Source organism: Mustelus asterias, chromosome 27, assembly GCF_964213995.1.
Source record: "Mustelus asterias chromosome 27, sMusAst1.hap1.1, whole genome shotgun sequence".
NCBI lineage: Eukaryota > Metazoa > Chordata > Chondrichthyes > Carcharhiniformes > Triakidae > Mustelus > Mustelus asterias.
Window position 1 is genome coordinate 28898366 of NC_135827.1, and position 72089 is coordinate 28970454.

Here is a 72089-nt window from a genome sequence, read left to right on the forward strand (position 1 = left end):
TGTGGTAAAGATACTATTCTGAGTCAGGAAAGTGAACATTCACCTTTTTAAAGATATTGCGTGATTTTAGTTTTAATTTTGAAAACATTCAGGGACATTCTGATATTCTGCCTGTCCTGGGTGGCGTGGTGGCACAGTGGTTAGCACTGCTGCCTCACAGCACCAGGGACCCAGGTTGAATTCCGGCCTTGGGTGCCTGTCTGTGTGGAGTTTGCACGTTCTCCCCGTGCCTGCGTGGTTTTCCTCTGGGTGCTCCGGTTTCCTCCGACATGCCAAAGATGCGCAGGATAGATTGATCGGACATGCTAAATTGCCACTTAATGTCACAGGACGTGTAGGTTAGGGGGAATTAATGGGGTAAATGTGGGGATAGGGCTTGGGTAAGATGCTGAGTCAGTGCAGACTCAATGGGCCGAATGGCCTGCTTCTGCACTGTAGGGATTCTATGAACAATCCTTTCTATGAAAAGAGGGTGCAAAGTGAGACACACATGGATATAACAGCCAGTGAGAAATTCATTGCTGACTGTGTCTGGGTGAGAACATTGGTGATGCTGCAGGTTTTGGACACGGCCAACAAATGTGATTCACAAACACAACAGTACGTGGCGCATAGGGTGACTAAAAGACAGGATTAAACATTCAAGTTGTGACACAAGGAGTACAATGAAAACAAGGGTCGGACTCCACTTAAGTATTAAAAAAATGCCACAGTGGATTCCTCCCGTTTGCATCTGGAAAACAAAGAATTGTCAAGATTAAGCAAAGTCAGCAGCCCAACTGTGCAACTGTGACCTTGGCTATGGGCTGCCTGTCATCGCAATTACTGCTGTTGAAAATCACAAGAAAGGACAACGCTCTTTCCTGTCTCTAACTGCACAGCTGCCTGAACCACTGTACTCATCATAGTTGATGATAAGTTCCAATTAAGATGATCCAAATTATGGAAACACGGGCTGACAACTCTCCTTCCTTGCCTCACCACACAGGTACGCTGTTTACTTTGGCATCACTTTTTAAAATTAAGTTGTCCCCTTCTTTCGGAGGATTCAGGGTAGACCATTTAGGATGGGCCTGAGGAGACATTTCTCCACTCAAAGAGTGATGAGCCTGTGGAATTCATTACCACAGGATGCCAAAACATTGAATGCATTCAAGAAGTGGCTGGATATTGCACTTGGGGCAAAAGGGTTGAAGGTTATGGGGAGAAAGCAGGATTAGGCTATTGAGTTGGACGAGCAGCCATGATTGTGATGAATGGCGGAGCAGGCTCGAAGGGCCAAATGGCCTCCTCCTGCTCCTATCTTCTACGTTTTTATGTTTATTCCTCAATTTTTTCCTTGCTATACCTTTTATGATTCCTCCTCAACTAGGAGATGTGAACACAATTCATGGGCTTTTCCACGCAATCCACCACGTGTATGGTGGTGGCAGAAGCAGCCCGCCATCGGCCACCGGTGGGATCTTCTGGTTTTGTCGTCATCAGTGGGGTTTACTGTCGTAAACCCGCAGTGGGGGTGCACTGTTGGCGGGACTGGAAAATTTGGCTAGTGTGAACGGCTGGAAAACTCCGGAGCGTGTTTTTATCTTGTATAAATGCATGTGTACCCTGAAGACAGCCAGCAGTACCCCACTAACACCCCTCTCACCCTCTCCATTATCTCTGGGTTGATGTGAAGATGCTGGCATTGGACTGGGGTGGGCACAGTAAGAAGTCTCACAACACCCAGTTAAAGTCCAACAGGTTTAATTGAAATCACGAGCTTTCAGAGTGCTGCTCCTTCATCAGGTGAGTGGAGAGGTAGGTTTCATTCAACATTTACATGTCACATGTTTGTGAAGCCTACCTCTCCACTCGCCTGATGAAGGAGCAGTGCTCCGAAAGCTTGTGATTCCAAATAAACTTGTTGGACTTTAACCTGGTGTTGTGAGACTTCTTATCTGTGGATCGTCAGAGTGTTCAATTGATGTTTAGAATTGGGTGAACAGATTAAATGTTGGGAAAACTGAAGCCATTGGGTGGAATTCACCTCACGATGGGTTTGTTGGTGGGTGGGGGTGGTGAATCCAGTGGGAGCCAAAAAATCAGAAACACGCCGGTGTAAGAACAGTTTGAAATTCTCTTAATGGCGGGTTAATGGTGGGTCGCTTCTCCTGCTATCTGGTGGCATGAATGCCATTTGCATTAATATGCATATCATAAATGCTCATTAAAAAAATCTACTCGCCAAAATCTCATCAGGCCATCCAATCCCGCATCACGCCAGTGGAAATCACATCAGCATCAAGCCCATTTTTAAAAGTGACATGGAGCTCATTGTGCACGAGACTGCAAGGTGAGTACAACATAAATAGCCTATCTCTATAGCTCTGCACCGCTCCCTCACTACTGATTCAATCTGTCTCACTGGCAACTGTCTGAGGTGAATCAGAGCGTTCACACTCACAACGTCCCATCTGACATCAAGATCATCTTCACGCCACATATCTATCACCAAGACTGACTATTTCCATCTCCAACACATTGTCAGCCTGTGCCCCTGCCTCAACTCTGCTGCTGCTGAAACCTTTGACCATACCTTTGTTAGCTACAGACATGACTATTCTCGAACATAGAACCATAGAAACCATGGAAACCCTACAGTGCAGAAGGAGGCCATTCGGCCCATCGAGTCTGCACCGACCACAATCCCACCCAGGCCCTACCCCCACATATTTACCCACTGATCCCTCTAACCTACGCATCTCAGGACTCTAAGGGGCAATTTTTAACCTGGCCAATCAACCTAACCCGCACATCTTTGGACTGTGGGAGGAAACCGGAGCACCCGGAGGAAACCCACGCAGACACGAGGAGAATGTGCAAACTCCACACAGACAGTGACCCAAGCCGGGAATCGAACCCGGGACCCTGGAGCTGTGAAGCAGCAGTGCTAACCACTGTGCTACCGTGCCGCCCCAACCTTGGACAACCTCCAATATTCTACCCTTTGCAAACTTGAGCACAGCCAGACATTTTCTGCCCATGTCATAGCTTGTATCAAATGCCGTTCACACCCTTGCACTCAATGATGTACACTGTCTCCCGATTAAACAGCATCTTGATCCTAATTCTCTCCATGGCTTCACTCCTCCCTAGCTCTGTAATCTCCTCGAGCCCCATAACCCTTCAATCTATTTGCACTCCTCTAATTCTGGCCTTTTGCACATCCCCAATTATAATTACTTCACCATTGGGAACAATGTCTCCAGCTCTGGAATATCTTCCTTCTTCCCTTTGACCCCCTACCTCTCTTTCCTTCTTTACGACACTCCTTACAACATACCTCTTTGATCAAGCTTTTAGTCATCTCACCTAATATATCTCCTTATGTGTCTGCTGTCATACTTTGTTTTATAATGACCCTGTGAAGTGCCTTGTGTCGTTTTATGAAGGAGAACGATGTAAATAGAAATTGTGATTGAGATCCTATCCAAGGGGTTCCTGTCCCCTTGGGGAGGTGAGGGGGGCAGGGTGGGGGGTGAGAGAGAGAGGGGGGAGTAGCTGGGGGAGTAGGTGGGGGAGGGGATGCCATAAAATATGCAATGGGGATCTTGTCCAAAGAATCAGGCCAAAGTAGATCTGGCAACATCTGTGGTGAGAGAAACAGAGTTAACGTTATGGGTCCTATTACACGTTTTTATTTGTTCACGCGATGAGGGCATCGCTGGCTGGGCCAGCATTTATTGCCCATTCCTAACTGCCCTCCATTTCAGAGAGCATTTAAGAATCAACCACGTTGCTGTGGGTCTGGAGTCACATGTGGGCCAGACAGGGTAAGGAGGGCAGATTTCCTTCCCTAAAGGATATTAGTGAACCAGATGAGTTTTTACAATAATCGAAATGGTTTCATGGTCATCATTAGACTCTTAATTCCAGATTTTTATTGAATTCAAATTTCACCATCTGCCCTGGGTCTCTGGATTACTAGTCCAGTGATAATACCAATAGGCCATTGCCTCCCTTGAAACATGGGAGAAAATCATAGAATCCCTACAGTACAGAAGGAGGCCATTCAGCCCATCGAGTCTGTACCAACCACAATCCCACCCAGGTCCTATTCCCATAACCCCACATATTTACCCCCTGACACTATCGTCAATTTAGCATGGCCAATCAACCTAACCCACACGTCTTTGGAGTGTGGGAGGAAACCGGAGCACCCGGAGGAAACCCACGCAGACACAGGGAGAAGCTACAAACTCCACACAGGCAGTGACCTGAGGCCGGAATTGAACCTGAGTCCCTGGCGCTGCGAGGCAGCAGTGCTAACCATTGTGTCACCGTGCCACCCGCCATTCACGCTGGTGGGATTCTCTGGTCCCACTGCAGTGAATGGCTGAGCGCCAAATTCTCCGTCCTTGCTTGAAGCGGCAGTGGGGCGTGAATGGCCAGAAAGTTTCAGCCATTAACTCTGTTTCTTTCTCCACAGATGCTGCCAGATCTGCTGAGTTTTTCCAGCATTTTCTGTTTTTATTCAGATTTCCACTATCTGCAGTGTTTTGCTTTCATTTAAGTGAGCCAATTGCTTGGAATGCTTTCCAGCTTCACATAGCTCCCATTAGTTTGCTTGTAATTAAAATCATGAGGAATTTTCCTTTTCTTTTGATATTTTAATTATTTTCATGACTCAAGAATGAAAAAAGAGGTTGAATGTTCCTCATGCATTCCTGGAGAAAAACACCTGGAAAACTGCCCTGGGTAATGAAAATATGCTGTTTACATCTTAATCAAGGAATTATTTTTAATAAAGTTCCTCACAATACCAAAAGCTGCCAGAATCTTTGATTTGGGTTCTAATTTTCTGAGATTTTGAAAAATAGCAACAGACATCAAAGATGTATTATGCACAAGAAAAGCTGTAATTATAATGTCAAAATGCTGCTCTCTATCCAATGAAAGTATGGAACACGATTGAACAAGAACACAGCCAATTTTGAAAATCCTCTGAAAAAACTGAAAATATCAGCATACGCAACACATTGTCAGCATCTCAAACACAAAACAACAGATCAATGTTTCAGCTTGGTATGGCTCCTGCTCTGATCAAGACCGCAAGAACTACAAAGGGTTGTGAACGTAGCAATGGATGGCAGGCAAACCAGCCTCCCATCCATTGACTCCATCTACACTTTCCACTGCCTCGGAAAAGCAGCCAGCATAATCAAGGACCCCACACATCCCGGACATTCACTCTTCCACCTTCTTCCATTGGGGAAAAGATACAAAAGTCTAAGGTCACACACCAACCAACTCAAGAACAACTTCTTCCATGCTGCCATCTGACTTTTGAATGGACTTACCATATATTAAGTTGATCTTTCTCTACATCCTAGCTATGACTGTAACACTACATTCTGCACCCTCTCCTTTTCTTCGCCCCTATGTATCCTATGAACGGTTTGTTTTGACTGTATAGTGCGCAAGAAACAATACTTTTCACTGTATCCCAATACGTGTGACAATAATAAATCAAGTCAAATCAGAAAAATTGAGGGTTCTTGAGACTTTAGCCCATTGGAAGAGGGGCAAAAGCAATTCTTGAATGTTGGAGGACGGCTTACGCTCTTTTTCCCCATCGCTATGGTTGCTGGAGCTGCAGATCAGTGTCCTACAGCAGACATGATGCCCTGTTAGCCTAGTTCACACAGCACTGGAGAGTGTGAGCATCCTCTGTACACTGCCCAATATCAACTGGTGGGTGGCACAGTGGTTAGCACTGCTGCTTCACAGTGCCAGGGACACAGGTTCGATTCCCGGCTTGCGTCACTGTCTGTCGGATTCTCCACGTTCTCCCCGTGCTTTGGTTTCCTCCAAGTGCTTTGGTTTCCTCCCACAGTCCGAAAGACCTGCTGGTTAGATGCATTGGCCATGCTAAATTCTCCTGCAGTGTAGCCGAACAGGCACCGGAGTGTAACAACTAGGGGATTTTCATAGTAACTTCATTGCAGTGTTAATGTAAGCCTACTTGTGACACTAACAAATAAAAGTAAAAAAGCAAATCTGAAAAGGAACCCAGTTGGTTGGTTTTACTGTAGTGTGGGTACGGGTGAAGTGTTTCTGTGGGAGCCATGAGACCAGCCCGGGCTGCTTCTCCCATCCCAGCAGTCCCAATCCCTTCCCCACCTAAGCATAACTCTGACCACTTGGTTTCCAACCAAAATCCAACGACCCTGACAATTAATCTTCCATTCAAAGCCAAGACTTCTCTCTTTTTAGATAGTGATCGGTGACCTCTGTGGTTCCTGTATTTTCTGTTCAAAATAAGAAACTGGCTCTTTCAACAATCAAACTCTTCAAACTTTCTGGTAATCTCAATCAATCTTTTTATTCAAAACAATTCATCCAATACAAATCAAATTGCATCATAATTCCACAATAAAGAATTGCAATTTCATAATACATTATAAACCGACAAACCAATATAACTCAATGGAGATTATCTGCAACCATCCGTAGCTCACCCCTGGAGGTCGAGACTTATCGGGTCAATTCCCTTGGGGCTATGCCTGCTGGGGCCAAGCCCTCGGGGTCACAAACAATCCATCAAAACATCACAGTCAAAACACATTGTAGATTATCTGCTACTATTATTATCTCTACTACTCTCAGCCTGTGCCTAGCTGAGGAGGCAAGCATAGAGGTACTCCCATTGGCCCTTAGTATTTCCAGCCAAGAAAAGAAAAGATTTCTGAGCTTTATAAGTAAGTAAAGAAGCAAGACCATTCTGGGGAACCTTTATCAGACCATAAGACCATAAGATATAGGAGCAGAATTAGGCCACTCGGCCCATTGAGTGCTCTGCCATTCAATCATGGCTGATATTTGTCTCATCCCCATTCTCCCGCCTTTTTTCCACAACTCCTGATCCCCTTATTAATCAGGAACCTACCTATCTCTGTCTTAAAGACATTCAATGACCCGGCCTCCACAACCTTCTGCGGCAAAGAGTTCCACAGATTCACCACTCTCTGGCTGAAGAACTTCCTCCTCATCTCTGTTTTAAAGGATCGTCCCTTTAGCCTGAGGTTGTGTCCTCTGGTTCTAGTTTTTCCTACTAGTGGAAGCATCCTCTCCATGTCCAATCGATCTAGGCCTCGCAGTATCTTGTAAGTTTTAATAAGGTCTCCCCTCATCCTTCTAAACGCCAACAAGTACAGACTCAGAGTCTTCAACCATTCCTCATACGACAAGCTCTTCATTCCAGGAATCATTTTTGTGAACCTCCTCTGGACCCTTTCCAAAGCCAGCGCATCTTTCCTTAAATATGGGGTCCAAAACTGCTCACAATACTCCAAATGGGGTCATACTCCAAATGGTACTTCTGAGGCCTTATACAGCCTCAGAAGTACATCCCTGCTCTTGTATTCTAGTCCAGGAGAGATGGTGGCATATTGGCATTATCATAGAATCCATAAGGTGCAGAAGGAGACCATACGGCCCATTGAGTGTGCACTGACCACAATCCCACCCAGGCCCTATTCCCATAACCCTGCATATTTACCCTTCTAAACCCCTGATAGTAGGGTACATTTAGCATGGCCAATCAACCTAACCCGCACATCTTTGGAGCCTGGGAGGAAACCAGAGCACCTGGCGGAAACCCACGCAATCACGGGGAGAATGTGCAAACTCCACACAGACAGTGACCCGACATGAGTGCTAACATTGCATTTGCCTTCCTCACTGCCGACTGAACCTTAAGAGAACCTTGAACAATGACTCCCAAGTCCCTTAAAACACTGGCTTGGCCTCAATTGTAGCCTAATGTGCACTCCTGCGTCCCACTCATTAGGGATGCTGTTAAGGTTTTGGAAAGGGTGCAGAGAACATTTACTATGCTTTTTCCAGGAATGAGACACTTCAGTTATGGGGATGGTTTGGAGAAGTAGCCATTTCTGCTGAGGGAAGAGGGTACTGATCAAAATCATGAGGGGTCTGGACAAGCGATTGGCAGAAGAACTGGGGCAACATGAGGAAAAAGCCTTCTATGCAGCAAGTAGTGAGGATCTGGAATGCTGTGCATGAGAATGTGGCTGAGGCGGATTCAACTGAGAGAATTGAATAATCTGAACACAAAGATTGCAGGGATATGAGGGCAAGGCAGGGGAGTGGGACTAGTGGACAGGCTCTTAAAGAGAGAAAAAAAAACATTCATGGGATATGGGTGTTGCCGGCTGAGCCAGCATTTAATGCCCATTCTGAGGGCAGTTAAGGGTCAACCACATTGTTGTGTGGATCTGGAGTCACATGGAGACCAGACCAGGTAAGGACAACAGATTCCCTTCCCTAAAGGATATTAGTAAACCGGATTAGACTTTTAATTCCAGATTTCTTTTTATTGAATTCAATTTCACCATCTGCCATGGTTGAATTCGAATCCAGGTCGCCAAAGCAGTACTCTGGGTCTACTGGATTAGTTGTCCAATAATGGAATGGCACGGTGACACAGTGGTTAGCACTGCTGCCTCACAGCGCCAGGGACCCGGGTTCAATTCCGGCTTCGGGTCACTGTCTGTGTGGAGTTTGCACATTCTCCCCGTGATTGCGTGGGTTTCCACCAGGTGCTCCGGTTTCCTCCCAGGCTCCAAAGATGTGCGGGTTAGGTTGATTGGCCATGCTAAATTTACCCTACTATCAGGGGTTTAGAAGGGTAAATATGTAGGGTTATGGGAATAGGGCCTGGGTAGGATTGTGGTCAGTGCATACTCAATGGGCCATATGGTCTCCTTCTGCACCTTATGGATTCTATGATAATGCCACTATGCCACCATCTCTCCTGTGACTGAAAACTGGCACAGGTTCAATGGACCAAAAGGCCTTCTTGTGTGCTGGCACCATTCCATGAATCTATCATTAGCCAGAGGCTGATAACCATTTTAGAAATATAGAAAATAGAAGCAGGAGTAGGTCAGTCAGCCTTCAGGCCTTCTCCGCCATTCATTTTGATCATTGCTGATCATATTCAATATCCTGATACCCCCTTCCTCCCATATCTCTTGATCCCTTTAGCCCCAAGAGCTATATCTAATTTCTTCTTGAAACCACTCAATGTTTTGGCCTCAATTACTTTCTGCGGTAGTGAATTCCACACATTCATCACTCTCTGAGTGAAGAAATTTCTCCTCACCTCAGTCCTAAAAGACTCAAACTAAGACCTTATCCTCAAACTATGACCCCTGGTTCTGGATTCCCCCACGTCGGGAACATTCTTTCTGAATCTACCCTGTCTAATCCTGTGAGAATTGTAATAGAATCAGACTGCAGTGTGCACATCATGACCAGTAGGGGATGACAGGAGAGTGTTGCACTACAGTTGAATAGCCTTCTGAGGCCCACAGGCTGGCACAAGAAGAATGGATACCATGGAGAAGGTCGCCCCAACTGACTCTTCCACCCAATCCCGTTTGATGTCAATCTCTTGCCCCTCCCTGCTGTGTGAAGTGTCTGGCAACATATTTTGTTACATTTAATGTGCTATTTCAGTTTTTGTTTCCTCCAATAATACTGTTAAAACCAGCTAAGAATATTACAAAAAAATTAAACAGTGAGACTGTATATAAACTTATTCATACACAGTTGCTTACTTGAATTAGTGTTCACTTGGAAAGTTAATGCTGACATTCAACATTCAAAGAACAAAGAAAATTACAGCACAGGAACAGACCCTTCGGCCCTCCAAGCCTGCACTGACCATGCTGCCCGACTGAACTACAACCCTTCCGGGGACCATATCCCTCTATCTCCATCCTATTCATGTATTTGTCCGGACGCCCCTTAAAAGTCACTATCGTATCTGCTTCCACTACCTCCCCTGGCAGCGAGTTCCAGGCACCCACCACCCTCTGTGTAAAAAAAAAACTTTCCCCGTACATTTGAACCTTGCCCCTCGCAACTTAAACCTATGCCCCCTGGTAATTGACTCTTCCACCCTCGAAAAAAGCTTCTGTCTATCCACTCTGTCCATGCCCCTCGTAACCTTGTAGACTTCTATCAAGTCTCCCCTCAACCTCCGTCGTTCAGAGAGCTATTGGAAAAAGATAAAGAATATGTAATATCTCTTCTGAAAAGGCACTGTTAAGATGCAACATCTCACTCCTCAAATTGTAAACCGACACTCTTCTTGTAGGTAATCCCACCACTTAAACATATTCCTTGTTATCTTAGCCACATGGGGATTGAAAGGAATCTTACAACTCATCCACTAAGACCCTCACCTAATGGAGGATGCAAACTTGTAAGAAGGGTGGACTTAAATCAAGGGTAAAATGCAGTAGACTTGAACACTGAAGTGAATTGTTGATCCTAAAGCTGGAGTGATCCGAATTAGACCTGTTGAAGTAGATTGCATCTGATCCAAGGTTCCTGCTTAGCTTATCCCTTAAGAAGCAAACAGGCCCTCATGCACAGAAAAACAAATGGTGAAAACTTTGATTGCCGGCCTGCTTGACATACACTGAATTCCACTTACGTGCCAATATTAACTTTAGCCCTGGTTTAGTTGAGTCACAAGGTTCATGTCCCACTTCAGGACATGAACACAAAGTGTCAAGGCTGACACTTCAGTGCTGTACCGATGGAGTGATGCTCTGTCAGAGCTCTGAGATGAGATGTGAAACCAAGGCCCATCCACCTGTTTGATTTGATTTGATTTAAGATTGTCACATGTATTCGTATACAGTGAAAAGTATTTTTTTCTTGCGCGCTACACAGGCAGAGCATACCGTTCATAGAGAGGGAAGGGAGAGAGTGCAGAATGTAGTGTTACAGTTGTAGAGAAAGATCAACTTAGTGCGAGGTAGGTCCATTCAAAAGTCTGATGGCAGCACGGAAGAAGCTGTTCTTGAGTGGGTTGGTACGTGACCTCAGACGTTTGTATCTTTTTCCCGACAGAAGAAGGTGGAAGAGGGAATATCGGGTGTGCGTGGGGTCCTTAATTATGCTGGCTGCTTTGCCGAGGCAGCGGGATGTGTAGACAGAGTCAATGGATGGGAGGCTGGTTTGCGTGATGGATTGGGCTACATTCACAACCTTTTGTAGTTTCTTGTGGTCTTGGGCAGAGCAGGAGCCATACCAAGCTGTGATGCAAGCAGAAAGAATGCTTTCTGTGTTTGAGCAGATGTAAAAGATCCTGTGGCACCATTTTGATGAAGAGCAGGGGTGTCCCGAGCCAATATTTACCCCTCGATCAACATCACAAACAACAACAGATAGAATCATCGAATCCCGACAGTGCAAAAGGAGGCCATTCAGCCCATCGAGTCTGCACCGACAACAATCCCCCCAGGCCCTATCCCTGTAACCCCATGCATTTACCCTGTTAATTCCCCAGGCAATAAGGGTCAACTTAGCATGGCCAATCAACCTAACCCACACAGCTTTGACTTAAATTTAAATTTATTTATTATTGTCACAAGGAGGCTTACATTAACACTGCAATGAAGTTACTGTGAAAATCCCCTCATCGCCAAACTCCGGCGCCTGTTTGGGTACACTGAGGGAGAATTTAGCATGACCAATGCACCTAACCAGCACGTCTTTTGGACTGTGGGAGGAAACCAGAGCACCCGGAGGAAACCCACGCAGACATGGGGAGAACATGAAGACTCCACACACACAGTGACCCAAGCCAGGAATCGAACACAGGTCCCTGGCACTGTGAGGCAGCAGAGATAACCACTGTGCCACCGTGTTGCCCCAATTTGGTCATTATCACATTCCTGATTGTGGGAGCTTGGTATGCACAAATTGATTGCTGCCTTTTCTGTTACAGCGGTGGCTACACTTCAAATGTGCTTCAGTTTGAGATGTCCAACGATCATTAAAAGGTGCTGTACAAATGCAAGTCTATCCTTCCTTTAGAGTCTTGTCAAAGTTTTATCCTGTGTTAGTTTAGTGGGAAGACCAGATGTGATGTGTTCGCATCTATGTGTAATCTTTAACAGCCCAGTGAGGAACAAGAGGTGATTGTGATGGTGGTATGGTGATGTTTTACTCAAACCAAAGTGGCAATGACTCTTACACTATATCGTCACCTGTGTCATATGAGTCATTTTAAATTGAGCATCGACCACAACCTCAAAAGTTTGGAACAGATTTTTTTTTTACTTCCTTTCATTTCAAAGAAGAATCAAGAATCAAAGAATCCCTACAGTGCAGAATGAGGCCATTCAGCCCATCGAGCCTGCACCGACAACAATCCCACCTGGGCGCTGCCCCCTTAACCCGACTTATTTACCCTGGTTAACACCCCTGACACTAAGGGGCAATTGAGCATGGCCAATCCTGCACATCTTTGGAGTGTGGGAGGAAACCGGAGTACCCACCAAAGTAGTTTGGAAATGAATGCCAAGTGTATGATGCACAGTTCAACATAATGAAATAATGAATCATTTTATTTTACAAGGCTATTCATGACTTAAGGGTTAACTCCCTCCGTTCTACTTTGCTTAAGGGTTAACTCCCTCCGTTCTACTTTGCTTAAGGGTTAACTCCCTCCGTTTTACTTTGCTTCCACCTCGATGATGTGGTGCAAGACCGAGAAACGTTTTTTTGAAGTTTCATTTCAAATATTCCCAAAAACAAATGACCTCAAAAGCAAGCTGGAATTCTTTTGTTTATGAGATAAAACCCGATGGTGTCCGCACTGTGATGCATGCAGATGTCAGATTACAGCAGTTATCAGTCACAATTACAGGGACAATAATTCACTGACGCGTGGGCTGAGACAGGCAGTGTCAAATCCTTTTAGGCCTCAGTAAAAAAACGGGGGAATGATAAATTAAAAATCAGATGGGCCTCAAATGAGAATTGCCAGATAGAAATCCCACCTGGGATCTCCAGGCACCAAGTAATCTCTTACTTGCTGCAGTAACCAAAGTCTTCATCGTGGCTTTCATTATTCCAAGGAATCTAAGCAATATACTACACTCCAGCAGTACAATTGATCCCAGAGGTATTAACATGTTTCTCTTAAATAACAGAGGTCGCAAACCTCCTGCCTATATTTCCTGCCTATAATTAAATATTGCATTTTGATCTGATGCTATAATATCCTGTGCACTCTCCTCTCTGAAATACGTTCTCTCACTCTTGCCAAAGTCAACACACTTTAATGTTAAAATAGCACTAAATGGTATTTTCAGGAGGTCCAAATATGCAGCTAAAGAGAATAGTGAGGGCTGTTCCAGCTAGCTGCGGAATATGAATTTTAAAATAAATGTCTATTTGTCAGAAACATTCGGATCAGTCAATTTCTTACCAGGAATGATCACCTGGATTGCGTACCTGTATGCTACCATCAGTGGTTAGCACTGCTGCCTCACAGTGACAGGGACCCGGGTTCAATTCCCAGCTTGGGTCACTGTTGATACGGAGTCTGCACGTTCTCCACATGTCTGCATGGGTTTCCCCCAGGTGCTCCGGTTTCGTCCCACAGTCTGAACGACGTGCTGGTTAGGTGCATTGACCCGAAGAAGCGCCAGAGTGTGGCGACTAGGGGGATTTCACAGTAACTGCGTTGCAGTGTTAATGTCAACCTAACTAATGTGACTAATAATAAATAAACTTTAAACTTGATCAGCCCGTATTTCAAAGGAATGGAAAGGACTTGCATTTATTTAGCAGCTGTGTGTCTCAGTTCCTCTCACCTCCAAGTCATAAGGTTCTGGGTTCAAGGCCCACTCTGACAAGAATCAAGGGGCACACCAGTGCAGTACTGAGGGAGTGCTGCACTGTCGGAGGTAGTGGGCAGATATTACGGCCTCACTCCGGCGAGACCGGAAATTCCCACCCAGGTCAACAGAGATTTCCGTTGTCAGACCCTCATCTGCTCCAATTCTGTGGTGGGCAAGGTGGTAGAGTTCCAGCCACTGTCTTTTAGTTGAGACATTACACCAGGTCCTGTCTACTGACTTGAGTGGATGTAAAAAAACCACATGCAATGATTTCGGAAAAGAACGAGGGAATTAGCCCTGGTGTCCAGGCCAATATTCATCACTCAAACCACAACAACAAACAAAACAGCTTAACTGGTCATTACCACATTGATGTTTGTGGGAGCTTGCTATGTACAAATTGGCTGATAGGTTTGGTACTTTACAATGATGGCTACACTTCAAAAGTACTTTGGGGGTGGCACGGTGACACAGTGGTTAGCATTGCTGCCTCACAGTGCCAGGAACCCGGGTTCGATTCCCGACTTGGGTCACTGTCTGTGCGAAGTTTGCACATTCTCATTGTGTCTGCATGAGTTTCCTCCAGATGCTCTGGTTTCCTCCCACAGTCCAAAAAACGTGTTGGTTAGGTGCGTTGGCCATGCTAAATTCTCTCTCCATGTACCCAAACAGGCGCCGGAGTGTGGCGACTAGGAGATTTTCACAGTAACTTCATTGCAGTGTTAATGTAAGCCTACTTGTGACACTAATAAATAAACTTCAAAAAAAATGTAAGCTACTTCATTGGCTGTAAAGCACTTTGAGTCACCCAGTGATCAAGAAAAGTGCTCAATAAATGCAAATTTTGTTTCTTACTTTTCATGACCTTAAGATATTCCAATTTCAAGTCAATTAAGTACTTTTTGAAATTGGACAGCCAATTTACACACAGCAAGCTCCCATAACCAGCACTGTGATCATTACCAGATTATTTGAAGTGTAGTCACTGTTGCAATTTAGGAAATGCACTACAATCAATTTGCAAAATAGGATCCCACAAGCATCCACCTGAGAAGGTAGATAGGACCATGGTTTAACTTTGCATCCTAAAGGCAGCACTTCCAACAGTGTAGCACTCCTTCAGCACTGCATTGTGATGTCAGCATACATGTTCTGCTTGACACACGGGGTGGCACGATGGCATAGGGGCGGCATGATGGCCCAGTGGTTAACACTGTTGCCGCACAGCACCAGTGACCTGGGTTCATTTCCGACCTTGGGTAACTGACTATATGGAGTTTGCACATTCTCCGCCTGTCTGCGTGGGTTTCCTCTGGGTCATCCAGTTTTCTCCCACAGTCCAAAGATGTGTGGGTTAGCTAAATTGGCCATGCGAAATTGCTCCTTAGTGCCCAAAGATGTGCAGGTTAGGGGTATTAGTGGGTGATGCGCGATAAATCACACGGGAGACAGGATGTACCCGGGAAATAAAGGCTTTTATTGCCAACAATAACAGAGCTACTATATACAATATACAATCCCAGACTAAAGGGTCACCAGGCAGAGCAGTGACCTTTATACCTCTCCCAGGAGGCAGAGCCAACTGGGGTGTACCATAAGGACTATATTAACAGGTAGAACAGCCCAACCCTAACCCCAACAGTAACATATCTACAGACTCATAGTACTGGCCAAACCATGGCTCAGCACTCCTGGTGGTAACCAACAATGGTTCACCACAGTGGGGTAAATGAGTGGGTTATGGGAAAAGGCCTGGGTGGGATTTTCTGTTGGAGAGTCAGCACAGACTCAATGGGCCAAATGGCCTCCTTCTGCACTGCAGGGATTCTATGACTCTTGGAGTGAGAATTGAAGCCACAAGCTGAGAGTGCCTCCCACTGAGCCAAGGCTGACACTGTTTCAATGGAGCAAAGAAATAAATTAAAACAAAAATATATTGAGGATTGGCAGCAGAGTGATGCCGAGTGCAGAAGCAATTTGACAGAATGGGGATGGATGCAAGTTTGGGTCTTTTCTGTCTGGTATGTTCCTTCTCTGAGCAGCGGTGGATTGGAGGCACAGCAGAGGGTTCCTAATGTTGGGAGACAATCAGAAGTCAGGTTCTCCAGGATGGTCCCTCGTGCCAGTCCCACAAGGCACAGAATCTCTTGGAGCATCCAGTCTGTCCGACTTAGAAAAATCTCAATTACATTCTTCTTTATAATCCAAAATTCAGTGTTGTAGGTTCAGGAGTAAAAGTAAATGAAGAAATAAAAATGACACTAAATGACCAAATATCTTATTCTACAATTTAACTATCAGATGTAGAATGAAAGAGTATTGTAGAATCCCCACAGTGCAAAAGGAGGCCATTCAGCCCATTGTACCTACACCGACAACAATCCCACCCAGGTCCTATCCACATAACACCACGTATTTACCCAGATAATGGGGCGGCACGGTAGCACAGTGGTTAGCACTGCTGCTTCACAGCTCCAGGGACCTGGGTTCGAATCCCGGCTCGGGTCGCTGTCTGTGTGCAGTTTGCACATTCTCCCTGTGTCTGCGTGGGTTTCCTCCGGGTGCTCCGGTTTCCTCCCACCGTCCAAAGATGTGCAGGCTAGGTTGATTGGCCATTCTAAATTGCCCCTTAGTGTCCCAGGATGCATAGGTTAGAGGGGTTAGTGGGTAAATATGTAGGGATATGGGGTTAGGGCCTGGGTGGGATTGTGGTTGGTGCAGACTTGATGGGCCGAATGGCCTCTTTCTGCACTGTAGGATTCAATGATTCTATGATAATCCCCCTGATGCTAAGGGGCAATTTAGCATGGCCAATCAACTTAACCCTTGAATTCTAGAAAGCATTTCCGAACCTCATAGAATCCCTGCAGTGCAGAAGGAGGCCATTCGGCCCAACGAGTCTGCACTGACTCTCTGACAGAGTATCTTATCCAGGTCCTCTCCCCTGCCCTATCCCTGTAACCCCACACACTTACCATGGCTAATCCATCTCACCTACACACCCCGGGAAACTAAAGGTCAATTTACCATGGCCAATCCACCTAACCTACACATCTTTGGAGTGTGGAAGGAAACTGGAGCACCCGGAGGAAACCCACGCAAACACGGGGAGAACGTGCAAACTCCACACAGACAGTGACCCGAAGCCAGAATTGAACCTGGGTCCCTTCTGCTGAGAGGTAGCAGTGCTAACCACTGTGGCACCGTGCCGCTGCAACAAAGTAGGGAAAGAAAACTAATGTGTTGCTTTTTCACATAGTTATATGTCCCAATAAGCTATTGTCATAAATAATCCCCATGAATATATTGCAGATATTGCTCAATAGCCTAAGCTGAACAGTATCTGGATCACATGTATGTTCCAACAAAATAAAAACACAAAATGCTGGAAAACCTCAGCATCTGTGGATGGAGAAACAGAGTTAATTGGTGGAATTTTCCAGCCACCCCTGTGCACCCACCTCCCCCCCTCCCCCACTCCCCAACCCCTCTTCCAGTGGAAGAGTTGACTTTGCTTCTCCCTCCCCCACAGATACTGTCAGACCTGCTGAGGTTTTCCAGCATTTTCTGCTTTTATTTCAGATTTTTTTTTTCCAGCATTCGCGGTATTTTGCTCTTAACGAAACCATTGATAAGGGTATGAAATATGATTCATAATACAAGTAAGGCAGGTGACAAGAGAACCTTCAAGGGGCTATAACAACATAAGAACATAAGAAATAAGAGCAGGAGTAGGCCATCTAGCCCCTCGAGCCTGCCCCGTTTCACATTCAATAAGTCCAAAGATGTGCGGGTTAGGTTGATTGGCCATGCTAAAAATTGCCCTTAGTGTCCTGAGCTGCATAGGTTAGAGGGATTAGTAGGTAAATATGTAGGGATATGGGAGTAGGGCCTGGGTGGGATTGTGGTTGGTGCAGACTCGATGGGCCGAATGGCCGCTTTCTGTACTGTAGGGTTTCTATGATGAAGATCATGGCTGATCTGAAGTGAATCAGTTCCACTTACCCACCTGATCCCCATAACCCCTAATTCCCTTACCGATCAGGAATCCATCTATCTGTGATTTAAACATATTCAACGAGGTAGCCTCCACCACTTCAGTGGGCAGAGAATTCCAGAGATTCACCACCCTCTGAGAGAAGAAGTTCCTCCTCAACTCTGTCCTAAACTGACCCCCCTTTATTTTGAGGCTGTGCCCTCTAGTTGTAGTTTCCTTTCTAAGTGGAAAGAATCTCTCCATCTCTACCCTATCCAGCCCCTTCATTATCTTATGGGTCTCTATAAGATCCCCCCTCAGCCTTCTAAATTCCAACGAATACAAACCCAATCTGCTCAGTCTCTCCTCATAGTCAACACCCCTCATCTCTGGTATCAACCTGGTGAACCTTCTCTGCACTCCCTCCAAGGCCAATATATCCTTCCGCAAATAAGGGGACCAATACTGCACACAGTATTCCAGCTGCGGCCTCACCAATGCCCTGTACAGATGCAGCAAGACATCTCTGCTTTTATATTCCATCCTTAAAATCCCACTGCAGCACCGACGCCACTGATCTGGAATTTAAAAAGTCTAATGATGATCATGGCACCATTGTCGATTGTCGTAAAAACCCATCTGTTACATTAATGTCCTTTAAAGAGGGAAATCTGCCATCCTCACCTGGTCTGACACATATGTAACTCCAGATCCAAAGCAATATGGTTGACACTTCAATGCCCCCTAGCAAGTATCACTTGGCTATTAATTCAAACACTCTCCAAGCATTCCAGTTAAATGAGGCAAACAAGAACAGGAATCGACTCTTTAATTCATTCATCAATCTCCCTTCAGGGCACATGTCTTATGATGGTGAATCTCTATAGAGATGTCATTGGCAAACAAAGGGCTGTTACATGTCTTTTATCTACAAATTCTTCATTTGCTACCAGACAATTCTCCGTAATCCAGCCAATTGTGTAACCAGAAACTGATCACACGTCTCGAACAGCCAATGAAATTACTTGTAAATGATGCCATTATGCTTAGTTCCAATGGCACGTCCCTCACATAATGGCAATAAAATTCGATGCCACCAAGTCTATTGGAAAGTAAACAACTTCCCATAATTGGTCAACACAGGAAGCTTCAGACCACAGTTCCCAGACCAGAACCTTGACTCAGAGTAACTTTACGACCTGCATCTGGCTTTAATTATAAGTTGACCAAAGATCCCAGCATGCTTCACTCTCAGCCAGAATAGCCTTTTTAAAGCCCATATTGCCATTATTGTTGTTAAATCGTTGTTGCAGCCATTCATTTTCCATCTGCACAAGCCAAGGGCAATTAGGGATGGACAACAAATATTGACATAGCCAGCGAAACGCACATCCCATGAATGAATAAAAATAAATAAGTAACATGTCCAGTTCATCAAAGAAGCAGGAACTGAGTGAGTGAAGCAGTGAAACGCCTCACAGTCCAGGAGCTGGATCAACATAGATGCCTCCCCAAGGAAGAAGCAAATATCCTGAGACACTCAGGCTATGTTGAAGGGTGAAACCACTTCCTTCCAAAAATCACTTTCCTGTGAAGAATAAGGATGACAGAATCTGCTCATGTTTTGAGAAGGAAAGCTCCACAAATATGTGATGCTCTTCATACAAATACCGTTCGCTCATGATTTTAATCCGTCACAATAAAATCTCGCGGACCGCAGTCAACGTGTTTCGCCCTCATTTAAAATGAGTTCAATTGATTTACAGGTTTTCATACGGAAGAGACAGCAATCAGTGACCTTGTCTTAGGGCTCAACTCCTTCTGCACACTTCAATTTGTCAGCCGCCCTGTTACAGTGCCAGCTTGTGCCAGAGCGGCGAGATCAGTATTAATTAGCATCTTAAAATGAGCAACTATACCTACAAATGCTTTCCATACTTCTTGCAATTCAGGCATTTTCATCCTCAAAAAAATCCAATATCTTGTCGCACCGGTGATTCCCGAGGGACAGAGTGAGCCAAAAGGAATCTGTCTCATTCTTTGGCTACCACATCGCAGTAGCAGCTTGTATGTACCTTGTCACCGAGTGAGCCTTAGGGTGTTTAGAGTATCGGAAATGCTCCGCATAAGCCTGTTTGCACTTCCCATATCAAAATATTATTTCCATACAGATCAGGGTTAACTTTGTTGAGTTAGTTCCTATCTCTGCTTGCGTAGGGGGAGCCAATTGAAGTTCATGCACAAATTTACCTCATTCACTCCATTGTTTTGTTGTATTTCTGCAGCTAATTATTTTCAGAAATAGCGTGTAGCTCATTTCTGAGGCCTTGTCCAAACATTGCATCACACCTTTCTCAATGAACTTCTGATCACCTTCCTAAGGATCTCTGTTCCAGTAATCTCTTGCTTGAAGCAAACTCTGAAGACTTTATTTCTTCACAGTGAACTTTCCCCTGCACACGCTCTCCAAGTTGCTGATGGCTCTTTTCAGTGTGGTTAATAATGGACTGGCTGTTTTTACACATGACACAGTGTGAGATGCAAGTCGTAATCCTGGATATTGCTTTTTCTCTGTTCCATAAAGATTTGTTTTTTTCTTCCGTTCAGCATTTAACTTGTTGAAATCTTTATTTCTCCCTTTTTCTTGTTACTTCCTCTTTGCGAGGTGTTGACTTCTGCTGAAGTCTCACTCCCCAGACACTAGTCATTTAATAGTTGTCTCTCAGCCCACGCTGAGTAGTGCATAGGGCAGCCTTTCATCTCATCCTATTATCAAGGAGCTTGGATAAAATAAAGATTAAAGAATTGGAATAAAAGGGAATTGATAAGGATTGAGCTGCACTGAAGGGTTTTTGATACACGATTTCACTTAGCAGCAGTGTTAACTTATATTTACTTAAGTGAAGTGGAGAACAATTGAGTATAGTATCATAGGTGTTAAAACTACAGAAGGTGAGAGTTCAAAATGAAGACTTAAGAATGCATGTCACACCTACATGCTAAAAACATGACTTCTGAGATGAGTTGATTGGATAGGATGAGATCAAATGGAATAAATAATATATCAGCAGCAGAGTTAGTTCTGTACCACAGAGGGAAAAGCACTGCTGATGAGCAACTAAGATCAGAGCCACGCCCAACTGGAAATAGAAACTCTCCTAAAAACGGGCTTCTAAGCTCAGAAGATGCTGTTTTGATAACCTCAAAGATTCTAGGCTGAACCAGAAGAAGGCTTCCTAAAATGAAGATACAATCCATGTGTGGTAACTCTTGTTAGATTTTGCTCATAATGTTAAACATTATGGGATGTTGTTTCAGGTAAAGGGACAGTCTTGGAGTTAAAGAAGTAGGTAGATAAGTTTATTTATTGGTGTCACAAGTAGGCTTACATTAACTCTGCAATGAAGTTACTGTGAAAATCCCCTGGTCGCCACACTCCAGCACCTGTTCGGGTACACTGAGGGAGAGTTTAGCATGGTCAATGCCCCTAACCAGCACGTTTTTTGGACTGTGGAAGGAAACCGGAGCACCCAGAGGAATCCTACACAGACACGGGAGAATGTGCAGATCTGGCACAAACAGCGACCCAAACCAGGAATCAAACCCAGGTCTTTGGCACTGTCAGGCAGCAGCACTAACAACTGTGCCACCATGCCACCGTGGAATAGGATTAATTCAAGTATACTGTGTGTGTAGCCATTAATGTAACTAAAGGTGTTTTATATTGGGGCCTTAAACATAGAACATAGAACATAGAACAGTACAGCACAGAACAGGCCCTTCGGCCCACGATGTTGTGCCGAGCTTTATCTGAAACCAAGATCAAGCTATCCCACTCCCTATCATCCTGGTGTGCTCCATGTGCCTATCCAATAACCGCTTAAATGTTTCTAAAGTGTCTGACTCCACTATCACTGCAGGCAGTCCATTCCACACCCCAACCACTCTCTGCGTAAAGAACCTACCTCTGATATCCGTCCTGTATCTCCCACCACGAACCCTATAGTTATGCCCCCTTGTAATAGCTCCATCCACCCGAGGAAATAGTCTTTGAACGTTCACTCTATCTATCCCCTTCATCATTTTATACACCTCTATTAAGTCTCCCCTCAGCCTCCTCCGCTCCAGAGAGAACAGCCCTAGCTCCCTCAACCTTTCCTCATATGACCTACCCTCCAAACCAGGCAGCATCCTGGTAAATCTCCTCTGCACTCTTTCCAGCGCTTCCACATCCTTCTTATAGTGAGGTGACCAGAACTGCACACAATATTCCAAATGTGGTCTCACCAAGGTCCTGTACAGTTGCAGCATAACCCCACGGCTCTTAAACTCCAACCCCGTGTTAATAAAAGCTAACACACTATAGGCCTTCTTCACAGCTCTATCCACTTGAGTGGCAACCTTTAGAGATCTGTGGATATGGACCCCAAGATCTCTCTGTTCCTCCACAGTCTTCAGAACCCTACCTTTGACCCTGTAATCCACATTTAAATTTGTCCTACCAAAATGAATCACCTCACATTTATCAGGGTTAAACTCCATTTGCCATTTTTCAGCCCAGCTTTGCATCCTATCTATGTCTCTTTGCAGCCTACAACAGCCCTCCACCTCATCCACTACTCCACCAATCTTGGTGTCATCAGCAAATTTACTGATCCACCCTTCAGCCCCCTCCTCTAAGTCATTAATAAAAATCACAAAGAGCAGAGGACCAAGCACTGATCCCTGCGGCACACCGCTAGCAACCTGCCTCCAATCCGAAAATTTTCCATCGACCACCACCCTCTGTCTTCGGTCAGACAGCCAGTTACCTATCCAATCGGCCAACATTCCCTCTATCCCACACCTCCTCACTTTCATCATAAGCCGACCATGGGGGACCTTATCAAACGCCTTACTAAAATCCATGTATATGACATCAACTGCCCTACCTTCATCAACACACTTAGTTACCTCCTCAAAAAATTCTATCAAATTTGTGAGGCACGACTTGCCCTTCACGAATCCGTGCTGACTATCTCGGATTAATCCGCATCTTTCTAAATGGTCGTAAATCCCATCCCTAAGGACCTTTTCCATCAATTTACCAACCACCGAAGTAAGACTAACCGGTCTATAATTACCAGGGTCATTTCTATTCCCTTTCTTAAAGAGAGGAACAACATTCGCCATTCTCCAGTCCTCTGGCACCATCCCCGTGGACAGCGAGGACCCAAAGATCAACGCCAAAGGCTCTGCAATCTCATCCCTTGCCTCCCACAGAATCCTAGGATACATTTCATCAGGCCCAGGGGACTTATCAACCTTCAGTTTATTCAAAACTGCCAAGACATCCTCCCTCCGAACATCTATTTCCTCCAGCCTATTAGCCTGTAACACCTTCTCTTCCTCAAAAACATGGCCCCTCTCCTTGGTGAACACTGAAGAAAAGTATTCATTCATCACCTCGCCTATCTCTACTGACTCCATACACAAGTTCCCACTACTGTCCTTGACCGGCCCTAACCTCACCCTGGTCATTCTTTTATTCCTCACATAAGAGTAAAAAGCCTTGGGGTTTTCCTTGATCCGACCCGCCAAGGACTTCTCATGTCCCCTCCTAGCTCTCCTAAGCCCCTTTTTCAGCTCATTCCTTGCTAACTTGTAACCCTCAATCGAGCCATCTGAACCTTGTTTCCTCATCCCTACATAAGCTTCCCTCTTCCTTTTCACAAGACATTCCACCTCTTTTGTGAACCATGGTTCCCTCACTCGGCCATTTCCTCCCTGCCTGACAGGAACATACCTATCAAGGACATCCAGTATTTGTTCCTTGAAAAAGTTCCACTTTTCATTAGTTCCTTTCTCTGACAGTTTCTGTTCCCAACTTATGCCCCCTAATTCTTGCCTAATCGCATCATAATTACCCCTCCCCCAATTGTAAACCTTGCCCTGCCGTACGGCCCTATCCCTCTCCATTGCAATAACAAAAGACACCGAATTGTGGTCACTATCTCCAAATTGCTCTCCCACAACCAAATCTAACACTTGGCCCGGTTCATTTCCCAGTACCAAATCCAATGTGGCCTCACCTCTAGTCGGCCCATCCACATATTGTGTCAGGAAACCCTCCCGCACACACTGCACAAAAACTGCCCCATCCAAACTATTTGACCTACAAAGGTTCCAATCAATATTTGGAAAGTTAAAGTCTCCCATGACAACTACCCTGTGAACCCCACACATATCCATAATCTGCTTAGCAATTTCTTCCTCCACATCTCTATTACTATTTGGGGGCCTATAGTAAACTCCTAGCAACGTGACCGCTCCTTTCCTATTTCTAACTTCAGCCCATATTACCTCAGTGTGCAGATCCCCCACGAAGTGCCTTTCCGCAGCCGTTAAACTATCCTTGATTAACAATGCCACTCCACCTCTTTTACCAGCTTCCCTACACTTAGTGAAACATCTATACCCCGGAACGTCCAACAACCATTCCTGTCCTTGTTCCACCCACGTCTCCGTAATGGCCACAACATCGTAGTCCCAAGTACCAATCCACGCCCCAAGTTCATCTACCTTGTTCCGGATGCTCCTTGCATTGAAGTAGACACACTTCAACCCACCTTCCTGTCTACCAGTACCCACCCTTGACCCTGATACCTTCCCCAATACCTCACCACCCTCACTGACTTCTGGACTACAACTCCTTGTTGTGTGTTTTACAGTTTAGTAAGCATTCTTTTATTTGAAAGATTACAACAAGACTGGACCTTTCTTCACATTATACCAACATGCAAAATAAATAATTAAGAGCCAGCATTCCAAGTTACCCTTTGGATCCTTGGGTACCTTCAGATCTAACATCAGTTCTTAACAACGTAGCAAGGTTCTTCTTCCAGGAACAGGTCTCTAGTCTGTTGCCCAGGGCTTATAGCTTCAGGAGCACCACTCCACATGAAGCGTGGCTGACCAGAAGTCACTCCCGCCCTACCGCCAGCCATTGGAATGTTGGAACGATTTTGAAACTCAACCTGTTAGCCCAGTTATGAACTTCTCCACTCATTCAACAATGCCTCACCCCAATCACCATTCTTCAAAAGCCCAGAGGAAGGATGTTTTCAAACAATGCAATAGTGAGAGGGTAACATTGCCAAATGATTGCTTTGCTTCTTATTTAATTGAAAAGTAGACTTTGTCTATTGATCAAATGATCCATCTGGTTTGGCTCATCTGCTGGCTCTGGAGAGGGTCCAGGAGAGGCTCATGAGAATGATCTCAGGAATGGAAAACTTGACATATGAGGAGTGTTTGAAGACTCTGGGAGTTTAGAAGGATGATGTGGAGATGCCGGCGTTGGACTGGGGTGAACACAGTCCAAGTCTCACAACACCAGGTTAAAGTCCAACAGGTTTATTTGGTAGCAAATACCATAAGCTTTCGGAGCACTGCTCCTTCGTCAGATGGAGTGGAAATGTGCTCTCAAACAATGCAAACAGACAAAATCAAGTTGCAGAATACTGATTAGAATGCGAATCCTACAGCCAGCCAGGTCTTAAAGGTACAGACAATGTGGGTCTGGAGACAATACACATCTCTTTAACCTGTGTTTAATGTTCCCTCCACCCACATTGTCTGTACCTTTAAGACCTGGCTGGCTGTAGGATTTGCATTCTAATCAGTATTCTGCAACTTGATTTTGTCTGTTTGCACTGTTTGAGAGCACATTTCCACTCCATCTGACGAAGGAGCAGTGCTGTGAAGAAGGCCTATAGTGTGTTAGCTTTTATTAACAGGGGGTTGGAGTTTAAGAGCCGTGGGGTTATGCTGCAACTGTACAGGACCTTGGTGAGACCACATTTGGAATATTGTGTGCAGTTCTGGTCACCTCACTATAAGAAGGATGTGGAAGCGCTGGAAAGAGTGCAGAGGAGATTTACCAGGATGCTGCCTGGTTTGGAGGGTAGGTCTTATGAGGAAAGGTTGAGGGAGCTAGGGCTGTTCTCTCTGGAGCGGAGGAGGCTGAGGGGAGACTTAATAGAGGTGTATAAAATGATGAAGGGGATAGATAGAGTGAACGTTCAAAGACTATTTCCTCGGGTGGATGGAGCTATTACAAGGGGGCATAACTATAGGGTTCTTGGTGGGAGATATTGAAAGGATATCAGAGGTAGGTTCTTTTCGCAGAGAGTGGTTGGGGTATGGAATGGACTGCCTGCAGTGATAGTGGAGTCAGACACTTTAGGAACATTTAAGCGGTTAATGGATAGGCACATGGAGCACACCAGGATGATAGGGAGTGGGATAGCTTGATCTTGGTTTCAGATAAAGCTCGGCACAACATCGTGGGCCGAAGGGCCTGTTCTGTGCTGTACTGTTCTATGTTCTATGTTATGCTCCGAAAGCCTATGGTATTTGCTACCAAATAAACCTGTTGGACTTTAACCTGGTGTTGTGAGACTTCTTACTGAGTTTAGAAGGATGACAGGGGATCTCATTGAAACTTGCAGAGTACTGAAAGGCCTGGATAGAGTGGACATGGGGAAGATGTTTCCATTAGTAGGAGAGACTAGGATCTGAGGGTACAGCCTCAGAGTAAAGGGATGACCCTTTAGAACCGAGATGAGGAGGAATTTCTTCAGCCAGTCGGTGGTGAATCTGTGGAATTCATTGCCATAGAAGGCTGTGGAGGCCAAGTCATTGAGTCTACTTAAGACAGAGATAGATAGGTTCTTTATTGGTAAGGGGATCAAAGATTATAGGGAAAAGGCAGGAGAATGAGGTTGAGAAAGTTATCAGCCATGATTGAATGGCAGAGCAGACTTGATGGGTTGAATGGCCAAATCCTGCTCCTATATTGTATGGTCTTATATATTGATGGTAACCTGTGAAAGATATTTACATTGTTTCAGATATTATGTATACAGCGGTGCTTGGATGATTTTGTCATAGTTTGAGTGGTCTTTTGGTCTACACTTAATATCCAGAGTTAGGCACGTGTGAAAATTTCTACTCATCTAGGCAGTGTCACATTTTATGTCCTAAATGCCCCCTTTAGCATTGAGTTTTCCCCAGTGAAAATCAACCTCAACTTTGACAGTGCTCTCTTAACAGCCAACTGTAAAGTGAAAAATGTTCTCAAACTTACTGACAGAGTGGAGTATTAGAATAGAGGAGGCAATGGTGTAGTGGTCTTGTCACTGGACTAGTAATCCATTGACTAGGGTAAGGTTTGGGGACCAGGGTTCAAATTCCACCACATCAGATGGTGAAATTTGGATTCAATAAGACCTCACCTCTCAAATTGTACCTTTACACCAAGTCTTATAAAACTCCATTGTCCACGCACTCTTCAACCTTTTTGCTCGCCTACCTTCACACTCACCATCCTTTTACACATCCCACCATAGCCTCATCCCTCCCTTCCTCCGCCACACATTCCCTCCCTATCTTGCTCCCTCATACTATTTTTCTTTCAATGGTCTACACCTAGTTTATTCATACACTCTGCAATTCTGTTTCTTATCTTCTTTCATTATTTCCTTCCTTTACTCTTAAAACCTTCCCTATTATTCTAGCTGTGCATCCAATTATCTATCCAATCTTTTCTATCTCAGAGCACAGTAAGAATCAACCACATTGCCTGTGGATCCGGAGTCACATGTAAACCAGACCAGGTAAGAGAGGCAGGTTTCCTTCCCTAAAGGGCATGAGTGAACCAGATGGGTTTTTACAACAATTGACAATGGTTTCATGGTCATCATTAGACTTTCTAATTAATTCCTGATTCTTATTGAATCCAAATTTCACCATCTGATGTGGTGGAATTTGAACCCTGCCCCCCAAATCTTACCCTGGGTCTGTAGATTGCTGGGGGAGGCGATGGCCGAGTGGTATTATCGCTGGACCATTAATCCAGAAACTCGATTAATGTTCTAGGGCCCCGAGTTCGAACCTCACCACGGCAAGTGGTGGAATTTGAATTCAATAAAAAATATCTGGAATTAAGAATCTACTGATGACCGTGAAACCATTGCCGATTGTTGGGAAGAACCCCTCTGGTTCACTTATGTCCTTTAGGGAAGGAAATCTGCCATCCTTACCTGGTCTGGCCTACATGTGACTCCAGACCCACAGCAATGTGGTTGACTCTCAACTGCCCTTGAAGGGCAACTAGGGATGGACAATAAGTGCTGGCCAACCAGCGACGTCCATGCCCCACAAATGAATATTAAAAAACTAGTCCAGTGACAATACCACTACGCCATTGCCTTCTCTATACTATTATTATTATTTTCTATTACTACTCAGTGTCCGTTCTCCAATCTGAATTTTTCTGATTCTGTGGAGTATCTTGGGAGATTTTATTACAGTAGAAAGTGTTTTCTAAACGCAACCTGCAGCGAGTGGTTCAATATAAATACTAACCCTGTCTGAAACTGGGAACGAGTTCATCTATTGAGCATCTGCTGCCTTACTTGTACTGGTTTAACTAGAATGTATTGTGCAATGTTCAAAACACGGAATTCAGCAGATTGGCAATATTGGCCAGCCTCATAGCTCGATATTGCATACATGCATAGGTACATGATAAAGTCATCATTGGAAATTGAGATACAGGCCAGAATTCTCCGACCTCACTCACAATTGAGATTAACTGGTCCCTCCGCTGTGAACAGAGATTTGGTTTTCTCCGTTCTCCGGAATTTTCCATTCTCACTGGCCGTGGTGGCAGGGCGTGCGAGACCAGAGAATTCTAGCCACTGTCTTCAGGTAGGAATCCTTGGCTAGCTTGTACTGGGCAAGCAACATTTTTTTTTCTACATTGCATCAGATTTATCAATAAGTGATTGTCCCTCCGTGCCAGGGTTGACAGCAGAACACAGAATACAGTGTATTGAAGGAGCACCAGTGACGCAGATGTGTGGGGCCGAATTTTCCCCAAAAAAGTTTGAAAGTGTGGTAATAGCGTGAAAACGGGAGTCCTCCGCACTGGTCTTTTGGGCGAGCCTAGCACTGCAATCTTTCGACACTGTCAGTTTTTTGATATCATAGAATCATAGAAATCATAGAATCATAGAAACCCTACAGTACAGAAAAAGGCCATTCGGCCCATCGAGTCTGCACCGACCACAATCCCACCCAGGCCCTACCCCCATATCCCTACATATTTTACCCACTCATCCCTCCAACCTACGCATCTCAGGGCACTAAGGGGCAATTTTTAGCATGGCCAATCAACCTAACCCGCACATCTTTGGACTGATAGTTGCATAGTTGGCAGCTTTGATAGTTGGTAGCTTTGCGCCAGCGGGCGGGGAGGGGGGGAGTGGAGCTTAGATACGCCAGTGAAGCCTGTTTCAGAGTGCTCGGGTGCCATTGCGCAGGGCACCCAGATCTGACAGTGAACTAGGAGACCCCTTCCTACCCTTGCAACCCCCCCTCCCCACCCCACCCACGGACATCGGACACCACCCGCATCATCAGCGGCACTGTTACCCCTCCATCCCAAGGCCAAAATGGGTCATCAGCATCGGGCATCAGGACACCCCCGATGAGTCCTCTGTTGGACCCCCAACATACCCCCCTGTCATGATCCCCTCCGCAACACAACCCGCACACCGCCTCCTGCACACCACACCCCCTGCTCAACACCTTTCCCCTGCACTCCCACCCTTAAAAGAGCTCCCCCTTACCAAGCTCCCCCTTTCCAACTACCACCCCTCATGCAGAGCTCCCCCCTTGCTGAGCAGCCCCCATGCAGAGCATCCCCCCTTGCATAAGTCATTGTGCGTGCCCCCTCCATCACAGCTCCACCCCACTCAGGCCACACCTCCACCTAGGCCCCCCCCTTGGCACTGTCCCTGGCACACTGTGCCCAACTAGGCACTACCAGGATGCCAGGTTGGCACTGCCAGGCTGGTACTGCCCAATGGGCACTGCCTGGCCGTACCCCCAACCTCCCAGGGGCTTCGATGGCCTCCAATCCCTCCGGCATGGCCATGGCACCTGGTCTCCGCTACTGCAGAGCAGTAAAGACTCTCACTGGCGAGGTGGGGAAGCAAAAGGCGGGGGGGAGGGGGTTGAAGCAGCCATCCCATATTCGATAATAAAATTTAAATGAAGGCAATTTTATGCTAATAGAATTAGCATAGGCATTTTAATAGGTTTTGCGCCCTTTCTGTGCGCTAAGACATTCTTGCCGGCAAAACAGAGCTGGGAAGATACAAAACCAATTCGAATCACTAGCTTCCCAGCTCGCCACGCTGATCCGCTGGCACAGCGAGCCAGGGAGATCGCACCCGTGATCCTTCAACAGTTAGAAATGTTCCCTTGCAAGGCAAGGGAAAGATAGAGACTTGGTTGTGTTGAAGTCTCACCTTTATATGGGGCCATCAAGCTACTAATGCATGTCTGTTTACCCTACCAGTCCCTAAGATGTTAGGGGCCATTTTAGCTCTCCCCCACTGGTTAGAATAAAGCAGGAGAGCAAGTTAAGCTAGAATGATCTCATTTCCTGCTCCATTCCCACCAATCTGCACAGTTTTATCCCCATTGAATTTGGCTGATGGATGAGGTTGAACATTGGTGCATTAATAAATGCACGGGTCTCAGGATGGACCTGGGGCCCCAGTGGAAGTTGAACCCATTGCTGACTAAATCAGATGGAGAGCCAGCCAGGCCACTCTTATCGTAAGATTGAGAATAACCTACCGTAGCAGGACCGCAAAGAAAATCTACTCCTCTGCTGTCCCCAGGTTCATCGCTTCTCTCACCCCACCACTCGATCTCTCAATTTAGCTTGCTACTGGCTACCTTCCTCCAAAAGATGTGATGACATTCTCTCTTGTTGTTTTAATTTCCTCCAACCTCTGTGGGCCCGCTGCCACTTTTCCACTGATGGGATTCAAATGAAGCCCAAGAGTTGAAATATGCCTTATCCCCATCAGCAGCCATCCCACCCCAAGGCCAGCAGCTCCCGACAGAAGGTAAAATTGGCCCCAACAATGTCATGGATCCTGCACCCACTTGTTAGTGGGTGCAGGAAGGAATGGAATTCAGGGGTATGTGAAGATAAGAGGTTTTGCCTTGAGTGCTACTCTCCCAGAACCTCCACTTGTAAAAGTGTCTATACTTTATATCCATAGTGAATTTATCAATGATGCATTCATACTGGCATCAGAGTCACGGGCTATAAGTTATCTCTTAATGAGGCATAGCACTTGCTTACTGAGTCACAAGAAAGCTGTCGTAGCACTTACTTTGCAGCTGAATAATAAATTCTCTGGAGCATAAATTTAAGTATCATTGCGCCCATTTTACCAGCATAAAACAGATGCAAAGATGCCAGAATCTAACCATGGGAATGTCCAGGTGCACATCCAATGTGTCAGGGCCTCTTTTTTTTTAGATAACCATGCTAGTGGCCTGAAATGAACCCAGGACTGATATTAATATTGTGACAAGACTTTAACACCCATTAATGTACCTATTCACAAAATGAGTTCAAAGTAAGTGGAGCTTGCATTCATGACCAGCTCCAACTGTTTGTTTGGGCTGTAAAGCTGTCAAACTGTAGTTCTGAAAGGATATTGTTGGAGGCAATGCAAGAAGCCAACAGATCAGGATTTCTAACTTAGCAGTGAGATTCATAGAATCATAGAAACCCTACAGTGCAGAAGGAGGCCATTTAGCCCATCGAGTCTGCACCTACAACAATCCCACCTAGGCCCTATCCCCATGACCCTACGTATTTACCCCACTAATTCCTCTTAGCTACACATCCCGGGACACTAAGCGACAATTTAGCATGGCCAATGCACCTAACCCGCACATCTATGGACTGTGGGAGGAAACCGGAGCACCCGGATGAAACACGCGCAGACATGTGGAGAATGTGCAAACTTCACACAGTCACCCAAGCCAGGAATTGAACCTGGGTCCCTGGCGCTGTGAGGCAACAGTGCTAACAACAGTGCCACCATTCCTCCTGCATCCACGTCAAGACATTATTTTTATTCATTCATGGGACATGGGCGTTGCTGGTTGGCCAGCATTCGTTGCGCATCCCTAGTTGTCCTTTACTTTGTAGCAACTAAGTGGCTTGCTCCCCCATTTCAGATGGCAGTTGAGAGTCAACCACATTGCTGTGGCTTTGGAGTCACATGTAGGCCAGACCAGGTAAGGATGGCAGATTTCTTTCTTTAAAGGACATTAGTGAACCAGATGGGTTTTTCCGACAATTGACAATGGTTTCATGGTCATCGGTAGATTCTTAATTCTAGATTTTTTTTATTGAATTCAAATTCCGTCATCTGCCGTGGCGGGATTCGAACCCAGGTCCACAGAACATTAGGTGAATTGTGGCCACTGTGGCCACTGTTGGGCTGCACTCAAATTCTCCTCATTTAAATTCCATGGCCGTCATATCCTCCATGTCACTTCCCTCCACCTTGGACTTATCAGCAGCCGAAGTTGGTTGGACCCCATGTTCAGTTGGGTATCTAATTCGATCCTATAACTCACTGAAATTATTATAATGAAGCTGCAGGCAGCATTTTAGGGCTGTGCTACCTGTCCTAGCCCATCATTGCTGCGTGCATCATGCCTGGCTTTGGGCACTAATGAATTTGTTGCCAATGGTGCTATGAAGCAGCACTTACTCAGCAATAACCTGCTCACTGATGTCCAGTTTGGATTCTGCTAAGGCCACTCAGCAACTGACCTCATCACAGCCTCAGTCCAAACATGGATAAAAGAGCTGCACTTAAGACATGAGGTGAGAGTGACTGCCCTTGACATCAAGGCAGCATTTGACCAAGTGTGATATAAGGAGCCTTAGCAAAGCTTCAGTCAATGGGAATCAGGGGGAAAACCTCTCCCACTGGTTGGAATTATATCTCGCACAAAGGAAGATGGTTGTGGTTGTTGGCAGTCATCTCAGTTCTGGGACATCACTGCCGATGTTCCTCAGGATAATATCCGAGGCCCAACCATCTTCAGCTGCTTCATCAATGACCTGTCCATCATAAGGTCAGAAGTAGGGATGTTCATTGATGATTGCACAATGTTCAGCAACATTTATGACTCCTCAGATTCTAAAACTGCCTGTGTCTGTTTGTGTCAAGACCTAGGCAAGATTCAAGCTTGGATTGATAAGTGGAAAATAACATCTGTGCCACACAACTGACAGGCAATGACTGTCTCCAACAAGAGTGAATCTATCCATCACCATTTGACGTCCCCCACTATCAAGATCCAGGGGTTACCAGGAATGAGAAACTGAACTGGAAGCAGCCATCTAAATTTTGTGACTACAAGAGCAGGCCAAAGGCTGGAAATTCTGCAGCAAGTAACTCATCTCCTGACTCCCCAAAGCATGTCCATTATCTACAAGGCACAAGTTAGGAATGTGATGGAATACTCTCCACTCGTCTGGATAAGTTCAATTCCAACAACACTCAAAAGCTCGACACCATTCAGGACAAAGCAGCCCACTTGATTGGCACCCCATTTAACAGTCACTCCCTCAACCACCAATGTATAGTTGCAGCCATGTGTACCGTCTACAGAATGCACTGCAGGAACTCACTGCCACTGCTTAGACAACACTTTCCAAACCAATGACCACTACCATCGAGAACGACATGGGCGGCAGTCACATAGGAAAACCACCAACTGCAAGTTCCCTTCCAAACCGCACACCATCCTGACTTGGAACTATGTCACCATTCCTTCATTATCGCTGGGTCAAAATCTTGGAACTGACTTTCCATCAGCACTGTGGATTAACCAACACTACATGGACTGCCGTGGTTTAAGAAAGCAGCCCACCACCACTTTCTCAAGGGCAATTAGGGAAGGGCAATAAATGCTGGCCTCACCAGCAACGTCCACACCCCATAAAGGAATTATAAAAACCCCCATGAATCTTATGCTCTTCCTTCAGAACTGAAGCAAGAACTGGGGTATATCGGAGACGGACTAAAATCACAAGGACACAGCCTTTCATTATGATGCCATTAAAAAGGAACTAATGAGTACCAGAAGATTGGTGGTATATTTCTGAATTCCATAAGATCATAAGATTTCATTGCCAGCTGTAATAACAGTGCAAAGAAACTATTGTATACTTTATTCACATTTCTCCAACCTATACCAAGCCCTATGTCTTACGTAATAGAAATACACTATACAACAAAGGAAGCTCGTCTTATTGCTTGGAATACTTATTAAAAATATTGTTCTTACTGACAATACTCTATTTAGCTTGACAAACCATGAAGAAGTAACTGCGGGATTACTTTGTGAAGATCGTTTTAATGAATGCAGACTGTCAATCACATTCTCAGATGGTATTAACTTTGTGATGAATGAGCGAATCTACCTTTGTCTGAATATGTCATCTCACATCACCTCTACAGAGTTTCAACTCTGGCTTCAAGCCAGATGGAAGATAGTTTCTTGCTGGAACAGATTTCATTCCCAAATGACTCGTGTTTCACACTTGAGCCCGAACGGATAGTGCGGGAGACCATAAGACCATAAGACATAGGAGCAGAATTAGGCCACTCAGTCCATCGAGACTGCTCCGCCATTCAACCATGGCTGATATTTTTCTCCTCCCCATTCTCCTGCCTTTTCCCCATAACCCTTGACCCCCTTATTAATCAAGAACCTATCTATCTCTGTCTTAAAGACGCTCAATGACCTGGCCTCCACAGCCTTCTGCGGCAAAGAGTTCCACAGATTCACCACTCTCTGGCTGAAAAAGTTCCTCCTCATCTCTGTTTTAAAGAATCGTCCCTTTAGCCTGAGGTTGTGCCCTCTGGTTCTAGCTTTTCCTACTAGTGGAAACATTCTCCACGTCCACTCTATTCAGACCTCGCAATATCCTGTAAGTTCCAATAAGATCCCCCCCTCATCCTTCTAAACTCCAACAAGTACAGACACAGAGTCCTCAGCCGTTCCTCATACGACAAGCTCTTCATTCCAGGGATCATTCTTGTGAACCTCCTCTGGACCCTTTCCAAGGCCGGCACATCCTTCCTTGGATACGGGCCCAAAACTGCTCACAATGCTCCAAATGGGGTCTGACCAGAGTCTTATACAGCCTCAGAAGTACATCCCTGTTCTTGTATTCTAGCCCTCTCGACATGAATGCTAGCATTGCATTTGCCTTCCTAACTGCCGACTGAACCCGCACGGTAACCTTAAGAGAATCTTGAACAAGTCCCTTTGTGTTTCTGATTTCCTAAGGATTTTCCCATTTAGAAAATAGTCTATGCCTCCATTCGTTCTTCCAAAGTGTATAACCTCACACTTTTCCACATTGTATTCCATCTGCCACTTCTTTGCCCACTTTCCTAACCTGTCCAAGTCCTTCTGCAGCCCCCCTGCTTCCTCAATACTACCTGTCCCTCTACATATCATTGTACAGCACAGTAGCACAGTGGTTAGCACTGCTGCTTCACAGCACCAGGGACCCAGGTTCGATTCCCGGCTTGGGTCACTGTCTGTGTGGAGTTTGCATGTTCCCCCTGTGTCTGCGTGGGTTTCCTCCGGATGCTCTGGTTTCCTTCCGCATTCTGAAAGACATGCTGGTTAGGTGCATTGACCCGAACAGGCACGAGACGATGGCGACCAGGAGAATTTCACAGTAAATTCTAAGCCTCACTTTGTGACTAATAAATAAACTTTAAAAATCATCTGCAAACTTAACAACAGTGCCTTCAGTTCCTTCCTCCAAATCATTAATGTATATTGTGAAAAGTTGTGGTCCCAGCACTGACCCCTGAGGAGTGGGACCATCTTGCAGGCAACAATGGGTGAGCAGTGTTACATATGTTTTCAGGCATAGCCTCTTTAAGGGAATGTGACCCGGGGTGTGGGGTGAGCTGGCCAAGAACCACCCCAAGAGGGCAACTATCACATGGAGTGTAGAGCAAGCAGACTGAATAAAGATCTGTGTCCCCTGACCCCTGGCCGTAGAGTAGTTCTTGAGGGGACCCCTCAGTACTAATAAATTTAACAAGCAGGATTGTGTTATTTAACAGAAAGTCTTTGCAAATTTGATATCAAGGACATTTCCACTGGAGAGAGTAATCTAAGATAATCCCAGTTAAAGATTCAGGACGCTAACTTAGAGGAAGAGAGAAAAATAGAAGGTAAAATGCATAAGTTTTGTCCTTCCCTACACTAAATAAGCTGGTTTGTCTGTTTCCTGTTTAATACTCCAAACAGAAATTGGATTTGGGTCCCAGTGGCATCAATGGGACTCAACGTGTATCAGTTAAAATGGATACCAATCAGGCAGGTATCCGGCTGCTAAGGCTTTATAAGGCTCTGGTCAGACCGCATTTGGAGTATTGTGAGTAATTTTGGGCTCCGTATCTAAGGAAGGATGTGCTGGCCTTGGAGAGGGTCCAGAGAAGGTTCACAAGAATGATCCCGGGAAAGACTCGACATATGAGAAGCGTTTGAGGATTCTAGGTCTGTACTCGATGGAGCTTAGAAGGATGAGGGGGGAATCTCATTGAAACTTGCAGAATACTGAAAAGCCTGGATAGAGTGGACGTGGGGAAGATGTTTCCATTAGTCGGAGAGACTAGGATCCGAGGGCACAGCCTCAGAGTGAAGGAAACCAAGATGAGGAGGGATTTCTTCAGCCACAGGATGGTGAATGTATGGAATTCATTGCCACAGAATGTTGTGGAGGCCAGGTCACTGAGTGTATTTAAGACAGAGATGGATAGATTCTTGATTAGTAGGGGATCAAAGGTTATGGGGAAAAGGTGGGAGAATGTGGTTGAGAAATTTATCAGCAATGATTGAATGGCGGAACAGACTCGATGGGCTGAATGGCCTAATTCTGCTCCTATATCTTATGATCTTATGGTCTTCCTGCTGGAACACGAGAGTACATTAAAATAAAACACTGTCAGATCCCAGAAGCTCCAGCATGAGTACAGCCATCTGTCCAATAATGAAAGTAAAGTTTATTTATTAGTCACAAGTAGGCTTACATTAACACCGCAATTAAGTTACTGTGAAATTCCCCTAGTCACCACACTTCGGCGCCTATTCAGATACACTGAGCGGCATGGTGGCACAGTGGTTAGCACTGCTGCCTCACAGCTCCAGGGACCTGTGTTCGATTCCCAGCTTGGGTCACTGTCTGCGTAGAGTCTGCACATTCTCCTCGTGCTCCAGTTTCCTCTCACAGTCCGAAAGATGTGCTGGTTAGGTGTATTGGCTACACTAAATTCTCTCTCAGAGTACCCAAACAGGTGCTGGAGCGTGGTAACTAGGGAACTTTCATAGTAACTTAATTGCAGAGTTAATGTAAGCCTAAAGAGAAAACGCTGGAAAATCTCAGCAGGTCTGGCAGCATCTGTAAGGAGAGAAAAGAGCTGATGTTTCGAATCCAGATGACCCTTGGTCAAAGCTTAATGTGAGCCTACCTGTGACTCTAAAACGGAAGGAGAATTTAGCATGGCCATGCACCTAACCAGCATGTCTCTCTGACTGTGGGAGGAAACCGGAGCACCTGGAGGAAACCCACGCAGACATGTGGAGAATGTGCAGACTCCACACAGACAGTGACCCAAGCCAGGAATTGAACCCGGGTCCCTGGCACTGTGAGGCAGCAGTGCTAACCACTGTGCCACCGTGCTGCCCATGATCTGGGAAGATTGCACAGGTTATCATTCCGCTACATTTAAGGAAAGTTTGGATTCCTCCTCACTCAGCTCTGTGCTCATTTAGCACGGCGGGCAGGACAAAAGATTGCGTATTTTTCCTGTTTTGTAGGAAGCCTGGCAAAAAATACCTATTGTCCTTCTGCTCACTGTGAAGCCAATCTTCCATGCCTGTAAGTCATTCAGATATATACGCCGCTGTGCCTCAGCTGCTGTGGCATATATGAGGCTGTGAGGGGAATTTAAACCGATGCACTAAACCATTTTAACTCACCACTTAAATCTAACCCATTTCCAAATCTGTTCTTCTGAAAAATAGAGTGAAAATTATCCTGAAACATGACTCCTTTAGATTCCTGGGGTCTGTCAGCATGAGGTGGGAGTGGGTGGAGAGGGGGACTTTGGACCTGATGGCATGGGGGGGATGAGTCTTGCGTCTGGCATTGCAAGGTTTTTTAAGAGATCTTTGCAAACATAGAATTAAGTGTTTTGGCTTTAGCTCCTGGAGAATAATTAAATATCAAAGCTACATAAATAAATAGAGAAATTCCATTCTCTCTGTCTCTCTGCCACTCTGGAACCGTAAACATCTGGCTGCTTTAATAAGTTTTCAAAATGTGAAGAAAGCAATAAACTTTCTATTTCTCTGAAAGTGGGTGGAAGGTCAAGATTCAGTACCTCGGCAAAGCAGCCTTGAGGGAATTACTTCAGAAAATGTTAGCTGAGCTCAGAGTTTCAAAGTTTTTCAAGGGTTAAACATGATAATAAAATAATTTGCATTGTTCATAGAATCATAGAATCCCTACAGTGCAGAAGGAGGCCATTCGGCCCATCGACCATGCACTGACCACAATCCCACCCAGGCCCTATCCCCATGCATTTACCCTAGCTAGTCCCCCCGACACTATGGGGCAATTTAGCGTGGCCAATCCGCCTAACCTGCAGATCTTGGGAGTGTGGGAGGAAACCGGAGCACCCGGAGGAAAGCCACGCAGACACGGGGAGAATATGCAAACTCCACACAGACAATGACCCAAGCCGGGATTCGATCCCGGGTCCCTGGCGCTGTGAGGCAGCAGTGCTAACCACTGTGCCGCTGGGTTTTAATAGCTGATGTGCAAAAAAAAAGTCTTCCTTCAAAAGCAAATAATTAATGTTTCAGGGCAGCGGTGTGAGCAATCCTACATTAACAGGAAGTAGTTTCGGATCTCTGTTCTTGTGGTGAACCATCGTTGGTTCCCACTGTGGGATTGTTCTAATGTTATTGTTGGGCTAGGGTGGGATTGATACACCTGTGGTTGTTACTGTTGTGGCACATCCCAGTCGGGCTCCGCCTCCTGGGAGAGGTATAAGACCCCCTGCTTGGGCGGGACCTCTTCAGTCTGGGATAGTGTGTTAAAGTTCTGATAGTTCCATTGTTAGTTAATAAAAGCCTTCTTTTACCGAAGCTTCGTGCCTCGTGTCCAATTGATGCACATCAATTTTATTAACTAACATTAAACTCTCGACGGAAGAAAAAAAGAAAGGAGAGTATGGAGCAAATCCTAAAGCCAGAACGTCTGACGCTAGATCCACGTGCGGTGGGCGCTTCTAACACCTTCGACCACTGGCTGAAGTGTTTTGAAGATTACCTGGCAGCCTCCGCAGCGGTCACCACAGATGATGACAGACTCCGGGTCCTCCATGCGAGGGTAAGCGACACAGTCTACCTCGCGATCCGTGCGGCCACCACTTACCCGAGGGCCCTCGAGCTTTTAAAAAAGCGCTATACGAAACCTCCTAACGAGATCCACGCACGTTACCTCCTCGCTACACAACGTCGGCAGTCGGGCGAAACCATGGAGGATTCCGCCAATGAGCTCTTGCAGCTAGCCAGGGGCTGTGACTGCAAAGCCGTGTCGGCTGAGCAGTACATGTATGACCTCGCCCAAGATGCGTTTGTGGCTGGGGTCGGGTCATCATACATCCGTCTCAAGCTGCTAGAAAAGGGAAATCTCAACCTGACCCAAGCTATGGAATTAGCTGAAATGCTTGAGGCGGCTTCGAAGAGCTTGGTCCTGTATCCGGAGGACCACGTGGAGACAACGTGGCAGGAGCAGTCGCAAATCCCTCCTCGCCCCACGGGCTCGAAGTGCAGTGTTATGGCGTGCTCCCATGTGGACCAGATGACGGCTGCAGCCCCATGCGGCCCGCGGTGCTACTTCTGCGGAGGAGCCAAGCATCCACGACAAAAGTGTCCCGCTAAAGCGGTAGTCTGTAACTTATGCGGTAAAAAGGGGCATTATGCGAAGGTGTGCAGATCGAAGCCCAAGAACGGCAGTGCGGCCTGTGACCCTTCGGAACGGGGATCATCACCATCGTCGTCGAAGTACTCACGGGGTTCGTCCACGTGCGAGTCCAGGACGACGCCATTGCAGTCGACGGAGTCGGAGGAGGATGACCACCAGGAGTCGCTACGTTTGGCGCCCTCACCCATGTGCGATTCATGGGGGCGGCCATTTTGGTCGACGATGACCATGAGCGACCAGCAGGGGTCCTCAGCGTCGACCTCAGCTGCCTGCAGTGACGTTCACGGACCAACAGTGGCGTCGAACACCCTGGACCAGGCTAAGCACCACAGGCTTGATTGTTCGATGATGGATATACAGGTAAATGGTCGTGCAATTTATTGTCTGTTTGACAGCGGGAGCACTGAGAGCTTTATTCACCCTGACACTGTAAAGAGGTGTGGACTCCAGATTCAACCTGCCAAACAGACAATCTCTATGGCATCAAGGTCCCGTTCTGTCCCTGTGCTAGGACGTTGTGTGGTAACTTTGAAAGTGCAAGGCACAATTTACGAGCGATTCAGGCTCCTTGTGTTGCCGCATCTTTGCGCACCAATTCTCCTCGGACTAAACTTTATGGTCCACATGAAGAGTGTGATCCTACAGTACGGTGGGCCACTCCCTTCGCTGACAGTGGGGGAACAGCTGCAGTCTCCAAATTGTCCAAAGCGCCCCGCCTGCAATCTTTCTACATTAAAGATCACCACACCCTCTTTATTTCAGAATCTGGTACCAGGCTGCAAGCCCATCGCTACTAAAAGTAGGCGTTACAGCGCTGAAGATCGGATCTTCATCAGATCTGAGGTTCAGCGACTCCTCAAAGAAGGGATCATACAGCCCAGTGTTAGTCCGTGGAGAGCACAGGTTGTGGTGGTCAAGAGCGGTAACAAACCCCGGATGGTCATTGATTACAGTCAGACCATTAATCGATATACGCAGCTGGATGCGTATCCCCTCCCGCGCATATCTGATATGGTCAATCAGATTGCGCAGTACTGGGTGTTCTCCACCATAGACCTTAAGTCCACCTACCACCAACTCCCCATTCGCCCAGAGGACCGACACTACATGGCCTTTGAGGCGGATGGTCGTCTGTATCAGTTCCTTAGGGTTCCATTTGATGTCACCAATGGGGTCTCGGTCTTCCAGCGTGCTATGGACCGAATGGTGGACCAGAACAGGCTGCGGGCTACCTTCCCGTACCTGGATAATGTCACCATCTGCGGCCGTGATCAGCAGGACCATGACACAAATCTCCAGAACTTTTTACGCACTGCATCTCGCCTGAATTTGACCTACAACAAGGAGAAGTGTGTATTCCGTACGCGCCGGTTAGCCATCCTGGGATACGTGGTGGAAAACGGGGTCATTGGCCCTGATCCAGACCGTATGCGCCCCCTTGCTGAACTTCCCTTGCCCGCTAGCGCAAAAGCACTGAGAAGATGCTTAGGCTTCTTCTTCTATTATGCGCAGTGGGTCCCCAACTACGCGGACAAAGCCCATCCGCTTATTAAGTCCACGACTTTTCCACTCACGCCAGAGGCTCAATTGGCCTTCAAGGAATTGAAACACGACATCGCGAAAGCCACGATGCACGCGGTAGACGAATCCATCCCTTTTCAGGTGGAAAGCGATGCATCTGATTTCGCCCTGGCCGCCACACTAAACCAGGCGGGCAGGCCCGTCGCGTTTTTTTCCCGCACCCTCCAAGGCCCCGAAATTCGGCATTCAGCGGTGGAAAAGGAGGCCCAGGCCATTGTGGAGGCCGTCAGACACTGGCGCCATTACCTGGCGGGAAAGCGGTTCACCCTGATCACGGACCAGCGGTCCGTGGCGTTCATGTTCAACAACACGCAGAGGGGCAAGATCAAGAATGATAAGATCTTGCGGTGGAGAATTGAACTCTCCACCTATAACTACGATACCATGTATCGTCCAGGGAAACTCAATGAGCCCTCGGATGCCCTCTCGCGCGGAACATGCGCTACTACGCAGGAGGATCGCTTGAACGCCCTCCATAATGACCTGTGCCATCCTGGGGTCACTCGGCTCTACCACTTTATCAAAGCCCGCAACCTGCCTTACTCGGTGGAGGACGTCAGGTCGGTGACAAGGAGCTGTCGGATTTGCGCGGAATGCAAACCGCACTTTTACCGACCTGACCGGGCACATTTGGTCAAGGCCACTCGCCCCTTCGAGAGGCTGAGTGTGGGTTTTAAGTGCCCCCTTCCCTCAACAGATCGGAACGTGTACTTTCTGAACATAATACATGAGTACTCCCGGTTCCCGTTTGTTGTCCCCTGCGCGGACACGTCGACTGCCACGGTGATCAAGGCATTCCGTGATCTTTTTACCCTGTTCGGGTACCCCAGCTATATCCATAGCGACAGGGGCTCGTCGTTCATGAGTAATGACTTGAGGCAATTCCTGCTCTCATACGGGATTGCCTCTAGTAGGACCACGAGTTACAACCCTAGGGGTAATGGACAGGTGGAAAGAGAGAATGCTACAGTCTGGAAGGCTGTCCTATTGGCGCTGAAGTCCAAAGGCCTTCCAGTCTCCCGTTGGCAGGAGGTCCTCCCTGATGCGCTTCACTCCATTCGCTCCCTCCTGTGTACGGCAACCAATGCTACTCCCCACGAGAGGATGTTCTCATTCCCTCGGAAGTCGTCCTCGGGGATATCTTTACCAGCCTGGTTGACGTACCCAGGACCCGTCCTCCTGCGGCGACATGTAAGGGCCCGCAGGTCCGACCCCTTGGTCGAACAGGTCCACCTCCTCCACGCCAACCCTCAGTATGCCTATGTGGCATATCCTGACGGGCGAGAGGACACAGTCTCGATCCGAGACCTGGCGCCTGCAGGGGACGTAGCAACTCCTGTCGCTCCCATACCCCCAGTGACGAATCCCTTATCCCTTATTTCTCCCCCGGATGTGGTGCGGACAGCACCGGGACCGATGCTTAACAGTTTTACTCCAATGCACAGCTTGCCTGCACTACCGTTTCATCAGGGTCAACCGGCCTGTGAGTCCGTGGGAGAACAGCTGGACGCTGTTGTGGGGAGAACGCCACCGCAAGCACCTACTCCGGTGTCACCGCCGGTATTGAGGAGGTCACAACGACGGTGCGGTCCTCCAGACCGTCTGAACTTATAATCTGTTGACATTTTAGTCTGTTTTCGTACCCCGCCGGCCTTTGTTCTCAAAGGAGGGGTGAATGTGGTGAACCATCGTTGGTTCCCACTGTGGGATTGTTCTAATGTTATTGTTGGGCTAGGGTGGGATTGATACACCTGTGTTTGTTACTGTTGTGGCACATCCCAGTTGGGCTCCGCCTCCTGGGAGAGGTATAAGACCCCCTGCTCGGGCGGGACCTCTTCAGTCTGGGATAGTGTGTTAAAGTTCTGTTAGTTCCATTGTTAGTTAATAAAAGCCTTCTTTTACCGAAGCTTCGTGCCTCGTGTCCAATTGATGCGCATCAGTTCTCTTTCTTTCTCTCCTCCACGCTAGTGCTGTGTTTAATGAGAACTCTCAAGTAAGCATTACCTGAATAATGATTTTAACATTTATCCCTGAACCAATCCTTAAATTATTGTCGCTGGTTGTATACTGGCTGAGGCCGAAAGGGATTTCTACCGATGCTTCTTGTCAAACTGTACACAATGCACACACTCACGCCTGGAGAACCTGCTTCACACACAAAAAAAACATCATATGCCAGGGCCAGGCTTTACAATGTGGATCGAGGCTTTCAGGAAAGCAATATTGAAAGTATCAAAAACAAACTGCTTTCATTTATTTTCCAATGTCACTGTGCAAAGGCATTCTTTTCATTCATGTGCAATCCATCCCACCCACTCCCTCCCTCCTCACTGCACTTTTAAAAAGGACTGAAAATTAAAGTCTACCCCGAGCAGGAGTTGTTCACGAACCCTAGAAACTGTCGCCAGGAGTTCTTTCTCTTGCAGGTTTTCTTTTGCTGGTATATTCCCCTGAAGGAGTTGCCTCTTCCATTTTTTATTCATGGAATGTGAACACTGGTAGTAAGGCAAACGATTGTTGCCCATCCTTCGATGCCCTTGGAGAAATTGGTGGTGAGCAACTTTCCTGAGTGTAACTGAGTGGCTTGTTCAGCCGTCTCAGAGGGCAGTTAAGATATGGGGCAGGATTCTCCGATCTCCTCCGTGGCCGCCAGCGAGAATGGAGAAATTGGTATGATGATCCTGTGCCTTTAAGAAATGTATTCATATCATGTTCCTTGTGAGGGGTATGTTTAAAATTCAACTCGGTTTTACACGGTGCCGATTTGTCTGAAAAATGAGTAGTTCACATGCTGAGAATGCAGGCTAATGATTGATTTTAGCTGGGGGTGTGTTTGGTTTAATCTGAGTTAATCCATTTTTGTTCATTTGGTTTTTCCCACAAGGTTTCAGAGTAATATTTAGATTAGTTTGGTTGACAGACACAGTCATGTGCTTCAGGGGAGCAGCCACGTTTACAGGGAAAAGCAGGCAGCTACATCCATGTTCCGAAAGAAGTAAGCTGTCTCTCTCTGGAGGCTGCTGTTTGGTACCTGCTAAGAGAAGTGGAGGCAGCACGGTGGCACAGTGGTTAGCACTGCTGCCTCACAGCTCCAGGGACCCAGATTCAATTCCTGGCTTGGGTCACTGTCTGTGTGGAGTTTGCACGTTCTCCCCGTGTCTGTGTGGGTTTCCTCCGTGTGCTCTGGTTTCCTCCCACAGTCTGAAAGATATGCTGGTTAGGTGGATTGGCCATGCTGAATTCTCCCTCAGTGTACCCGAACAGGCGCCGGAATGTGGCGACTAGGGGATTTTCACAGTAACTTCATTGTGATGTTAATGTAAGCCTACTTGTGACTAATCAATAAAATCTTTAAAAGTAGGTCTCTCTCTCTCTCTGTCTGTCTCTCCAGAGGTGTTCTGGAGGCTCACGGACTGACAGTCCAAGTACGGCACATAAGCTGGTGTGTGGATTATGAAGAGGAATAGTGTTTGATTTAGAACTAATAGAGATAGATTAGCAGTTAAGAATTGTATCTTGTCATGTTTAAGTATCTCAATTAGTAAAAGTTAAGCTAATTAATTTGTTATAGTTAAACTGTATTGTTAAATAAAGTTTGTTTTGATAAGAACTTCCTTGTGTGTCAATAGAATCACAGCTGGAGTGAAACACCTTGGGCGTTATTTCACCACCTTGCTCGTGCAAGGCTCATAAAATCCTGCCCAAGGCCAACGGAGAATTCCAATTCTGGCAAGGACGAGGCGGTATAATTTCAGCAATATCCCAAATAGAAAAAACTATTGGAGTCTAGTCGGGCTTCATAACACACTGTGGGGTTTCAGATCAGCACCCTAAGACTGATGCTCAGCCAAACTTCCACTCACTGCAACGGTACCCGAGAATCCCAGCCACGAATGAGGTTAGAGATTTTCGATGATGGAGTCACATAGAAGCCAAGCTGGGTAACAACAGCAGATTTCCTTCCCTAAAGGACATAAGTGGATCAGATGGGTGCCTTAGGTAGTTTCACAGACATCAGCTTCTAATTCCAGATTTATGTAATTAATTCAATATAAATTCTCCAGTTGCCATGTTGGGGTTCGAATTCATGTCTCTAGAACATTTGTTCACTGTGGTACTGTATGCTGTGGCATTTGTTTCCATGGCCCCCAGGAAACGCGGTGGTGTTTTGCCCACGTGGCCATTAGCTATGAGGCAGCATCAACAGTGAATGGGTGATTGAACTGCAGGATATCTAATTGTGGCTGTAGCAATTCTGCCTTCACCCATTGTTCACTTGTGCATATACTTCCAATGATGACACTAAGATCACCCATAGCACTGAGTGGGAATCTCACTAGTAATGTGGTTCAATGGATAAGCTCATTGAGTATTTTGAAGTGCCCTGTCATCAAACATTTTAAATTTTCCATGAAAGCAAAGGGTTAGAGATTAATGGAAAGTGGTGAAAATGTAATTCTTTAAGTTGAGGTTTATTTATTAGTGTCACAAGGAGGCTTACATTAACACAAAAACTCAGTTTGCAAGTGCAGCAGGTAATCAAGAAGGCAAATGGAATGTTGGCCTTTATTGCGAGAGGGATGGAGTATAAAAGCAGGGAGGTCATGCTGCAACTGTACAGGGTACTGGTGAGGCCGCACCTAGAGTACTATGTACAATTTTGGTCCCCTTATTTAAGAAAGGATATATTAGCTTTGGAGGGGGTGCAGAGAAGGTTCACCAGGTTGATTCCGGAGATGAGGAGGTTAGCTTATGAGGAGAGATTGAGTAGACTGGGCCTGTACTCACTGGAGTTTAGAAGGTTGAGGGGAGATCTTATAGAGACATATAAGATAATGAAGGGGCTAGACAGGGTAGAAGCAGCGAGGTTATTTCCACTTACAATGGAAACAAGAACTAGGGGGCATAGCCTCAAAATACGAGGGAGTCAGTTTAGAACAGAGTTGAGGAGGAACTTCTTCTCCCAGACGGTAGTGAATCTTTGGAATTCTCTGCCCAATGAAGCAGTAGAGGCTACCTCGTTAAATGTGTTTAAGTCACAGATAGATAGATTTTTAACCATTAAGGGAATTAAGGTTTATTGGGAGCGCGCGGGTAAGTGGAACTGAACCCACTATCAGATCAGCCATGATCTTATTGAATGGCGGAGCAGGCTTGAGGGGCTAGATGGCCTACTCCTGCTCCTATTTCTTATGTTCTTATGTAACACAGCAATGAAGTTACTGTGAAAATCCCCTAATTGCCACACTCCGGCGCCTGTTCGGGTACACTGAGGGAGAATTTAGCATGGCCAGTGCACGTAATCAGCACGTCTTTGGAGTGTGGGAGGAAACCGGAGCACCCGGAGGAAACCCACGCAGAGATGGGGACAGCATGCAAATTCCGCACATTCGCCCAATCCAGGAATTGAACCCGATTCCTTGGCGCTGTGAGGCAGCAATGCTAACCACTGTGCCACCATGCCACTATGTGGGTCTAAGAGCTCCCATTGGAGGGACAAAATGTATGAGCAATTAAAAAGGAAAGAGCATATGTTATGAAATCAAAATCCCAAGCAGCCAGGTGAATATGCATACAAATGTGATCTTGGCTATTTGCTCTTGTTGTCTTTTAAATCCTTGGTGTGGAAATAATCACACTTTAAGCTGAGAAAGGTGAGAATTCTTTATGTTTCATATGTGCTATGCTGCCTTGTACAAAAAGACTGGATTCAATTGGTTGTATTACACATCACGAGTCTCTCGTGTAGCTATAAAAAGTGGCCCCTAGAACGCTTACACAACAGTTAGTTCCTAACTAATTGGTTCCCAGCTCTTCCAAGATATTTACAGATAATACAACAACTCATAACATCCCTCTTTCCTTAAAGCATAATACCTCTATCAATATAACTATTCCAGTCATTACCTTTTCTAAAAGGGCAGCATGGTGACACATTGGTTAGCACTGCTGCCTCACAGCACCAGAGACCCGGGTTCAATTCCGGCCTTGGGTCACTGTCTGTGCAGAGTCTGCACGTTCTCCCCGTGTCTGCGTGGGTTTCCTCCAGATGCTCCGGTTTCCTCCACAATCTAAAGATGTGCAGGCTAGATGGGCTGGCCATGCGCAATTGCTCCTTAGTGTCCAACAATTCATGAATTAGCAATGGTAAACATGCGAGGTTATGGGGATAGGGTGAATGGGAGGACCTGGGCGGAATGCTCTTTTGGAGAGTCCGTGTAGACTTGATGGGCTAGAAGGCCTCCTTCTGCACTGTAGGGATGCTATGGATTCTAAACTAGAGAATTTGATTTGATTTATTATTGTCACATGTATACAGTGAAAAATATTGTTTCTTGCGCGTTATACAGACAAAGCATACCGTTCATAGAGAAGGAAAGGAGAGGGTGCAGAATGTAATGTTACAGTCATAGCTAGAGTGTGGAGAAAGAGCAAGTTGATATAAGGTAGGTCCATTCGAATGTCTGATGGCAGCAGTGAAGAAGCTGTTTTTGAGTCGGTTGGTGTGTGAGCTCAGACTTTTGTATCTTTTTCCTGATGGAAGAAGGTGGAAGAGAGTATGTCCGGGGTGCATGGGGTCCTTGATTTTGCTGGCTGCTTTTCCGAGGCAGCAGGATGTGTAGACAGAGTCAATGGATGGGAGGCTGGTTTGTTTGATGGACTGGGCTACGTTCACGACCCTTTGCAGTTTCTTGCGGTCTTGGGCAGAGCAGGAGCCATACCAAGCTGTGATACAACCAGAAAGAATGCTTTCTATGGTGCATCTGTAAAAGTTGGTGAGAGTTGTAGCAAATATGCCAAAATTCCTTAGCCTCCTGAGAAAGTAAAGGTGTTGGTGGGCTTTCTTAACTATAGCGTCGACGAGGAGGGACCAGCAATTGACTTTTAGAAATAAACTGAACCACTTCTTAGTGTCCTTTATAGCATGTATTACTTCCTATTCATATTATTCATGGTATTGCTTAGGTGATAAGATGTTGTGCCTCCATTTAGTAGATTTGCTCTGTGTGGTAAGTTTGCACACTGCACAGGTGATGTCCTACATGTTGGCCTTGGTGTTGCAGGAGCTGTATTGCGATTGCAAATGTTGTCTCATTTGCTGGAGATGTTGTTAATCTTGTCTCCCTGGATATTAATGTTTCCAGTGTTGGCCTTTCCTGTTGATCCAGCTCCGGGTGTAGGTTGAATGTGAACACTGTTCCTTCTCATTTACTTGCTAGTTTCAGTCTCAATGATGTATGAGTTTGGTGTCTCAGCTTCAGGAACAGGTTTTGCTGGTCCCCAGGTTTTCATGATTGGATCCTGTATGCTTGGTCCTTTCAACAGCTCTGGTAGGGATTTAGCATGTTCGCCGGAGTGCTGACCTCCTCTCCTCTGTGCTTCAGTGAGTTGTTGGCCCACTTCTTCCTAGTCACTTGAAGGATGTGTTTTGCTTAGTGGCATAGTCTTATATTTGCATCTATTCAACAACTCTGCCAATGATTTCATGTCAGCCTTGAGAAGTGTGGATTGGAATGACAATAAGGCAAGGTTTGGATCTTCCTTTGTTTCTGGGCATTTCACAGGAAGGAACACCAGTTCAGTCCAACACCACTCATTTCCCAAGTTTACTTGTCTTTTCATCTTGGAGGGTTCTTTTGACATCTGGACATGCCTGAATCATGTCCTCAGGGATAGTGTTGTGCTGAGGTGATAATATCAAGACCATATTCTGCAGTGAATTCCTTAACTTCCCTGGAGAGAAACTGAGTGCTATTTTCACATATTGGGCGGTAACTTAGCACTAGATTGCCACTCTGTGCCCATTTACCTATGCCTACCATTGAATCATAGAATCCCGACAGTGCAGAAGGAGGCCATTTGTCCCAGTGAGTCAGCACCAACTCTCCAAAAGAGCATCTTACCAGGCCCATCCCCCTGCCCTATCCCCGTAACCCCATGCATTAACCATGAATAACCCAGCTAAGTTCCACATCTTTGGACACTAAGGGGCAATTTAGCATGGCCAATCCACCCAACCTGCATATCTTTCAGACTGTGGGAGGAAATCAGAGCAACCCAGAGGAAACCCATGCAGACATGGGGATAAAGTGCAAACTCCACATGGACAGTCACCTAAGGCCGGAATCAAACCTGGGCCATAAAATCACCTACCTATGTTATTTTGTCTCAAGGGCAGAAAGATCCTGTGACATTAGCTAATCTCAACCAGGATGGTCATGGCGACATTGGGTGGGCAATATAGTCAAATACATCCAAATTTCAGCTCTGGGTCACAACCTATTGCCAATAGCCACCTTTCCAATGTGTGACCAACTTCAAGATTGGAAGAGAAATTCAGAGTAAAAATTGGAAGAGGGGAAATTGGGTCCTTATTAAATGCAATCAAAATAGGGAGAAAACTACAATTACTTATATTTGTTTGAAATCTTGCAAAATATAGATAGGGCAGAATTATCCCAGAAATCAACAATGTTTGATGTTGGATGGGGGAAGTGACGTGCTAATGACGTGCTTTTCCATCATATTGTGAGGCATTTAATGTAAAAAATTAGGTTTAATGTCAGGTTGCTGGCTGGGTGGCCTATAATTTGCCTGGTCTACTGAGACCTAAGAGCTCCAGTCTTCAATTCATTTGATGCCTGAACAAACCTCCATCCACATCCACCCCACACCACATGACAGAGTGATGGCAGCTTCAGCCACTCAGGTGCATCCTGTGCTCTCAGCACAGTGCAGGCATTAGCCTAACCTGCATTCCCAGGCTGAGTGGTTTGCTTGGACCATGAGGGTTAATGTTCTATGCCTGTATAACTATAATGCTGGGTGTTCCAAACGTCATCCTGAGAGAGTGATCCACGCCCATCCGTGGCGAGAGAATTTTCAGACTTGTCCACTCGCCCAATTATCCAGCAACCCATAACACTCGATTGATTTTCAAGTCTCTATAGGAGGGGTTAACACTTCAGGAGCAATCAGTTGTACTCTTGGCAATTAGTCTTGCTTGAGTGGACATAATTGCTTTAGAAGTTGGACTCAAGCATGGCAATGCAGCTGACATTGAATGCTCAATCTTGAAATGCTTTGCCAACTGCATGGCCCAATGTCCCCCATACATCACCCCCTGCCCTTGCCTCAGCGCCACAAGCCAACCATGAAGAAGCTGCTATGGAGACTTGCCTCTCAGCATCCCCCGACCTCCCCGCTCCCCTCACCACCCTGAATCTGCAGAGTTGCTTCCTTGCATTGGGATCATCGCAAGAGCTGCACTAAGTTCTGTGCACACACTTCCAAAGTTGCTCTTGAGATTCAGGCCACCACACTGTAAGCACGCCGCTGTGGGATTTACATTTGACATGTGTGGATGCTATAATGAGATGCAAAAAAACAGATTCAAGATGGCGCCGGAGTGAGGCAACTTCTTGCGAGCTGTCCCCAGCATAAGCCCCTTCTTCAGGTGAGCCCCTTCTTCTTCACTCACCTGAAGAAGGGGCTTAGAGCTCCGAAAGCTTGTGTGGCTTTTGCTACCAAATAAACCTGTTGGACTTTAACCTGGTGTTGTTAAACTTCTTACTGTGTTTACCCCAGTCCAACGCCGGCATCTCCACATCATGACTCCTATGGCCAAGCCAGTTCTCCACCCATCTAGCCACTTCTCCTTGTATCCCATGAGCCTTAACCTTCTTAACCAACCTGCCATGTGGGACTTTGTCAAATGCCTTACTGAAATCCATATAGACGGCATGCTTTGTCTGTATGGCACACAAGAAACAATACTTTTCACTGTATCCCAATACGTGTGACATTAATAAATCAAATCAAAATGTATTATAATGACATCCCTGACGGTGGATGGTGGAAAATGCAGCCTGCCCTTGACGGAGGAGGGGATGATTGAGCCCGTCATTTATGCCACCAGGAAACATGTCCAGGGCCTTCTCCTGACATTTTCCAGTCACATGGCTAAACACGCCTAACGCAAACAGGAACGATAAATCCCGGCCGTGGTCCTTCCTGCTATTAAAATATTACTGTTGGAATACCCTAAACACGCAGGGGATTAAACATACGGGCTGGTGTGGAAAGAAGTTGTAGATCTTATAAAAAGGGATGAAGGGATATGGGGGGGAAGGCAGGGTCAGGATATTGAATTTGATGAAATGTCTGGAATTAAGAATCTACTGATGACTATGAAACTATTGTCGATTGTCAGAAAAGCCCATCTGGTTCACTAATGTGCTTTAGGGAAGGAAATCTGCCGTCCTTACTTGGTCTGGCCTGCATGTGACTCCAGAGCCACAGGCAATGTGGTTGACTCTGGCCAGCCAGCGATACCCATGTCCTACGAATTAATAAAATAAATGATCAGCCATGATCAAAATGAATGGCGGAGCAGGCTCGGAGGGCCGAATGGCCTACTCTTGCTTCTAGTTTCTATGTTTCTATCTTACATTTGGTCTCTGAATTAACTGATTTACACTGGGGGGCACTCCGGGTTTCAGCTATGAGGGAGAGGGGGATCAGCCAGGGTTCACATTGATAATTTATACTCAATGTAAAACAGAAATAGGACTCAGCTTTCCCATCCAATCCCCGACATATAGTTTTTAGGGCCACCATTACTCAATTTCTAAACTTATATCTGCACTGGGACCATTATGAGCTATAAGAGGACAGTTAGGACTCAGGCAACTACAAAAGGAAAGGGCTGGAAGAAAAGCAACCCTTCAATTATTTGCACTAAGCACCCAGTAGTCTATGTATAAACAGTCTCATTAAATCCTATCGTGAGTCACAGGATGGGACTGCGCAGTTTCCTGGACCTTCTGTCTGTGCTGTTTAATAAACCTTGAGGCACTGTTCACTGCTAGTTCTCATCAATTTTATTCTCTTTGTCTCATCAGTGTCGTAATGATATGTGTTCACAGTGAGTTATTTTTACCATTGAAAATAGTTGGTAGTCCCCTGTACAGAATAATATGTAATGCAAAGATTTAATATTTCGTCTTAATTCTGATGCTCCACAAACCTTAGTCTAATTTTGTGTTTCATTTCACTGTTGAGGAGCCACCGACCTGTTGAATTACAAGTCCCACAAATCCCCCGCTTAATTAAGATGGCACTGTGACAGGCTCTGCCTCACAATATTAGGGGAGCCTTCATCGGATCGCCCCCAAATTCAGCGAGTTTAGCGATGCCCCCGTTCAAAGTGATGCAAGCAAACAGCTCTTAAAGATAAAGGGTATTAAACAGTAGCTTATCATAGAAATCATAGAAACCCTACAGTGGAGAAAGAGACCATTCGGCCCATCAAGTCTACACCGACCACAATCCCACCCAGGCCCTACCCCCATATCCCTACATATTTACCCGCTAATCCCTCTAACCTACGCATCTCAAGACTCTAAGGGGCAATTTTTAGCATGGCCAGTCAACCTAACCCGCACATCTTTGGACTGTGGGAGGAAACCGGAGCACCCGGAGGAAACCCATGCAGACACGGTAGCACAGTGGTTAGCACTGCTGCTTCACAGCTCCAGGGTCCCGGGTTCGATTCCCGGCTCGGGTCACTGTCTGTGTGGAGTTTGCACATTCTCCTCGTGTCTGCGTGGGTTTCCTCCGGATGCTCCGGTTTCCTCCCACAGTCCAAAGATGTGCAGCTTAGGTTGATTGGCCAGGTTATAAATTGCCCCTTAGATGCGTAGGTTAGAGGGATTAGCGGGTAAAATATGTGGGGGTAGGGCCTGGGTGGGATTGTGGTCGGTGCAGACTCGATGGGCCGAATGGCCTCCTTCTGCACTGTAGGGTTTCTATGATTCTAGGGTTTCTATGAGGAGAATGTGCAAACTCCACACAGACAGTGACCCAAGCTGGGAATCGAACCCAGGTCCCTGGAGCTGTGAAGCAGCAGTGCTAACCACTGTACAGAGCTTTAATTTTTCAGAAAAGAGGGGTATGTTACCAACAGTTTTCATCTTGCACTCATTAGTCCAAACAAAAGAATGCCAAATTTCAAGCAATCACAGCAGTTTATACTACAGGAGAAAAGGGTGTTGATTGGTTGGCAAATTGACCCAGATTGGCCAAGGTGTTACCATGGAGAAAGCAGTGGATAACTATAGACTCCCCAAGTGCCTGGCTAATTCAGAGAATAGACACAAGGCCTGAACATTTTTTTTTTGTTTGTAGAGGACAAGTCTTTGTGTATGAAAGTGTGTCACTTCTAGCAGCATAAATGAGTCAGGTAACAAGCTTGACTGATAATCTTAGACTAGTTGTTACTGTAGCTATTGGCACACTTAGGAGTGTTCAGCAAGTGCTTCCCAAACACATCTAATAGCAGACGGTTTGCTTTGGGTTCTGCAAGCTTAGGCTGGTCGATTACGGTCTATGGTCTGTTTATTCCAAAGGACATGTTATTGGCCTAGATTGACACAAGGTAAATTCCGACGTATCAACCCTGCAAATTTTAAAAGACATGGAATGCCGTGGTGAAACCAACTGTGGCGCAACTTTCAACGTACAACGGTTCACTTATTCCATGTGCAGGATCCATGAAGCTGAAGTGCAAGTATAATCAATCCTGACGGGTGTCACAGATGTTCTATATCATGGAGACTGAAGGCTCACTGCTCTACCATCATGCCATGACCACGCATGAGTGACAGTCAAATCAGTTAGAACTCATATGGCAGATTAACCTCAGCAACCTCAGCTCACGAACTAACATTGAAATAACCAGGATGCTTTGACAAAATTGGCAGTTTCAAGGAAGCTGCAATGTTAGAAGAATGCAAGTCCATCGATTGATCTGGTACATTTTGCGCAACATGATTGCCAGCAGTTGCAAGAAGAAATAGTGAAAGATTCTACACTAAAGAAACTGTGGAAAACCATAATCAAAGGATCTGATCCAATTCAGCATGTCCATGAACACATGGAACCATTCTGGTCTCACTAAGACAAACTTGTCTTCCAGGGCTATGAATACTGGAATCTTTGAAGCCAGATGTTCTTCAACAACCTCATCACTCACACAATGGCATAGATCAGATGAAAGGATTCACAAGAGAGACAGTCTTTATTGGGTATGAATAATGATATTTAAGTCATCATCAAGAAGTGTTAAACATGTCAAGACCAAATGTCAAGTCAGCACAATGAACCATTTTTGCATCAATCTTTGGTCCAGAACTGCAATCAACCTTTTTCATGTCTCTGGCACTGCCTTTATCATCATCACTGACTACTTTACCAAGATTTACATTCTTCAATAATTGGACAGTATGTCAAGCACAACTGTCATGCACACTGAAAATGCTATTTTCAGTTTATTTGTTGTACCCATAGGATAACAGTCTGTAATAATTGGTTAGCCATTTCAGGATATGTGTGAGAAGTGGAATAAAGATCACACTACTTTTTCTCCTCATTACCCTATATCTAGTATTCAGATTTAGCTGAATACATAATTCACACAGTGAAATCCCTAATTCTTAAAAGAAGGCAAACCAAGCAAGATCTACACATTGCAATGTTACACCTGAGAGTGACACCTTTAAGAGAAACGATTCCATCAATGGAGGAGCTCATGTTTAGCAGAGCAGTGTGAACCAATTTATTCTAACCCATTCTGCTCTCTCGGAGCCTAGAAAGCCATTTTTTAAAAGTGCAAGAGGAGATGACCATCAAGCACATTAAAAATTCAGGTTCAGAATTACATTTGGGACAACAAGTTCACATCGTGGATCCCACAGAAGGTACATCGCAACCGTTCAAGATGCCAAGGATTTGTTCAGAATCAAAATTCCATGAAGTCATTACACACAAACGCACAATGGTAAAGCAAAACCAAGGACAAATCAGCTCCTGAACCACTGCACAGCCCTATTGCACTGAGGACAAGGTGCCGAATGCAACCAGGAACAACATGCCAGGATGGAAACCCCACAGAGCAGTGTGAACAATTAAGGAAACCTCCAGACAAGGTTACTATTGCAAAATCTGGGTATGCCAGTAGATGACCGCTACACTTTAGCGACTCACAAATTCATCAGTACATACGCTTATGTAATGGTAAACGTGGGCATGCATTATAAATAGTTACACTTTTTTTGGAAGGGGGCAAAGTATCTTCAAAAAGAAAGTGGGATGTTTCAATGTGCCTTTAAAGGATAGCAGCATGACATCATGAGAAGGGAAGTGTGCCATTTGATTTTGATTTGATTTATTATTGTCACATGTATTTGTATGCAGTGAAAAGTATTGTTTCTTGCGCGCTATACAGACAAAGCATATAGTTCATAGAGAAGGAAAGGAGAGAATGCAGAATGTAGTGTTACAATCATAGTTAGGGTATAGAGAAAGATCAACTTAATGCAAGATAGGTCCATTCAAAAGTCTGACAGCAGCAGGGAAGAAGCTGTTCTTGAGTCGGTTGGTACCTGATCTCAGACTTTTGTATATTTTTCCCATGATCCAGTTTCAGTTTCACTTTGAGCTTTGAGCAGAACACAGCACAGCTCTGATGTCTCCCAGCTTCCTATCTTTGTATAAATGTCCCTCATGTCTCTAGTTTAAATAAATGAGGCCACAATGTGTTTGCATAATCCCTTATGAGTGATTGGTGCCTTTATATTTTTATGAAAGCATAGCAGAAACCACACTAAGAAGGGAGTCTTCAGCAAGAGGTTGAGCTGGATGAATATTTTATGAGAAAGTGCTCTTAACATGTTGTGGGTTGACACAGTTTACCAATGAACCACGATCCCTTTTAATCAGCTAATCCAATTAAAGAGTCATTTATTGATATTCAAACAGTTCCAAAGCACACTGACTAACTTAAATACTCTTGTTAGTTCCTGCAGCACTGGATGGTGGTTCAAGGAAGTCAAATGCATTCCATACCAATGTATAAATAGCAGCTAAACTAAGATGCCAGCAAAAGTCAAGTTAATTTCTTAAATGTAGAGATCAACAGCAGAATAGAAGACAAATTATTTTGGAGGCAGCTATCTCCTTTAATTCCATCTGCTTCCAGCACCCCTCCCCCACCTCTGCTGGCGGTACTTCTTGCTGAGATGGGGCTTCCTGTGCTGGCTGCTATCCACTATCTTATTGAAGTGGCCTAGATAGTGACACACACAGACTGTTCAGTCTGTGTATGAATCACAGTGAGCCTAACCATGCCCTCATCTGATTCTTCACTCACCTCTTTCCAAAGTAATTGGTCTGGTTACCAAGGCAGGCAGTGAGGTTACTTAATAGTTCTTTCAGACAAGCATAAACTTATTTCTGACATATGCTACAGGAATGTTAAGTTGCTTGGCTTCCTATATACGTCAAAGGCCTCCCATAACCACAGTGGGTGGGGGTGGGAGTTGAGATGCATCATCACCCCCCAGGAATTGTATCTTGGTTTAGTTAGTTAAATTTCCTTTGACATTTTGGTTTATTTACAGTGCCCACCAGGGGCTCTCACTCTTCTCATTTCTGCTTAATTCATTGATATTTTTGTTCTATTTAAAGAGTATACATAAAAAGGGTTGTACGAAATCAATAGTCTACTGCAATGCTCTGTACAATATCAGTATCCTTCAAATAATGCCACGTGGAAATGGATGGGAGGCTGGTTTACGCTCACAACCCTTTGTTGTTTCTTGTGGCCTTGATCAGGACAGGAGCCATATCAAGCTGTGCTACATCCAGAAAGGATGCTTTCGATGGTGCATCTGTAGAAATTGGTGAGAGTCACAGCAGTCATGTTGCAGATCTCACCAATTGGTAATTGTGGTTGGAAGATCAGAACTTTTGATACTGGCTGTGTCAGACCAATTTAAAAGACAGTTAAAATATTATAATTCGGATTGGCTATGCCTTCACTCACAATCCCTATCCACTTACATGCTGTGCTGCCCTCCTAACTCAATCCCTTCCGGTGGTCTCTTTACAGGACTCTCAGATATCTTAGCTCTTTAAAACTTTGCTTTCCCGCATCAAATCAGACTCGGAAAGTCTGCGTTTATTTTGTGATCTACATTTCCTCCTGGTTCTCCAATGTCTCAGATTTTAAAATCTTATCCTGTCTTAGGGTTAGGGTTAGATTTAGGGTTCCGTCAGGACTCATCCAGCCTGATCACAGTGATCTCCTCCAACACTACAACTGTTCGCATGCTCACTTGCTGACTGATTACAAGCTCTAATGAAGCTTTCATTCCCCCTCCCCCCCGCAACCACCACTGCCACCCCCCCTTCCCCTCCCCCACCACCCCCCGACCTTCTCTTCAGCCCATCAGCAGTGGTTGTCCCTGGCTAAACAACATTGCAATGTTGAGAGCTTCACGTTTCTAGGTGTTCAGATCACCAACAATCTAACCTGCCTTGGTCCCTCCACACCGACGCTATGGTTAAGAAAGCCCACCATCGCCTCTGCTTTCTCAGGAGGCCAAGGGAATTTGGCATGACTGCCGTGACTCTCAACAATTTCTATAGATGCACCATTGAAAACATCCTTTCTGGATGTATCACAGCTTGGTATGGCTCCTGCCCTGATCAAGACCGCAAGAAATTACAAAGGTTTGTGAACGTAGCCCAGTACATCACGCAAACCAGCCTCCCATCCATTGACTCTGTCTCCACTAACTATTGCCTCAGAAAAGCAGCCAGTATAATCAAGGACCGTACGCATCCCAGACATACTCTCTTCCACCTTCTTCCACCAAGAAAAAGATACAAAATTCTGTCATCATGTACCAACCGACTCAAGAACAGATTCTTCTCTGCTGCTATCAGACATTTGAATCGACCTACCTTGCATTAAGTTGATCTTTCTCTCCACCCTAGCTATGACTGTAACACTACATTCTGCACCCTCTCCTTTCCTTCTCCCCTATGTACTCTATGAACAGTATGTTTTGTCTGTATAGCACGCAAGAAAATTACTTTTCAGTGTATATAAGACAGTTAGGGATGGCACAGTGGTAAGCATTGCTGCCTCACAGCGCCAGGGACCTGGGTTCAATTCTGGCTCAGGTCACCGTTTGTGTGGAGTTTGCACGTTCTCCCCATGTCTGCATGGGTTTCCTCCGGGTGCTCCGGTTTCTTCCCACAGTGCAAAGATGTGCAGGTCACGTTGATTGGCCATGCTAAATTGTCGCTTAGTATTGGCAGGGTTAACAGGGTAAATTCAAGGGGTTATGGGAATAGGGCCTGGGTGAGATTGTTGTAATCCTTGTAATTCTCATCCACACAGGGGGGATCTTATAGAGACCTATAAGATAATGAAGGGGCTGGATAGGGTAGAGGTGGAGAGATTCTTTCCACTTAGAAAGGAAGCTAGAACTAGAGGGCACAGCCTCAAAATAAAGGGGGGTCAGTTTAGGACAGAGTTGAGGAGGAACTTCTTCTCTCAGAGGGTGGTGAATCTCTGGAATTCTCTGCCCACTGAAGTGGTGGAGACTACCTCGTTGAATATGTTTAAATCACAGATAGATGGATTCCCGATCGGTAAGGGAATTAGGGGTTATGGGGATCAGGCGGGTAAGTGGAACTGATCCACTTCAGATCAGCCATGATCTTATTTAATGGCGGGGCAGGCTCGAGGGGCTAGATGGCCTTCTCCTGCTCCTATTTCTTATGTTCTTATGTTGCCAATGCAGGCTCGATGGGCTAAATGGCCTTCTTCTGTACTGGATTCTGATTCTATGATTCCATGAAAGGATATTATTGCCATAGAGGAAGTGCAATGAAGATTCACCAGACTTGCTCTGGGGATGGCGGGACTGTCTTATGAAGAGAGATTGGGCAAACTGGGTCTGTATTCTCTGGAGTTTCAAAAAAGGAGAGGTGATCTCATTGAAACCTACAAAATACTTAAAGGAATAGACAGGGTAGATGCAGGAAAGATGTTTCCCTTGGTTGGGGAGTCGAGAACCAGGGGGCACAATTTCAAAATAAGGGGGATGCCACTTAGAACCGAGATAAGGAGAAATTTCTTTGCACAGAGGGTTGTGAATCCTTGTAATTCTCATCCACAGAGGGCTGTGGAAGCTCAGTCACTGAGTATGTTTAAGGTAGAGATTGATGGTTTCCTGATTAACAATAGCATGAAGGGTTATGGGGAAAGTGGGTGTAAAGGACATTGATGTGTCCAATAAGCCCTGATTGTATTGAATGGTGGAGCAGGCTCGATGGGCTGAATGGCCTACCCCCGTTCCTATGACAGTGCTAATGAATAAAAGCAATATTGATAATATCGGATCACAAATCTTGGTAATTCTAGCCATTTTGTTTTGCATAAATCACCACAAATCTGACTAGATCAATAAGCCAACCCTGATTTTAATTAGCATTGCCCTTTCATGAAAGGATTCATTTACCAGGCGCCCATCCAACCGTAATTGACAGAAGCCAATAGAAACAAAAGGCACTTAATCATTTTCTGTCAACACCCATTTTGTCAATTGATCAGCTTTCCCTCTTGGTAAAGTCCTCTTTGTTGAATTTTTTTGTTTAATCACACATTTCATCACATTGGCAGTGGTGTTTTACGTCAAAACAGCTGTAACTTCTATACAAGTAAGCTACAAGAAGACACATTAAAAGTTTGGGTGGAATTATCTCCACAAAAACTGACGGCCAGGGGCTCCAAACCCACTTGCAACTGGGATTCTTCGGTCCCGCTGCAGTGAACGAAGATTTGTCTGGCAGCAGCAGCGAGGTGTGAACGACCGGATAATTCCAGCCTAAGTGTCATAGTGGCGAGAGAACTGGAGTGATCAGTGCGGTCTGGACTGCAATCGTCCCACACTTAGTCATTTTTATGAAGAGCGATCAGTTACGTGGCGGTGCTGGGAGAGGTGGGGCCTAAACACACCGGTAAAGTTTTAACATTTATTTATTAGTCACAAGTAAGGCTTACATTAACACTGCAATGAAGTTACTGTGAAATTCCCCTAGTCGCCACAGTCCTGTGCCTTTTCGGGTATTTAGCATGGCCAATGCACCTAACCAGCACGTCTTTCAGACTTTGGGAGGAAACTGGAGCACCCGAAAGAAACCCACGCAGACACGGGGAGAATGTGCAAACTCCACACAGACAGTGACCCAAGCCAGGAATCGAACCCAGGTCCCTAGCGCTGTGAAGCAGCAGTGCTAACCACTGTGCTACCGTGCCGGCAAGCCTGGCTGCAAAGTGATTGGGCACTGTTTTGAAAGGGTACCCAATCTCACAGTGCACCGTAAGACACCTTCACTTCCCCACCCCCGCAGTGGACATCGGGATCCCCCCCCCCCCCCACTCCCCTCCACATCGAGGGTATGTTTCCCCAACAACCCCCACACCCCACATGGACTGTGGGCATCAGGGCATTGTGGCCCTCAAAACAGGTCCCCTTTCATGCCCCCCGACATGCCCCCATTATGACTCCTGACAGGCCATCTTCACGGCCCACCTACAAAAACCCCACGCGCATAGCTCCCCCTCACCATAGCCCCCCCATCATTGCACCCCCGTCATAGCTCCCCCATCATAGCCGCAAACCCCCCCTCCCCCCACCCCATCAGAGGCCCCACTTAGGCCTCACATCCTTGGAACTGCCCCGGCATACTGGCAGTGCCTAACCAGCACTGCGAGGGTGCCAGGTGGGCACCGCCAGATGGGCACTGCCCAGCTATGCCCCGACAACCTGGAGGCTTCAATGGCCTCCGAGCCCCCCATGGCATGGCCATCACACCTGATATCCGCTTGTTGAGACCAGTGGCAGTCTTGCGCCGCGCCCAAAGATGTGAAGGTCCTGGTAACTGGGAGAATCCAGCATGGAACTGGCCATGCATATTTAAATGCTACTTTAAATTTGCTAATCAGCCTTGCACCCTTTCTAGGCATGATCCAGTTCATGCCAGTAGAGAGGCACCGGGATTTTGCAAGCTGTTTGGCACCCTGTGCAAAGCTGGGTTTTGGCACACAGGCAATTTTCCGGGATCGATGGCACGATCTGTGCCAGGCACAGCAAGGCCCTCCTTGAGTCACCTGGTTCACCTGGTAAATTAGTTGCCTGTGTGGAATCTTCACTTCACGTGTAAAAGCAGTGAAATCCGAACCTAATATTTCATTGCGCTGATAATGCAATCTATTAACTGGAGCTGGGCGGTTAATCATGCTCAGATGGGAGACAGAATCAGCCTTTATACTTCTGCACAAGAAAAGTCCTTGTCAGGGAATGTGTTTACTTGAGAGCCATTCCATTCCAATGCGACTTATACCAAGGCCAAGCCACAATGGCAATGGCAAGTCAAAATGAGATAGCTGTTCAAGTTTGAAATGCAATCAGTGGATATTGACAGAAAAGCTTTTGAGCACTTTACACATTATTGTATAGCCTTGGGCAATGCCACCTTAGAGCGGAACTAAAATACAACAATGATCAAGATTGTAGCTGGGGAGTGGCCCATGTGACTGCCATTCATCTGACTTCTACCTAAAAACTTTCTGAAGAAGTCACTCCACCCAGTGCTGGGCTACTGCAGGTAGAGGTCTTCATGCAAGCTGCTTCATCATCAAGGGCGGCACGGCGGCACAGTGGTTAGCACTGCTGTCTTACAGCGCCAGGGGGCCCGGGTTCGATTCCGGCCTCGGGTGGCCGTCTGTGTGGAGTCTGCACATTCTCCCCGTGTCCACGGGGGTTTCCTCCGGGTGCTCCGGTTTCCTCCCACGCTCCAAAGATGTGTGCCTTAGGTTGATTGGTCATGCTAAATTGCCCCTTAGTGTCAGGGGGGTTAGCAGGGTTAATACGGTGGGCTGACGGGGATAGGGCCTGAGTGGGATTGTTCTCGGTGCAAGCTCGATGGGCCAAATGGTCTAATTCCGCACTGCAGGGATTCTGTGATTCTCTGATCATATTTGGGTTGTAATCATGAAGGATGAATGAGAAGGGCATGACTTGTATTTTTGATGATCCCATTAAGGATTGTGAACTGTCTTCAAGAACGTGTAGTTATCCATTTTGTTCACCTCATTTTATTTGGAGAAAAGTTGCATTTTGTATGTTCTTCAAAATCATTTTCTAAAAACTTGAGGGGAGATGTGCGGGGAAAGCTTTTCACACAGAGGGTGGTGGTGCATGGAACACACTGCCAGTGGAGGTAGTGGAAACAGGTGCTTTAGCAACGTTCAAGGTGTATCTTGATAGACACGTGACCAGGAGGCAAACAGAGGGATCAAAACCACGCATGGGCAATAGTAGTGGGTCTAAATAAGGATTAGGAATCGACGCAGCCTTGGTGGGCCAAAGGGCCTGTTCTTGCGCTGTATCATCCTTTGTTCTTTGTTTTCTGCAAATTCTTGACATTATTTTGAGGCCTGCCATTATAGAACAATGTGTATTATTTACACAATCCTACACAGCTTCAAGTTGAGACCTAACAGGTTCACTGGAGTTCTTATCCGCTCTGACGAAGGGTCACCCTGACTCGAAACATTGGCTCTATACTCTTTCCAGAGATGCTGTCTGACCTGCTGAGATTTTCCAGCATTTTCTGTTTTTGTTCCTACCTTATGTTGCTTATTGACAAACACGTGGAGTTGAATTTCCAAAGCAGTGCCTGGAAGCTCACCGCCCAGCTGAATTCTGGGTCCCGACAGCCACTTCTCAACTGCGTTACTCGAGTGATCTGAAATTTGCTCGGGCAGTTGACACTCAAGTAGTGGTGCCAAGCGCCTCCAGGAGGTGGGAGGTGCCTTCCTGGCAGCAAAGGCAGGTAGCAACCATAATGGGGACTGGCAGTGTCTTGCCAGAGATGACTGGCAACTTTGACACTGAGGAAAATGGTCACATAGGCAAAATGGAGGGTACAATGTTCAACCCAGGAGAGCTGGCGCATGAAATTACGGTTTCCCACAAATGCAATGAAACTTTCAGATGTGTCCGCAGCAGGAGGGCACTAGACTGTTCGCCAGACTGTTTGGATTTGACAACTTGTCCTTTGAAAATCCCATCACTGCCCTCTTCATAAGCACGGCATGGTGGCACAGTGGTTAGCATTGCTGCCTCACAGTGTCAGGGACCCAGGTTCAATTCTGACCTCGGGTTACTGGTTAATTCATGCAGTCGGGTTTAATTCATTTGGATTCACGTTTGCAGTACAAGAATGGATTGCAGCTCTTGGGGAGAAGACAACGTGAAAAATGTTTGCAAATGGGGTAGAATGTTCCTCACTATCTGGGGATGAGTACGGGGACGCAGGTACAAAACTTCAAGCTGTTTCTTGAGCTTTTTTTATAATTGCCTTTCTCTATGGGTGACATGGTGGCACGTGGGTAGCCCTACTGCCTCACAGCACCAGGGACCCAGGTTCAACTCCGGCCTCGGGTGACTGTCTGCGTGGAATTTGTACATTCTCCCCGTGTCTGCTTGAGTTTCCTCCGGGTGCTCCGGTTTCCTCCCAAGGTTAGGTGGACTGGCCATGCTAAATTGCCCGTCAATGTCAGAGGGACTAGCAGGAGTTATGGGGGTAGGGCTTGGGTGGGATTGTTGGACTGAATGGCCTTCTTCTGCACTGTAGGGATTCTATGATTCGCTTCGCTAACAAGCTCCTCAAGAAGCTTAATGGGCTGTTCATTGGAGGCGCACAGGTTTCCCATTCCCTAAGCAACACCTTTCAGTAATTTGAACATTTCATAATGTTCTTGAGGCATTGGGATTTAGAGATAACCTTTGGGTTCACAATGATGTTTAAATCACACCCGCACCAGGACCCGAACCTCCCAACATCTGAAAGTATGTTCGGTGATATCTGTGCCACAATATTTTTGATTACACCCTTTATTACCCAACTCGAACATTGTGTGAGTTGAAATTTGGCAGTATATTTGTTATTGTGTTCACATCACATTCCTGTTTGCCAATACAGCAACAGAAAAACTGGTCAGGTTTAATTAATTTGGATTCATGTTCACTGTACAAGTAGGGATTGCAAATGGGGCAGAATGTTCCTCACTATTTGGGGGTTAGTACGGGGGCGCGGGTACAAAACTTCAGGCTGATCTTGAGCTTTCATTATAATTGCCTTTCTCTATGGGTGGCACGTTGGCACAGTGGTTAGCACTGCTGCCTCACAGCACCGGGCACGCAGTTTCAATTCCAGCTTTGGGTCACTGTCTGTGTGGAATCTGCACATTCTCCCCATGTCGGCATGGGTTTTCTCAGGTTGCTCAGGTTTCCTCCCACACTCCAAAGATGTGCAGGTTAGGTGGATTGGCCATGGCTAAATTGCTCATTCATGTCCAAAGATGTGTAGGTTGGGTGGATTAACCATGGTAAATGCGCAGGGATAGGGTGGGGTGGGCCTGGGTGGGGTGCTGTTTCAGTGAGTTGGCGCAGACTCAATGGGCTGAATGGCCTCCTTCTGCACTGCTGGGGTTTCATTGCTCTGTGGTTGGTGCTTTGCTGGAGCACATTCCTTGGGGACAGTCCACCCTCCAGGTCAGGAGATTAGCAAAGGAACCAGAGACGACTTGAGGAAACTTCTTTTATGCAGCAAGTTGTGACGATGTGGAATACACTTCCTCAAAGGGAACCAGAATAGAACCGAATAAACACTTGAAAGGAAATAATTTGCACAACTGTGGAAGAAAAAGCAGCAGAGTGGGATTCATTGGATAGTTCCATCAAAGAGTTACAACTGTCACAATGAGCTGGATTTTTAAAGTTTATTTATGAGGCTTATTACAAGTAGGCTTGCATTAACACTGCAATGAAGTTACTGTGAAAATCCCTTAGTCGCCACACTCTGGCGCCTGATCGGGTACACTGAGGGCCCGATTTTACCATTTTCATTCTAAGTGCTAAATCTGGACACAATTCAGATCCGACTTAGAAACCTGCTTTCAGGCGCCCCCATACGCACTCAGCCTGAAAAAAAAATCGCCAATCCCATTCGTGCTGTGGGCGGGGCTTAGCGCGCCCGAAATGATTGGAGTTCTGAACTGCGCATGCGCAGTTAGAAAAAAAAATTTGAAAAAGCGCGCCGGTGTCAGATCGCTCACAGGCCGCAGAAAGCAGAGAAAGCGGCTCGGGAGTGAAAAGCAGGAGCGATGGTGCACACAGATATCACTGTCCCCCTTATCCACCCACCCCCCCCCGCTATCCAGACATCACTGTCCCCCTTATCCACCCCCCACTACCCAGACATCACTGTCCCCCTTATCCAGCCCCCCCGCTACCCAGACATCACTGTCCCCCTTATCCACCCCCTCACTACCCACACACATCACTGTCCCCCTTATCCACCCCCCCACTACCCACACACATCACTGTCCCCCTTATCCACCCCCCCACTACCCACACACATCGCTGTCCCCCTTATCCATTCCCCCACTACCCAGACCGATCGCCACCCCTGCCCCTCTCCTCCCCCACCAATCGCCCGCAGAGTGGCAGCGGATCCCCCCCTGCCGCCCCACCAGGGATCTATCTGCCCCCCCCCCCCACCAGTGAGCGATCAGGCCTCCCCCCCCCGCACCAGAGATACATCATACCCACCTCCCTCCTCCCCACGGCCCCCCCCCAGACAACGATCTAGCCTCACTCATCCCCCCTCCCCCCAGAGAATGGTCTGGCCTCACTCGCTCCCCCCGGCCCCTCAGAGGAACATCTGACCCGCCTCCTCCTCCCTCCCCACCAGACAACGATCAACCCTCCCCCCCAACCACCAGGCAACAATCAGCCCTTCCTCCGCCCCCACTAGAGAATGATCTGACCCGCCTCCCCCCTCCCCCCCATCTCTCTGAGTCAGAAAGCCATTGGAAACTCTGATCGCGCTCTTCAGCAGCTGGAGCGCCCGATTCAGACTTTTATTTAGCAGGTCCATTAAGGCGCGGTTCCGGATTGGCAAACGCGGTGGTAATGTGGGAAATGCTGATAAAGTTGGGCAGGTAGTTCATTAATTCAATTTAAATGCATGCAAATGCATTTAAATCGCCATTGCACCCGTTTTGGGCGCGAAGTGGATCGCCGCCATTCCCGGGTTTTGGTAAAGTGGCGATGTGCGCAGACATGGGCGCGGATCACGTTAATGGCCTCACACCCGACTTTACCAAGTTTTCGCGCCCGTCGCAATGGTAAAATCGGGCCCTGAGAGAGAATTTAGCATGGACAATGCACCTAACCAGCACGTCTTTCAGGCTGTGGGAGGAAACCAGAGGGAATCCCATTCATCCTATTTCATGCCTCCAAACACCCCCCCCCCCCCCCCCACTGTTTAAAATCTGACTGGTAGTGTGAAATTCAGGCCTGTAAGAAACAATAACAAATGTACAAGTGTACAAGATGAAAAGACTATTTTACAACTTGTCCAAAGTTGGTTTTATATTGCATGAGTCCCATGCTCATACCAGCATAGAACTATAGATAGAACCATAGAAAATTACAGCTCAGAAACAGGCCTTTTGGCCCTTCTTGTCTGTGCCGAACCATTTTATGCCTAGTTCCACTGACCTGCACTTGGACCATATCCCTCCACACCCCTCTCAATAGAGGGCAGCAATTCCTGACTTCAAGACACTTGTGTTGCCACCAATTTCAAATTCAAGTTGTCACGTTCACTCCTGGGGAATCCTGGTTTGAAATGAAATGGTTTTATTGATGCTGGCAATTTTTTTTTGGGGGGGGGAGTTGTGCACCTATTGTTCACGTTGGAGAGTCTGCAGCCGACCACACCATCTAACTCAATATGAAAACAATTTAAGACATCTCAGGAAAAAGTGGAATGAAAGAGGCATGCGGAGGAACTAAAAGCTTACAAGCCTGCTACATCTTCAAAACAAATCACAGTCATGAAAGTAACCCACTGGGAACAAGCAAAAAAAAAACAAAACCCTTTTCCAGACAGGAGAACGATTGTCTCCATGGGGGTGTTTTATATATTTAGCAGATGGCAAATAATCTCACTCCCTACAGTTATTAGCTAGTGTAAATCTCTGTGACAGGGAATGGCTGTGGTTATGTATGTGTGGGTGAGTTCGCATGTTAGGGAACAGACATTTCCTGTGCATTTCAATCGTTGCTGAAATTGGATTTCTTGCTCAGAAGACCATAGAATGTTATGTTACAAAAGCAGGTGATTTAGCACACCATGTCTGCTTCACTTTGTCCTTCCCTCTAATCACGTCCCCATCCTCTTTTCAAACCAGTATCTAATTTGTTCTTTAAAGGATTGTATCATGCTCTAGCAACAGAATAAATATGCAGGCAAACGAAAATCTCAATTTGTGGCACTTGTATAGGGCTTTACTAAAGCCAACAGAGCCCAACTACAGTGATGGCTAATTTGATACATTTACTGGGGATATTTGTAATGATGTGGAGATGCCGACGTTGGACTGGGGTGGGCAGAGTAAGAAGCCCCACAACACCAGGTTAAAGTCTAACAGCTTTATTTGGTAGCACAAGCCACAAGCTTATAATTATTTTGTAAATTGAATTTGTGTCTTTATATGCCCTGTTTGTGAACAGAACTTCCACTCACCTGATGAAGGAGCAGCGCTCCGAAAGCTTGTGGCTTGTGCTACCAAACAAACCTGTTGGACTTTAACCTGGTGTTGTGAGACTTCTTACGATATTTATAATATCAGTCAGTTTTGCTTTAGCCTCATTTGGAATATTGGGCTAAGCTAATTGGCTAACCAGGGTTGCAACAAAGGTCCCATTCTCAGTTTCCTGGTCAGTTTATTTTTATTACTCATTTGTGGGACATGGGCGTCGCTGGCTGGCCAGCATTTATTGTCCATCCCTAATTGCCCTTGAGAAGTTGGTGGTGAGCTGCCTTCTTCAATCGCTGCAGTCCATGTGCTGTGGGTTGACCCACGATGCCGCTAGGGAGGGAATTCCAGCATTTTGACCGAGCGATTACAAAGGAACGGCGATATATTTCCAAGTCAGGATGGTGAGTGGCTTGGAGGGGAATTTGCAGGTGGCGGTGTTCCCATGGATTTGTTGCCCTTGTCCTTCTAGATGGAAGTGGTCGTGGGTTTGGAAGGTGCTGTCTAAGGATCTGTGGTGAGTTTTTGCAGTGCATCTTGTAGATAGTACACACTGCTGCTACTGAGCGTTGGTGGTGGAGGGAGTGGATGTTTGTGGGTGTAGGGTAGCCAAGAGCACCAATAAAAGATCAAGTGGACATTTTGTCTTCTTGGCTGTTGGAGCGACCTTGTTGCACGTTGATGGACAGCTGTGTTCATGAAGCCAGTCAGAAACCACTCGCTTGCTTTCTGAAGATATGAAAGACACTGTGTGAAAACAACTTTGGCTTAAGAATTTGAAGCACAGGTTGGCATTCAGGAGACTTTTGGAACCATTGAGGGTGTGCGAGAATATTGCTGGATTTGAACGATCTCCATATTGCTTACCAACACAGAGCACTCTCCACTGCTTGTTTAGGTTGGAGCACCCTACTCATTAGGGTGTTGGCGGGCAGATTATCCATCTCCAGTATTAGGGGAAAAAATGTGTAGGCAAATTGGAAGTCCCAGCTGCCAAGAGCTTCTGGTCAATCAGAGGTACTACACCCACCCAAGGCCTAGGTTTGAGAAGGACCCAGGCACAGCTGGTGAGAAAGGGATCGGTTGTAAGGGGGAATGGCATTCAGTGCCCACTCCCCCTTCCCAATGCTGGGTCCCTCGTTGTATAAGGGCATCCCTTGACCCCCGCAGCCTCCAGGCAAACATGCCAGGGTTTGCTCATCATGCTTCCCGCGAGGTGAGGCTCCAGCCCACCGCAGTGAGATGAGACATTTGAATGGGCGTTAATTGCTTTGCTGCCATGAATTAATCGAGTTGGAGATGGGCAGGCTGTGAGGACCTCAGATACCACCCTCCCACCCAATTAAATGCCCCCCCCGCCCCCACCATTAAACTAGCCATGGGGGAGATCACAAGATTCTGCCCAATCTAACTGTTATACAGGAAAAATAAAGCAGCTTTCTATGGGCAAGTTGCCAGAAGCTGATGGCATCCCATCTAATGTACTCAAGCACAGAGGAACTCACATGGTTAGGAAACACGCTAGCCTCTCCTGCCTAACTTGGAATGAGGGTGCTGTGTCCCGAGAGGCGAAGGATGCCTTAATGGCTCATCTCTACAAACGGGAAAGGAGAACGTCCATCTGGGACAATCACTGGGGAATATCGCTTCTTTCAAAAGCAGGAAAAATTCTTGCAAGAGTTGTTCTTAATCAGATTGTCACATGTCACATTGTCCCCAGAATCACTGCGTGGCCTCACTGCCGGATGGGGAATGGTGGATGTGATCTTTGCAAACATGCCAGGGTTTGCTCATCATGCTTCCCGAAAGGTGAGTCTCCAGCCCACCGCAGTGAGATGAGACATTTGAATGGGCATTAATTGCTTTCCTGCCATGAATTAATCGAATTGGAGATGGGAAGGCTGTGAGGACCTCAGATACCGCCCTTCCACCCAATTAAAGGCCACCCCCCTGCTCCCCCCACCCCACCTCCCCCCCGCCCCCACCATTAAACTAGCCATGGAGGAGGTCAAACTCAAGAAAAGTTCACAAACAGAATAAGGACCTCTATATGGTGTGTGTTGACCTGACAAAGGCTTTTGACATCGTCAATAGGGAAGGCTTGAGAAAGATTCTGTACAAACATGGCTGTCCTAAAAAGATGATCGGTGTCATTTGCTCATTTCACGACTGTACGATGGCCAGTGTGATGCACAGCGTTACATCATCAGATGTCTTTCCCGACAGCAATAGAACCATGCAAGCAAGGCTGTGTGTCGGCTCTTGATGCTATATTTTCCTCGGACATGCTCCAGTACATACTCGTGACAAAGGAGAATTCAGGATCGGTATCAATCCTTTCGACTTGCAAAGCCTCAAAGCTTGCACAAAATTCCCTGAACCGCTACTGTGCGAATTCTTGTCCATGGACCACCGCGCTCTCGATGCACATACACTGGAGGACATCCAGCTGCTTATTGACCACTTTGCCCTGGCCTCAGAACGCTTTAGCCTAACAATAAATCTGAAGAAGACAAGAGATTTTGAATGAACCCACTCGCAGCCAGGTACTCCAAAATCTCACAGTCACTATCAACAGCACTCCCCTCTGTTCAGTGCAGACATTTTGTTATCTAGGGGTGATCCTCTCTAATAACACCATGACAAAGTCAACCATCACTGGCAAAAGTAGGACCCACTCCGAGACTATGGAAAGAGCATGGGAAAGCTTGTCTCAGAACACAGATCAAAGTCTACCAGGTAGTCGTTGTTAGATCACTTCACTACGGGTGTGAGAGAAATAACCTTGGACAAATCCAAATGGAGAAGTCTCTCCCTTCTAGCAATCTGAACATTTGAGAAAAACAGATTCAAGTAAGTGCCTTTGGGACAAGCAAGTGCAAAGCCAATGCATCCTCCAACACTGACTTCATATGCTGCATTTACAATCAGTGACACAAGTCAAGATGTCACAAATGAGACGAGGGGCAGAATTTTCCCGTCCCGTCCACCACAGGAATCGTAGCGGGCAGGACACAGACCATGCAAAGATCCATTGACCTTGGACGGACAGGAATTTCCAGCCTTGGGATAAGCACGGCTGGAAAATCCCACCCGACATCCCTAAGGTGGAATCTTAAGACCATTCACGCCAGCAGGATTTTCCCATCCCGCTGCAGTGAACGGAGATTTGTCTGAGCGTCGAATTCTCCGCCCTCACTGCGGCGAGAGCAGGGCGCAAACGGCCGGTAAGATCGCGCCCCTAGTCTTTAAACTAGTCTTTTTATTTTGGTGAACATTCATCCGCCGAAGCTACGGAAGAATCCGTCGGAGGAATAATCGACTTCTTTTTGTGTGGGATCGGAGATCCAAATCTGATTTTGTGTACAATGCACTTTGTAGCTCGTCTGGTGACAAACAATACCTTAAAAAAATGTGTGGGTGGTTTTCATTCATCCATCTGGCTAGTCCATCTTGCTTTATTCTACTCCCGCAGTAAGGAAATTACAATTTTTTTGTCAAAATACAAAATCTGCTTTATGAATGGCAATGGATTCAGAACAGATATATTATTAATAGGACTACCAATATTAGGACACCTGCCAACATTCAATCTGCTATTAGTGTAGAATGATTGAATTTGACTATTTCATACAATGTAGGCTTTCAAATTGCCTATCTGTAAGGGAATATCTGTCCTCAGATTTATTTATAGCATGCGATGTGCTAAAAGGATGTTTGCGGAACTAAGCATGAGAATTCATTGCTGGTGGTGCAATGTTTACATGGCTGGGGCTCTTTTTCTCGATTGCGATACAAAGAAGTTTCAAACATGAATGTGTGGTTTGCAAGGTGCCCAGTGTAGGAGGCAACATGGATGTATACTGGAACCTATGTTTGAAAGACATGTTACAATGCAAAAAAAAGGAAAAGGTATCCCCCTCATTCAAGTAGAGCCCATTTAAGGCCTCTACCCAAAAGATTTTACATCCCCCATTTTCAAATGCTCACCAACCGTTGTACAGAGGCATTTTCTGTTCTTATTTCAAATTTCCTGCATTTGCACTCGATCATTTTATTTGACAAGAAATGTTTTGACTCCCAAAACCAATACACATGCATATAAATGTAGGAATTAGGATCAGGAGTAGGTCAGTTGGTCCCTCGAGCCTGCTCCACCATTTGATAAGGTTGTGGCTAATCTGAATCTGGCCTCAACTCTACTTTCTGTCCACTTACTCCCTCCCCTCCTCTCCACCCCACCACCTTTGTCGTCCTTGCCAATCTTATTAGTTTAGTTTATTGGCTGATTTTTTAGTGTCACAAGTAGGC